Source organism: Epinephelus lanceolatus, chromosome 13 (assembly GCF_041903045.1).
Source record: "Epinephelus lanceolatus isolate andai-2023 chromosome 13, ASM4190304v1, whole genome shotgun sequence".
NCBI lineage: Eukaryota > Metazoa > Chordata > Actinopteri > Perciformes > Serranidae > Epinephelus > Epinephelus lanceolatus.
This window is the reverse complement of record NC_135746.1, coordinates 13400162-13472101: the sequence shown is the minus strand read 5'-3', so window position 1 is coordinate 13472101 and position 71940 is coordinate 13400162. Positions and strand designations below refer to the sequence as shown.

Here is a 71940-nt window from a genome sequence, read left to right as displayed (position 1 = left end):
AAAATAAAATTAAATAAAAAAAATAGTCATCCCTACAATGTTTTGCATCAGAGAGGATATTTTGTCACAAATACTATGTTTGATTTTGTCTCCCAGTCCTAGCATCTGAGAGGATTTGAAAATATTGTGATATAATTTCAGGACATATCACCCAGCCCTAATTTTAACCACCTAAAATAAAGAGTGCCACCTAAAAAAAAATATCAAAATCAGTTTAAGTGTGTGTTATATTTGAGATATTCTCACTGCTTTACCATGCTGTCAGACAGTAATCTCCACTGAAAAACTTAGCAGTCATATCGCTCTCTTCAAAGCCAGACTGCATTGAAAAAAACAGTAATTTCAGCTTGCTGAACAGAGGAGCTGCTGGTCTACCACTGCCACTTCTTTTGTTTGTCTTACTGTGTGACTGGCATTTAAAACAGTAGTTCAGATTCACCAAAGTCACACAATAACACAAAGAAACTAACTTATCGAGGCAGCTGTAGACCAGCAGCTCACATGCTCAGCAAGCTAAAATGTTTTTGTCAATGGAGTCTGGTGGCGTTGAAGAGAGCATAGATGGGTGACTGAAGCCATTAACAGCTTTTTACCTTGTTACTGGCTGTCTGACAGAACGGTAAAGCAGTGAAAATACTCTAAATGTAACATACACTTAAACTGATAATGATTTTTTTTAGGTGGCTAAAATAAATTTTGCTGCTGACCCCTCCTCACCAGCACATGGCTTAGCTTCCATGTTGGACTCCAGCCTGCTTCTCCAAACTGGGGGCGTGCTGACTGACATCTACTGTAGGTAATACGCTGAGTATGGATAATTACCCCATGCAACCCTGCTTCAAAAAATCTGCACTATCCCTTTAAAAGTAAAAAAAAAACCAAACAAACAAAAAAAAAACTGATTTTTTTTAAAAAAAGTTTACAAGCACTCTACCTGGGAACATATGAGCTGCTGGGCCCCATTTGAACCTTTAGCCTGTATGCTAAGCTAACTGGCTATTCATGGAGGTCTCATATTTAGTTTACAGGCAAACGAAAATCTCAAATTTTTCCTTTGACATTTTGACAACAAAAAAAGCAGTTCACCACCATTTAACTGGGCAGTACAACTACAACTACTGCTAAAGCTGAGCAAAATTTCACCTGCTGATGGTCATGTGATCTATATGGCTGAGAGATCTGCCGCACCAACGCAGATAAATTCTAATTCTGTGGGAAACACAGAACGCTCCTAATAATAGGCTCCAAATCCGTTACAGCATTGCAACTATTTTTGAAGTATTCACTTGCTCCCACAATTTCATTGCAAAAATCGGCTAAAAATACACATTCACTGCAAATTTTTTTAGTAAAGTTGTTGTAACATCAGGCATTAAGCCACAGTCCTAAGACACTCTTTTCTTACCTGGTTGGAGAAGCTGGAGCGCACCGTGGTCTGGATGCAGTTGTTCAGGTCTGCATCAGCAAACACAATGGCAGGGTTTTTACCTCCCAGCTCCAGGGACAGCTTCTTACAGTAGGGGGCGCTCCGCTCTGTGATGCACTGGGCAGTTGCCGTGGAGCCAGTGAAGGAGATTAAAGGGACGTCAGGATGGCCCACGAGGGCATCGCCTGCTTTGGGGCCCGTGCCAAATACCATGTTGACTACTCCTGGAGGAACACCTGCAGAGACACCAGGTTCATGGATCCATCAGTCACTTCTTTGCACTTAGAATCCTGTGTGTGTGAGTGTATTGCTGTTGCACTGTGGGTGCTGTAGTCCTACCAGCCTGCTGCATCAGCTTGCACATCATCCAGGCAGTCACAGAGGTCATCTCGCTGGGCTTTGCCACCACTGTGTTGCCCGTAGCAATTGCAGGTGCAATCTTCCAGGTCAGCAGGTACAGGGGGAGATTCCAGGGGCTGATCAGACCCGCTACACACGACAACAGCATCTTTTAACGCCACATAAACCACAAATATATTAACAGGTTTTAATGCAAACAGTGTGAGCTCTCACCCACTCCCACGGGGCAGCGGATGGTGTAGTTCAGGCAGCCCATGTGGTCCATCTGGGAGCAGTCATTGGTGTGGTGGAGCAGCGATGACGCAAAGAAGCGGAAGTTGTACGCCGAGCGGGGAATGTCCACAGTGCGTGCGAATGTCACTGTTTTACCTGTAATGTTTCACCACAGATGCACAAGTCACCAACAGAAGAGACTAACACAGAACTGGCTTAGATATTCTTAAGGATTTAAGGACGCAAGATGAGGAGTAGTTTGGTCCGCGTAAGATACTACACATCCCCAGATGTGAAATGTAGAATACATCAAACGCTGAGATTTTCCTCCAGTTCTAAGTTCATCTGAAACCGAGGGGCTTCATAACACTGCAGTGCAGCGTCAACATAAAAACAAACCTACATCAATATACAGTATATATAGGCTATAGTGTGACCAGAAAGAGAACTGAGTCCTCTTTCAAATGTACCGACAAAGTGAACACAAAAAATCAAGTCACTTTTCTGTTGGTTTACTTTTTGGTGCACTTTAAGGATATTTTCACATATAGTCCTTTTTAAACAAACCAAACTCAGTCCTCTTAAAGTGGACCAAAAAGTGGACCAACAGAAATGGGACTTGGTTCTTTTTGTGTTCACACTATAGCTTATATATAATATATCTTGTATGTTGATGTAGGTTTGTTTTTATGTTGACGTGGCCCTACGGTGCAGTTATGATGCCCCTCACTTTCCGCCGAAATTAAAATTGAAGGAAAACCTTAGTGTTTCTTTGCTGTAGACTGTTGCTGTTTTAGGTATTCTACCTTCCACATCTGGAGACGTGCAGTATCTTCCTTGGACCAAACTACTCCTCGTCCTGCGTCCTTGCAAATGTTACAGGCCGGTGTGGTTTCGTTGTTTTTTCAAGCGTCCCAGTGCAACAGCACGTGATCTAGAGGGCTAAACACAAAGGCAAAAAGCAAAGAGAACCTGGAGCACTTTGTGTTCACAGTGCACAGATTAAGTGAACCACACTGCAGACTTGAAGCGAGGTCTGAGTTCACATATGCGCACTAAATGCTGAGTCACCACTCTGAGTCCATGTAGAGGGCTGAAAAGGACTATATATGAAAACACCCTTAGTGCACAACATATTTCATAATCTAATTCACAGACCATCATAAACTTTAAGCATTTTTATGCTCTTTTGATTTTTTGAGCCCATTTCATGACTATATTTCCTCTAGTGCAGAAACTGCATGTAAGGGTTTTGAAATTTGGATACTAAATGATGCTAAATTCAAGGAGTTGAGCCACTGACCCAGCGCTGCTGACCGATGCAACATGTATTAAAACAGTATCAGATACCTTGGTCTCTGGACTCAGCCTGGGCGAACTCCTCCAGGTTTTCATCGATCAGGTTGGCCAGCTTGCTGAGGATCTGAGCTCGCTGCTCTGGGCTGCGGGCGGACCAGTCGGGGAAAGCTTCTTTAGCTGCTGCCACCGCTGCCTCCACCTGTGGGCAGTGATGCATCGAGAAATGAACAGTGTTCTGTGTAGCTCTCAGATGATGCTTACATTACTTCACTGGTTTCCAGCATGGGCGGAGCCAGACATTGTGAACATTCGAGGCTCAGTCTAAACCTAGGGGGGATCTGGGGATATTTCCCATTAACATCAGCTATATGCACCATTTTTCCAGCTATTAGAGATTTAAAATCTGTTTCTGCAAACTGGAGGCATGTTGGCCTCCATCTACTGCAGGTAATACACTGACTATGGTCAAGTAACTCATAAAACCTCACCTCAAAACATCTGAACTTTTCCTTTAAGGCTTACCAGCATGTTTCATGTGTTTAATAATTAGTTCACTGTTGACTCGGTTAAGTGCAAAGGTGCTTCACTCCGACTGTTACCTCTCTGAAGCAGTTTTTCACATGCAGCATCTGAACCTGGATATTCATGGTATACATTACCAGTAATAAAATGCAATGCAGCTCAACATCCTGCAATAAAGACTACCTTTGTAAAGTTTATGAGATTATAACTGTTATGTAATAGCATGGGAAAAAGAGCACAACACTGAAATCACTAACTCACAAACACTGACACAAAGACAGCAACATGATGAGTCATGCCAGATTGGAAAATCTCAGAAATTGCAACATGTGCCAAACACAGGTCAACAAGGTACAGTACGGCCAGCACCTGACCTCTTGTGACCCTGCAAATATTTCTTTGTGGCAATTCAGAAATTACAACACTGCTTTTATACGATTTCAACATCAAACCTTTGAAATGTTTCACTGCAGGGCTTTTGCAGCAAAGGAAAGCAACCTGGCCTTTTAACTGTCTGCATGTATTCTCTGTGGAGAAAGTACCAAGTGCGTAAAGCAGTGTGACAAATTTCTTGAGTGATAGGCCTACTGGTTGAGGATGACCCACCTCCTCCTTGCCACTGTCAGGCACCTTGCAGTAAACCTCTCCAATGGACGGGTCATAGGAGTCAATGTGACTCCGACATGAGACGAACTTCCCTCCGATGAAGTTCTCCAGGACCAGGTATGAGCTCTGCTGCGAGGTCTTCGACATGGCTGTGACACAGTGATACCAGACTAATACAACAGACTGAAAATGACAGCAGACAAAGCAGTCAGTGTCTCTAACCATATGAATCCAGCTGTTAAGAGCGAGTAACCTGGCCTTGCACTGATCCTCCCACTTTACAGCTTCCTCCTGTGTCACATTTCACAATAAAAGGCAGTGTGGTGTGCAGCAGCAGCAGCAGGCTAATCATTGTCCCTGTCACTGATAACAGCTCACTGAAAAGAAGATTTCCACAGCAGGTCTATAAATTAATTATAATGTTTATTTATAAAGTTCATTTTTACCGTTATTATACCTCTCAGTCAGTGGCTTGTTAGTGGGGGCATACGTACAGACAGTGGAGCTGATGTTGTGGTTGGCAGCATCTTAACATTCGAAGAACAAGAAGAAGAACAAGAAGATGGTGTCTTCCGAATACTTCTTCTTCTTACTTTTAGCAGGTACTGCAGCTGCCCTTGAAAAGTGCACACTGTTGCATGCAGTATACCCACAATCGGACATACTTTTTCCTCATAACATTACAACCTGAACTTTGACCCTCTTACTCATATACCGGTGACACTGGAGGCACGGCGTGACTTTGCCAAGTAGGACATGTTCCTGGATCAACATCCCACATCGCGTTCTCGGACCAACAACCAATCACAGCCCTCTGACATCATCAGTGTGCTGCACCTGTGCTTTTTTTTGCTTCTAGTTTTCCAAATTGAAGTTAGTACAATTAAACAAAATCCTCAGTAGCAGTGACCAAAAACCTTGTAAGCTACTGCAGAGTTAGCGAGTTAGCTTGCTAACTAGGTTGGCTATGCTAACAAGAAGGCTTGCCAATAGACTACAATATTAGTAAGTTAGCTTGCTAACTAGGTTGGCTACGCTAACAAGTAAGCTTGCCAATAGACTAGAATATTAGTGAGTTAGCTTGCTAACTAGGTTGGCTACGCTAACAAGAAGGCTTGCCAATAGACTAAAAAATTAGTGAGTTAGCTTGCTAACTAGGTAGGCTATGCTAACAAGTAAGCTTGCCAATAGACTATTCATGAGTTAGCTTGCTAACTAGGTTGGCTATGCTAACAAGTAAGCTTGCCAATAGACTAGAATATTAGTGAGTTAGCTTGCTAACTAGGTTGACTATGCTAACAAGTAAGCTTGCCAATAGACTAGAAAATTAGTGAGTTAGCTTGCTAACTAGGTTGACTACGCTAACAAGTAAGCTTGCCAATAGACTACAATATTAGTGAGTTAGCTTGCTAACTAGGTTGGCTACGCTAAAAAGAAGGCTTGCCAATAGACTACAATATTAGTAAGTTAGCTTGCTAACTAGGTAGGCTATGCTAACAAGTAAGCTTGCCAATAGACTATTCATGAGTTAGCTTGCTAACTAGGTTGGCTACGTTAACAAGAAGGCTTGCCAATAGACTAGAAAATTAGTGAGTTAGCTTGCTAACTAGGTTGGCTACGCTAACAAGAAGGCTTGCCAATAGACTACAATATTAGTAAGTTAGCTTGCTAACTAGGTTGGCTACGCTAACAAGTAAGCTTGCCAATAGACTAGAAAATTAGCGAGTTAGCTTGCTAACTAGGTAGGCTATGCTAACAAGTAAGCTTGCCAATAGACTATTCGTGAGTTAGCTTGCTAACTAGGAAGGCCACGCTAACCTAAGTAAGCTTGCCAATAGACTAGAATATTAGTGAGTTAGCTTGCTAAGTAGGTAATGTTAGGCTATGTTAACAAGTAACACATCTTGTCCACTACGCAGAGGATTGTGGGTCAGAGCAGCCAGAAAGCATTCTGGCTTACAAACTGAAAAATCGGACAATATGCAGTAGTACATCCTGGTAGTTTTGGTATACCGCATTTGACATAGCCTACTATGTATTTACACATACTAAATCTTTTTCTTGCACACTATAGTATGGTAGTATGGGTATTGGAACGCACAGAAACACAGGTGCGTAAATGTCGACAGTGCAGGCAGTGCAGTTGCACTGGGGCCTGTGGGGGGCCTTGAGAATGCTCGCTATCTTGCAACTACACCTGTGTGTATTTTAGTTTTTAAATTGCATTAAAAATGGTGCCATTTGCTATAAAATGCAAACCCGTAACTGTCATAATTTTATTTTCATTTCTGGGTAAAACAGACAGTAGCAATCTATAACAAAATTAAATGCTTATTCTACAAAACACTATAAAGTCTCTGAATAAACTATATACAAAACATATTAATTAAATTAATAATTTATTATTCTCTTTGATATTTTGGTTATATACAGGTATGCAATGGTGACTGTTAGATAATGTGTGTCAATGTTGTCTGATTTCCAGTCTATATTTGATCATGTGACAATACTGTAGCTTGTTTTGGCACAAAATCTGTCACAACTAGATTTAAATGAGAGCAGCTGCTGTCATTAAAGTATCTGTTTCTACTCAATATTTTTCAAAAATTAAAAAAGCTATTTCAGTCATTTTTGTTGGAGCTTCTCTGTATTGAGCCCAATTAGGGAAGACTGGGGTCAGTTGGCATGCAGCTGTTAAGTGGTCCTTTGAAGGTCACTGAAACAAAAATGTCAGCCTATCCTTATGAGTTGTATTATATCCTATGAAAATGCACACCCAATGGTTCGTATGATATCCTATGAATTTGCGCCCTGTGAGTGACGTTAGGTAGTTAACGTATAGTCACATACTTCACATAAAGTTAAGTTAGGTTAGGTTAGGTTTGGTCAGCTAACGTTACTGTGGTTAAGTTTAAAAAAAAGAAACATGGTGACAACGTACCTTAAAATGACTCAATGTTCCACAGCTCCAAACACCAGTTTCCTGGGGAAAGTCCCAGGGGAAAGACCGGTGTTTTATGACCCAACCACCTCACCAACCTTCAGCCTTTTTTGACCGTGTCCTTTATTCTTTACATGACGGTAGCCATCACAAATACCTGGATTATACACAAGTAACTGGCTCATGGTTATGTGCAATAATTTTGGTGCATTACTTTTCAAAGGAAAACATATGAACAGTTTATGAGAACAGCCTGAACAACAAAATGTTTGCTGTCTTGACCTGCTCTCATCTAGTGTGTTAAAACATGTAAAAGTCATGAACTTCTTTAATAAGGGTAATTTTAGTTTTATAGAATTGAAACTGTGTTAGAGATATTGGAAATGTGTTACTTCTAGTTTATAGATGAAGAAATCGACTACATTTTGATCTCAAATTTGAAATTGTGATGAGCGATGGTAGCTAGCGAAAATAATTTCATCACAAAGCTGGTAGGTACATCTGAATGTAAATTTAAGGTAAATTCTGTTTGGGTATTTTGAAAGGGGAAAAAAGTTTTTAAAGATTTAAAACAATATTTTTATAGTTAGTTCATTATCATTATTTTAAATAGTCAATTGCAAAAGTAATTAGACATTTCTATGATAAATGGCTTGAAAATGGGAACGTTTTATTGTTTGACTTGTTAAAATTGTTTTTATTGGTTTTGTTATTATATAGTTAAAAAATATTTATAATGAGATCATAACCTTTCATTTGATGCTGATTAGAATATTCGAAATAAATGTATTCAAATTAATTAATTTATTCTAAATAAATTATGCCAGAGAAATACGGCAGAGTGGAAAGTGTGTCAACCAACCCCAGTCTCCCCTACAAGCTTGGACTCCTTTATGTTAGATTAAAAGTGAAGCTCATTCAGCTCATTCTTGGCCTTGGAGAAATAAATTAATGTAAGGTGAAACTGACTTCAAATTCAGGCCACAGTACCCAGAAACTCCACCTGCTGACTGAGCCACACTATTGCCAGAAAAAAATGTTGGAATTGTACGTCTCTGAAGACCTCAGATACGTTACATTGCCACATAATTATGTTTCGGATATGTTGAAACTTTACATTTCAACAATGCTGTGGTTAATATGGTTAGAGTTAGGCACAAAAACAACTTACATATGGTCAGGAAATTATCATGTTTTGGCTTAAATTGCCACTGTCCCATTAGGAAAAGCACAAACTGGTTGTTACTTAAGGGTGCTTTCACACCTGCCCTGTTTGGTTCAATCCAAGTTAAGTTCATTTGCCCCCTAAGTGCGGTTCGTTTGGGCAGGTGTGATCACAGCAATCACACTCAGGTGTGCACCAAAACAATCAGACTGAGACCTTCTTGAAGAAGCGGTTACAAATGAACTCTGGTGCGGTTTGTTTGTGGTGAGAAGGTGTTCCGACCTGGCAGTGAACCAACTGCAGTCACATGACACATTGTTTGGGTTAAACATGAGCATGTTACAGTCCTGGAGGATTATTAATGTGCACCTCCTCCTGTACTGCCTTAATATGCACATTCAGCACATCCAATGCATCAAAACATTGTTTTCTAGTTGGAGCCGCGCCTCGTTTTCAAACTGTATGGTTTGACTAAAATGAACAATGACAGCAATATAGTCCACGATGAGCAGCACTAAAATCAACCTGCGTAGTTGTCCCTCCATTGTGACATTAAAGTGTCACATTTATCTTCTTCAACGTTTTGTTTACTTCCTGGATTCTTCCCACATGGAAATTCTGACCAGTCAAGAGCAGCTTTCTCGTGCAGGCATTTGATCTGGTCCACAAAATTAGTCCCTGATTCGGACCAAAGCAAGACAACTCCAGGTCTGGAAGCACCGTAAGAGTAACTCTATCCTCCATCCCCTCCATTGCCAGATGACACAGTCAGCTCATACACTACATCATTCTAGAAAAGCTGATATGAAATGTGCAACCACACATTTTGGTGGTTTGCAGAAATGTGCAGCAGCAGCTTTTTTTTCTGGTAACTGGGTGATGTGAAGCTCCAGAGCGATGACTAAATGAACCGATGAAGTTTTGTTGCGGAGACAGATGAGCAGCAGGTCTGATGGATCAGTATTCAAGTACATGCCGAGCACAAGTCTCTCTGCTTCAAGAATTCTTATATAAATGTCAAAGATTAACCCCTCACATGCTCAGAGGAAGGCTGCGGCCTTTAACTCACCAGTAAATGTCCACGTCATGTATTGTGTCCCTGAGCACAAGAAGAAATACTAACCCACACTTGAAGGGAAAGAACTTTTTGTCATGACAACACCAAAGTAAACTTCAAAGTGTTTCACAGCAGGCTTGTTAGATCATGGCGCCTTTAGTGTTTGTTTTAGGTTTGTGTACACTAGTGTGTCAACTGTGTGAAACTCGGGTTTTAGAAAGTGCTTATTCAGAGAGGCGACTTCTGGTGAGGAAGCTGCAGCATTACTCATCCATTTACAGAGAAGTTGATTCATCATCACGGTACGAGCCGCCACACTAGCACTAACAACTGCTCTTATCATTCTAGATGCCTTCAGGGCCCCTCAGAACGTCGATTTTAAGGTTTTGTATTTCAAACATGCTCCAAGGTGACTTTGCTGGCCTGATGGAAGCTGCACTTTCCACACCAAATACTTACACACTGATCTTTCTGTGTTGTAGGTAAGACTTATAAAGTGTGTTGTTTAAATGCATAAGTTGCTGAACACTGTCATGCACAGCCTGGTGGAAATTCCTCTACATGAGGCTTTTCACTGGGTTGAATTAAAAGACTGCGATGATCACTGACATGGACCATCATCAGTGCAAAGCAAGCAGCCTTCTTGTCAGATGTCTTTCGATCAGTGTCTGCTTGATCTCTCCGCTGCTGTTGTTCTTTTTTCTGGAGTCTGAAATAAGTCATGATCGAGGTCTTTGTGCAACTGCACACGCTGTACTGAGTCATATCATATAATCAGCCATATTAGATTGAATGATTGTCAATTAGCCGTACGTGTCAACTTTTACAGAGACGACAGAATCACCTAAAGCAGGTCCACAGAGGACACAGTAACCATCTAAGTTGCTGGTGCGTCAATCACAAACACTGCCAAGTCATGAATACAGCAAAACTTAAAAAAAGAATCATTAGTATAACTATAAAGGCGAAAAGTAATCTCTGTCTTTCCTTCACACATCTTGAGAACCGTTCATCTGACCTACTTCACACTTGGTGGTTGTACTGCTACAGACCAAAGGAAGTGCAGTATTGAATTTGGTGGAATTTGGACACAACATGTTCAATATTAATAAACTTTGAATAAACACCCAAACAGCGCTCCGTGTCTCTAGTGTAGGCGGGGCTTCAGGGCTCTGCAGACCATCTGCAACTACACTGAGGTCAACTGAGCCGTCGTTGGCAAGTACACAGTCAAACTAGCATTATAATGCTGGAGGATGATGGATAAAAGGATAAAGACAGATCCATACTACAGCAATAATTTCTCACATTTGATATACGGAGTAAAAACGGCATTATATTGCACATTATATGACATTCAAATCCAAAAATACTTAAAGTTATTCTACTGTCCCGCTTTTTTTTTAAAGGGGGTAAGAAAATAAATTATAATTATTATTTCATCTTTTTTTTTGTTGTTGTTCTCTTTAAAGTGTATATGAGTTTCCAGAATAATGCTATATAAATCCTATTATTAGGGTCCGAGCACCACTTAAAATGCAAGGAATTCTTCTTCTTCTTCTGACAAATGAATTGCCTTTTTAGGAGGCTTAACATACTCAAAAACTCATGAAACTTTGCAGATATACCAGAACTGGTGAAAAATTTTATATTTTAAGGGTCTCATGCTCGCGTCCCAAAAAAATCGTTCAGTAGCGCCACCTACAAAATTTCAATGAAACAGCCCCCGGAGCTGGTTTAACCTACGTGTATGACACTGGGTAGGCATGTGTAACACTCCGAGACGTACAAAAAAGCCTCTTGGAGGCATGCTCTAAACCCAACAGGAAGTCGGCCATTTTGAATTTACTGTGCAATTTTGGTGCATTTTTGGCCATTTCCAGGGGTTCTAAATTAACGAACTAGGTATTAGTAGTAGTATCAAATAATCATCATTGACTTGTCACTAAAAAAAAAAAAGTCCTTATTTTATGAATTTTTAATGGATTCTTGTTCAAGATGATCCATGTCAAATTTTACTGTGCAGTTTTTGAGAAATTTAACTGCAAAGTCAGCTTAAACTCCATAAAATATTTTCCTAATTTCCTCATATTACATGTTAAAATAAAAAATACTTATTCAGTTGTATGAATTTATCAGTGGATTCTTGTTCTGGATGAGGCTGACGATGCCCGTCTCAAACTGCATGTGATTTTACAGTTCACAGTTTTTCAGACATTTAAAGGTAATGTCTGATCAAATTCTATTCGTAATTTCCTCATATTAGACGTTTAATTTTAAAGTCCTAAATAGGTTACATGATTTTTTTTAATAAAATATAGTGCTGTGGTTTGCATATTGTGCTGTGACAAGAATCCATCGTACATTCTCTGCATCACCAGCCTGTCGCCAGTGTCTATGTACGCACACTTTCCTGTGTATGCGTGCAAGAAGTATCGAGATTGCTCACCATTAATCAGAGTGCGGTTGTGCTGCTGCCGTGGTCCTGCCAGATGCCTCCTGCTGCTGCTGCTGCCATCATTAGTCATTAGTCATACTTCTACTGTTATTATACACATATGACTATTGTCACACATGTATACTGCTTTCAACATATTGTACCACAGTAGCCAGAACTATAACTATAATATTATTACTTTCAATAATGTTGTTGTAAGCTACTGTCATTACCTGCATCTCTCTCTCTCTCTCTCTCTGTCTCATTGTGTCATGCGGATTACTGTTAATTTATTATGCTGATCTGTTCTGTACGACATCTATTGCATGTCTGTCCGTCCTGGAAGAGGGATCCCTCCTCAGTTGCTCTTCCTGAGGTTTCTACCGGTTTTTTTTTCCCCCGTTAAAGGGTTTTTTTTGGGGAGTTTTTCCTTAACCGCTGTGAGGGTCGTAAGGACAGAGGGATGTCGTATGCTGTAAAGCCCTGTGAGGCAAATTGTGATTTGTGATATTGGGCTTTATAAATAAAATTGATTGATTGATTGATTGATTGATATAATCTGACAACACCTTCGCCACACATTTCTGTAGCTAATCTAATCTAAAATCTAATTAAAGATCTAATATCTAAATATAGATTCATTCCTGGACAACCCTCGTAAACGCAAACACGCCATCTGACATTATGTACATGAGTGTAGGGTTTTTGCGGACAGGAAGTGAACCCCAAGTCACCTCCAAGTCAAATTTCTATTTTGAGTTTACAAACATATTTACATGTATTTTTATTATCTAATGGAAAACATAAAGGCAGTGATGTTTGTTTTGGGATGAATTTCACTCTTTCTGTCGACTATATGTTTGTTAAATTACGATCTCTCATGTTTCCGGTCTCTCAACAGTCATGGAAAAGTTTGTAAAACTGGAACTCTGGTCACCGCAGTTAGACATGCATGTATCACCTCAGAGTCCACAACAGGAAACTGTAATCTGTTTACAGGTTTATGTGTTGCAGGCATTTTTTTAAAACTCTAAACCTTTCTCCACGCATTCACACTGAGATGTGTCTTTTGCGGTGCTTTCCACTCCAGCGGGAACAACCCCAGCTGTGTCACCGTCGAACCTGACTGGAAATGATCACCTCTCCACTCTCACTTCCTACTTGCTTGTTGGTGTGTATTTCGACAGACAGAAAACTCCCGATTTCTCCACATTTTGATTTCGCTGGCGGATGCTCTTTTTTTTTTTAAAGGATTCTTTTCTTCTTGTTGATAAAAAAAAAGGGACACTTCAAACTGCTAAAATCAAAAGTCGAACCACAGATTACTGATGTCATGTTCATTTTGCATCATCGTCCTTCACACCACCTTCACCAACACATGGAGAAAACAGAAACACAGCTCGTCCTCCTCGTCTTAGCCGAGGTTTTGATTGAAAAAGAAACACAGCTCAAAAAGCATGTTGGTGCTTTACTGTAGAAGAATTTCAAGTCTTATTCTTTTTACATAAATGAGAATTACGTCTCTTTGTCCAGAGGTGGAAATTGAAGTTTCCCTTTTTGTTCATAAACTTTGCTAGTGTCCCCTCGGCTTTGTCATGTGAGATGGAAACATTCTTAATGGTAAAAATAATATCAAATGTTTTGCTTTCAACTGCACAACACAACACCTCACTCTTTCATTTCTGTCTGAATTTTAAATCAGTCATTTCAGGTCAGCGGTTTTGATTAGGAGAGCCTATTCATCGATCAGCAGTGGCGCCTTCCTGAACAGTACAGTGACATTAATCACTGTGGAAACCTTGGCGTGATAAAAATGTCTTTCAGAGTCGGATTATATTGATTTGACTTGATGAAACAGTGAATTTAGAGCGACAGGGTTTTTAATAACAAGCAAACAGGCAGACCGCGGGGAAATGTGAAGTTTGACGGAGGAGGCTGCTCAGCGTCTTGCCACGTGGTATCTGTGCAGTTAGTGTCGATTGGAGCAGCCAGGCGAAGCAGCCGCTGCGCTGGATGGAGATGTGGATGGATGAATGTGACGCTGAGTCCATGAGGGACATCGTTTGAGGAATTGCACTTTGTCTCTGGCTGCATGCAGTTTCCTGTGCAGGGTCTGATTGCCTCTGCGTCGATGAGAGTGCTCGTCATTCTTTGATCTGCGGGGAGGGAAAATCAGAAGGACACTTTATCAGAACAGGTAATATCATCTTTTAAAAAGATATTATTGAGCATACTCAAGCTCACTTTTTGTTTTGTATTTCTCTGTAATGTAGCACAGTGTTAACAATGTTACTGATACTATTCTCAACTCAAACCATTGTGTTGCCCCCCCCAAAATATATCATTTAATAATTATATTAATATCCTAAACATGCAGGCGACTAGTCGACTAATGGCCCTAAATGATGACTATTGGTCGACTATAAAAATACGTAGAGTACAAAGGGGCATCACATACAAGTAGTTTAAAATATCTACCCATTTTTATCCAGTAGCACCTAAGCTAGAGGCTTTTCTCATTTCCCAGTTTGTACATCCTTGATTTCTTTCCGCGCCTCCTCTCCTCAACTCTTAAGCAAGGTTTACGCTTCTGCTTACCTATGACACAGAGGGCTGTGCGGAGGCGTTGCGTCCCTCTGCGATCTACGCAGACATGCCACATGCACCTCCAAAAAATTGTAACCACGAGTCAAGGCAACACGGACCACAAGAGCTACGACTGGTCCTTCAAACTACATCATTTCCGGCATTTCGCAAGGTTTTACTTCCTGCTGCAGTACCACAACACCGCCAAGTCTCGATTGTTCAATGTCGATCATTTCGAGCTCCAGCAACAGGCGCACAGCAACTGCATGCACGTTGCAGAAGCATAAAGAAACTTTTAGTCCCTCCCACCTGAGATGCGAGCAGAGGAGGCAAGGAAGAGACACAAGGAGAGAGGAGTCGAGGTAACGGGCCCTTCAAGGAGCAGTGTGTAAGATTTAGGGGGTTTTATTGCCATCTAGTGGTAAGGACTGCAAATTGCAACCAGCTGAAACTCCTAGCTGGAGTCCCTTCACTGTTCATCGCTCACCTCATTTCTGATCCAGACGTTCAAGGAGGTTTTTACTGGAAGCTGAATTATCCACAGAGGTCTCTCCCTCTCCAAAACAGTGACTGAAACACTGAATAAAGCTGTTTAACTTAAAAAAGGGGGGGTTCCGACGCTCTAGTTGTGGAAGGGCAGCTAACTATAGTAGCCGAGTAAAGACTCGAACAGCCAGTGTTTGATTTGTCTTTTCCGGGACGCTGTAGAAACATGGCGGTGCAGCACGGCAATCTCTACTGACGAGGACCCACTTCCTGTGTAGATATAAACGTCTCGTTCTAAGGTAACAAAAACACGGCGATTCTTTTTTTTTAGATGATTGTACACTGAAGAAAATATACTTATTATATTATATGCCATTTCTGCCAATATATCCCTTGAAATCCTACACACTGGACCTTTAACAAAATGAGATGTCCATGCTGTTTCATACGTCACAGTTGCTGAAAAGACTTTGAGGAAGGATACACCTGCATCCTCACTAAAAGCTCCTGCAGCGCGCCTCCTCTCTCCTCGTTCTTCTCTCTTTGACATAGATTTCAGGAAGTGAGACATCCGCCAAGATGGTACGCTGAGATCGATTTCCAGGTCACAGGCAGGAGGACGGAGGAGAGAGCGGACGAGGAGGAACAAAAAAGAGGAATGAGAAAAGCCTCAGATATTGTTCAGACTTTACCTCAGTGACAACCCCTGCAGCGATGGTTGAGCCAACATATCTGAGCATGAAGCGTCCCAGCTCCTTGTAGTCCTTGTATAACTCTAATGACACCGGCCTCTGAGTCTGGATCTCCACGATGGCGTTCATGCCTTTACTCAAACACCTTCAGAGAACAGAAGAATACAATAAATCTTTCGTGTCCATCAGGGTGGAAAATTGTCTTTGGCTCATCAAACACAAGAAACAGCAACATAAGACGCAGATAGGCGGTTAGTGATGTGTCGTATTACACATTAAAAACAGATCATGTTGATGTGTGTGAGATCTTTTCAGTCATTTTGTTGAGTTGAGAATATTGACGACACCTGAGATGAAGGATGTCCTAAATAAATACATTTTAGCAGGTAAGACACAGAATAACACACCCACCTTACACTTTATTACAATTTTGTCAATTTCTTTTCCAGAAAGAGCTCGTTAGTGAAGTTAATGACATTAATAAGGGCGTCATAAAAAATGTGGTGACAGAGACATGTGCTTGCTTTTCTTGAGAGGCCCCTATGTTTGAACAGTTGTTGTTTTATTGTGGATTTTTGTAATTGTTGCATTTTAAATGTGTTTTGATTGGCTGCCACCTCAGCCAGGTCTCTCTTGTAAAGAGATTTTTAATCTCAATGGGACTTCCTGGTTAAATTAAGGTTAAATTAAAAAAAAAAAAAAAAAAAAATTTAAAAATTGAAATTTTTGAATTTGTTTAAAAAGCTGTCCAAAAGATGAAAAGCTTACTAACACTGTTCTGGAAATATTTTAACTCATATTTAACTCAGATCTCTTATCAAAGCAGACAGTATAGTCACTTTCATTCATTCCCCTTATTAAAACCTGCCAAAGTTAATTTTCTGTAAAATATTTAGGACATAAAAAATGGAACACTCTCAATCAGAACCCAGATCAGTCCTTAGCAATATTTTTAAAATAAAAATAAAAAAATAAGATAATCCTAAAATTTGTACAGTCTTTGGTACTTTTTTATTGTGAGTTACTTATTTTATTCTATTTATAACTATTAAAAAAAAAAAAAAAGATATTCAAAATTATACCAAGTTTAAGTTTCTTGTACTTGATGGTTATAATCAAAATTAAGAGACCCCTGATAAGCTTTAAAAGCAGGGGTGTCAAACTCATTTTAGTTCACGGGCCACATACAGGTCAATTTGATGTCGACCGGACCAGTGAAACCACCGCATAATAAATAATAATGAAAATCCTGAAAACATTTATCCGTTTACAAAAGAAATGATTCGACAACAACTCGAGATATCCTCAGAAAAATTATGTACAAATTCAGCATTATGTCTCCGTTTTTCCACATTCAAATTGAGTCTACTACTCACTTTCATGACGTGCATTTTTTTCATAATTTTCCAATAAAGTGGAAGCTATTGAAGGAGCAGGTAAAGTCATCCCTTCCATTACAAACCATTTGCAGTCAAGGTTTGTCAGTGCCTCAGCAGCAGGGTCCCACTAATTTTGTTTTAAGATAGAAGTCTGATACAGATTCTTTTGGACTGAAGCTGCTGGTTGACAATATTTTACACAATGTTCAATATCTTTAAATATGACCACAGTAAGTAATCATTGCTATTTTCAGAGAGCTGTGTTTTGCTCAGGGTGGAGAAGCCTCTGAAGCAGTATTTTACATTAAGTATCTATTCACTCTTTAAACCTAAAACTGAAACCTCTCTGATGCACCTTCACAAGTGCATCAACATCAGGTGTGCAAAGGCATCTATAGGGCCGGATTTGGACCCTTTATGTGCTACTAAAGAAATCAATCAATAAAAAAACAGATGTCAATGATCTCACAAGAATTTGATTTCCAGCATTATTTCATTTCTTTGATCTTCTATGTATCATATTTAATAACGCAGAAAGTACTAGGAAACGCTTTTTGGGGAAAATTTTAACGTGTTGAAGATGACTTGATCAATCCCTTCGGTGCTGGTCTCAGTTTTTGATTTGGAAAGAATACCTACAGACAACTCTTCATGATCTGAGTACACAGTAAAGACAACCCTGATGTGTTCTGTATATGTGTAATATAAAACATAATACAGTGCTCACTCACTTTGGTTTCTTCTTGAGGACCTCACCGCTGCTCTTGTGTAGAACACTAATTAGTTTTCTAATGGTGGCCGGCTCGCTGACGGTTTGGTAATGCAGCAATACCTACACACACACAAACACACACACACAAGATGAACAAACATATTCACAGAGTGAAAAAGAAACAGAGCTATAAGCCTGTACATCCAGCACACATATGAAAGTAACACTAAAAAAGCTGTTGGTAATATGACTGTGTTTGCAGGCACTTACTGGGAAACCTTGTGTGACTGGGACTTCGATATTAAAGAGAAGGATTCTGGCTCTGAATCGAGTACACACTCGAATAGGCTCCTTGGGATCGCAGAACACACAGCCCACGCTGGAAGAAAGCAGTTACCTCTAAATATATAGTCTGCATGACCCAAATATAAACATGACAGATATCACCACTAAATATCTTGAAAGCAAAACATGACATTGTGTTTACTTGATCTTGATGATGTCCATGCCTGTGACTGTGAGGCTGACGTGGTCTCCTGCAGCAGCCCAGTCCAGAGCCTCGTCATGTAGAGTTATACCTGCAGCACAAACAGACAGAGTGTAAGTCACCGAACCACCACAGGATGGCAGTGTTTATCACCACTCAGTCAACAAGCACACTCATTCAGAGACGCACAAAAAGGCGCACTCAGATGCAGGTGTGCTTGAAGCTGGCGTGCAGTTCACTCAGAGTTATGAATGCCAGTACAGCTTAGTGAAGAATCCTGCCTGAGGAAGTGTCTTATAATCTGTGGTCCTGTATCCAGAGATGTTGCAGTGCCATTGATTGCTTCCTGACACCGATACTGTTGTGTAATGTAGACACTGCTGACAGCAAACATCACACCATTTACCGGAAATCAATTCTTCTTCATGGCTCTAAAACAATAGTTGCCAGTGGCCGCACAGGCTACTGTTTAATGCCCTGTCTACATGTATGTAAACAAATATATATTCCTCTACATTTGGCCTCTTGTCCACATGTTAACACAGCTTTATGTCCCTGACAGACATTTTTCGAACGCCTTTTATGGTATAAAAATGTTTTAAACTCTGGTTATTTCATATCCATGTGGACATGTAAAACGGAGCATTTGGGAGACGAGGACAACAACAGAAACAATAAAAACGGTGGACTAACTTCCTGGTTTATTCACATTTTGTTAGCACCACTTGGACGAATGACTACTTTACATTTAAACTCAGTATTGCTGCGATTTCTTGGACGAACAGAGGCGTGTGCTGCTCCCAGTGTCATCTGGTCACCTCAGTGTCTACAATTTTAAGTCTGCCAGAAAGTTTTGGATCATCAGGAGATGGTGGAAAAATTTCAAATGTGAGATTGTGTATGAGACAAAAGGATAGGCCCTGATTAGGTCTTTATCTCCTGCAACTGCCTGTTCCTTTAAAGGTGCAGTGTGTATGTCTGTATCTGTGTATGTATTCTTTGTTTTCTTTTGTTGTGCTGTAGAGCAGTTTGTGTTGTTAAAAAACATGTGAGATGTTGTCAGAGGAGTGGAAAGGAAAACTTCTGCATGTCCAGAGCATCACTTCCTATCTTTGAGTGAACTCCACCGTCCTAAAATGAAAAGGGGAATAAATAAATGGTGATGACATCTCCAGTTGGTGTTTTTAAAGGTGACGTTAGCATGTACACTTTACTACCTGTGTGTGAGGAGGGGAGAGTGCTGCAGACGTGTGTTTGCGTTTTAGTGTGAGATATTCTGTCAAACAAAGATGTTGACAGATTATTTTTTTGTTTTTAAACGGAGGGGGGAAAAGATCTGTTTTAACTGAGAAGTATATGAATATGTATAGATGCAAAGGAGAACTGATTTCCAGGGAAACTGCTGTTTTATCCGCATGTGAAACTACTTTAAAGTGTATTCATAAATTCCGCTGTAAAGAATCAGTGCGTAGACTGGCTTATTCACCAATACCTGATCCAACATTTTAGGCAGCATGAGAGGCATTTCTGATACTGGTATCGGGATCAGAACAACTGTACCTGTATCCTTAGTTAATTTAAACATTTTTGATGAATTTGTATTGTACATGTGTGTGTTTTCAAGCATATTTAAAGCATACTATTATTTTAATCTTGTCCTGGATGCTGAAACAAGTAGCAACAATCTGTGGTAGAGACAGATTTGGTTTTTAAACTGCCTTTATAATTACCAAGGGGGGAATTTGTGTGCCTTTTTTATTGCTATATATGAGGAAAATGCTCTGTAGGAATCCAACGTGAAAGGTAAAATACCAAAGTCAGCGCGTGTGTACCTTTGACAGTGCAGGTTTCATTGGGAGGCATCGCCAGTATTCTGTCTCCAGTCTGAATGTAACCAGCCTCGATCTTCCCTGTAACACAGAAGCCTGAACCCTGGTCTGGGAAGAGAAAATGCAACATCAGCTTAAATTCGGAAAAAAAGAGAAATGAAAAAGGACGTGGACAAAATCACCTTCACTGTGAGTATGCGTCAGTGACGTTACCTTTGAACACATCGGAAACGCAGAGTCTGAACGGTTTGTCTACAGATCTCTGTGGGGCTTTGAGGGCATCTTTAGAGAGAGAGAAAACAAAAGCAGACAAAAAGGGGAAGTAAACACTGAGGTACAGGACGTCCAAAAAATATTACGAAAAAGCTTGGTGACTGGAGGTGGTGAATAATTTTCACTGGTACTGGATGACTGATGCTATAGTCGCTGTCCTGAAGTCCAGACAAAACACACATGATTTACAGTTACAATGTGTGAAATCCTTGTGAAGTCTGTATGCAATACTCCAAAGAACCTATTAATCATTTCCATCTTACTGACCCACAAGACAATCTGAGCAGCAGTGAGTAGGTTTTGAAATAATATCCACTGAAAAATCTATGCTTTCGGTATCAAACATCCCGCCCCCCTGCAGTAAAAACTTCATGGCTGTGCTCATCTTGAATCCAACACTGGTTTCCAATAGCAAAAAGTGTTTACTGCTAACAGAAAGTGCCATAACATTTGCAGGATTATGCACAACACTAGAGAGTTGTAAACATTAATGGCATCCTCCTCATCTGAGCTGTAACGTTAGCTAGCTCAGAGGTGCTAGGAGAGTAAGCAGTAGATGCTTCATTCTGCATGGTAATACAGTTGGTGGGTGTAGTTCAATGGAAAGAAAATAGTTCCTACATGAAACTGCTCACAACAAGGTCTGTGGATTATCTTGAAAAACCAGGTCATGATTTCTGGAAAGAGACATTGCTGTTGAGTTTTTCAAATGTATTTATTTGCTGTTTTGAGCACCACAAGCTGAGTGCCATCTAGTTCCATTATACTGGAGAGAAGGCAGACATCTCTATGGCTGATATCTCCAACACTCTGCAACTCACACCAAAACAGTCTAGTCTTACAAATGGCACTACAGCTAAGAGGATAAATATGTAGTTTTGATTTTGGGGTGAACTGTCCTTTTAAGGTGATCTCTGTGACTGATAAAACTACAAAGGTTTCAGGGCCACTTCTACAGCCTATGGGAGGAATATATGATACTCAACAGATTTGGTTAGTTAGGCGACTTTATCGCTTTAAAACCACTGAAAGAAAAGTTATTGGCAGTGTTTCCTTTTGATGCAAATTAACGTGTTCTAAGAACTCTCTTGAATCGAGAGATCACTTGCAAGCAGCAGCCGCCTCTCATGAAAACCCTGAAGACACTTAAGTTTTTCACTAGAATGAATTCATTCTATTGTTAGACTGATTTTTGAAGTTACAGAAGCCTTTTAATATTCAATACTAGTCTATATTACTACAGATGTGCATTTAATGCAATGCAATCAACTTGCACAAAGACCTAAAAATGCTGGTTTATGCATTTGCAAGCAACCCATGATGAAAAGGGGCAGAGATGCAGCTTGTGCTTGCATATTTTTTTCCACTTTTCCCCAGAAAGACCTCAGTCTAAGTGTCAAAACGCTCCAGGCAGCTTGCAGCACTGCCAGTGTGCATTACCAATCTGCTCCAGCAGGCTGGGACCGGAGTACCAAGAGGTGAGTTCTGACACAGAGCTCCTGGTTGTGAGGTTCTCTCCTGACAAGCCGCTGCTGGGGATGTAGAAAACATCAGACTCCTGGAGAAAAAAACAAACAAACAAACAAAAAAAAAAACACTGGATCAAACAAAAGGAAAGCTGGGAAACACTTCTTTTTAATCAAATATATAAAAGGACAAGATAGTGATAAAGAGATGTCGAGCAAACTCACCTTGAATCCTGCCTGCTTGAGAAACTGGCCAAGTTTGGAAACAATCTCTTTGAAACGCACTTGTTGCCAGTTTACCTGATTGGTAAAAGGAAAAAGAAAAATACACACACAGGAAGTTTCCCCTTCAGCACGGTTTTGATATGGAAATGTGTCAGCCAACATGCCAGTGACTATAGGAAACTATAACACAAAAATTCAATCACACAGTTTCCTGAAGCCTTTTCCTCTCCTGACAGAAATGTTTGCAGGTTTTTACATCTTGAACTTTCAGAAACAGGGTCAAATGTATGCAGAGCAAAATCAGTGAATCATCAAGCTTTCACCTTATCACAGAATATATCTGAAGTGTGTTTGTGAGGCTCATTTGTTTAATTTTCTTACAGATTTTCTCTGAAAAAAGTCACAACAAATCACCAATATATCATATATCATATCACCCCTTAAAACATCCCCACTATGTCTCAGTAAAGTGTAGCAGGTCTGACCTGGTCCATCTTGTTGACAGCCACAGCCAGCTGAGTGACGCCAAGCGAGCGCACCAACAAGGCATGCTCTCTGGTCTGACCTCCCGCCTCGAAGCCTGCCTCGAACTCTCCTCGGCTGGCATCCACCACGAGCACCGCCACGTCGGCCTGGAGAGAGCACCGAGGGGAATGATAAGAACCGCATGCATCTGTTCCCGCTGAGGCAGACGTGAGCGTTAAAATCACACAAACTCAGCTCAGTAGGTGAAATGTTTTAACACATATTGTACATGACAAATCAGACAGCTTCCAATGTCTTATGCATAGACGCTAATACGGGAATATGAAATAAAACTGTAGTTTAAGCTTCACTATGACACAAGACACACACTGCTCATGTCCCAATAAAATTCTTACGTATATTGGAACAATCATGCATTTAACCTTAAAGGGTAACTTATGTATTTTTCGACCTGGACCCTAATTTCCTGTGTGTTTGTGTCTATGTGACAAATAGGAACAACAGCTTTTTAAACTGGTCCAATATTAATCAAGAGGTTTGTATCCAACAGCAACATAACAGGCTGCAATGTAACGTTAAGGGGCAATTGTGCACCATCAATTTACGTCGACTAAAAGTGGGTGTTTTTGCCACTGGCAGGCTCAGATTGTTTTTGTAAGTGTCTGACAAGATTATGGAAAGGATCCCTACAGAGATAGACCTTTAGTTAAAGAGTAAGATCCTTTTTGTTTAACCGGAAACAGCCCTGACATTGCTATCGCCAATTCCACCAGACTCCATTTTAAAAACAGTAATTTTAGCGTGTAAAGAGTCTGCATATTTTCACACCTAACTGAGTTAATTGGGGGTTTATTTCAACCAAACCACAGTTGCCGATTGTTGGAGCAGTGGAAAAACAAACCAGACGGCTGTTGTGAGTTTTATTTTGTTACTGTTGACTGTAAATGAAGTGTGTTCTACTATGACAAAATCACTGTTTTTTTAAATGGAGTCTGGTGCCGTTGGTGACAGTGATTTCGGGGCTGTTTATGGATACACAAAAATGATCTTACTCTTTAACAAAAAGGTCTATCTCTGTAGGGATCCTTTCCATAATGTTGCCAGGAACTTATAATAACAATATGAGCCTGTCAGTGGCAAAACCAGGAACATTTAATGGATGTAAATGCTCTGAGTGGTTACACTGCAGCCTGTTTTGGGCTCAATAATGAACCAATTTCAAACATGCTGTTCACTGTAATCACTTTAACACAAACACATAAGAAAAATAGTGTCAATGTTGAAAAAATTCCCCTTTAGGTAAAATTTTCAAAAACATAATAATTTTCATTCAACAACAGTACTCAGTCTAGACGGAGATGACAGTTGACCCCATTTGTTGCTCTTCCTCAATGACAGATATTTTCACATGTAAAAAGCAAAATACAGTCAAAATCATCACACAAACAGTAATTTAGAAATACTGCTTTACTCTTTAAATGACTGATTTATTTAACGGGGTTAATAACAGGCTGAGAGATAAAATCTTGAGCCTCAGAATACGTGACAGACAGGCAGCTTCATTTGCCTGCAGCAGAAACACCTTAGTCACTACACGATGAGGCTGAACGTGAGGACAGTCATATGGTAAAAAGAGAAATTACATTAGTGTCTCAAAACAGAGACAGACGAGCACACCCATGCCTGCAAAAACACCTTGTCACACCAACACCCAAAACCACGAAAGTTATTTCAAATCATGCTGACGGGTGGGGCGAGCCGAGAGTGTATCACAGCAGGGAAAAGGAACTAGTATGATCGAGAGGAGGTCCGTTAAATTACAAAGATGTTAAGTTTCACGTTGACACAAAATGTGATCATCTGCAATGGTTTAATGAGGTTAACTGATATATTCAGACATACTGCAGGAATCTTAATATTCTGTGTACTGATTGTAGACATGTGAGAGGCACAAAAATCTAATTATTAATTATAGATAAATCAAAATGTGAAGGATAATTTTATCTTTACCCTCTCCTACACTACAGTTAATATTCTGTAATTTTTTTTTACCATTATTTTGATCAGGAAGTCCTAGTCAAATCGAAAATCTCTTCTACTAGAGGGCCTGGTGAAGTCAGCAGTTGTGCAAATACAACAAATTCGACATGATATACCAAGTTTACAAAAAAACAGAAGAACACCTATTCAACATAGTGGCCTCTCAATAAAACAAATTCATCAATAGATATAAAAGCTTCTCATTTTAAATCTTAGGTCATGCCCAATGTGCACAGTAGGAAAACACAGAGTTGCTGGTCGCTACCAGAGCTGAGACAGAAGAACAGAAAGGGTGCGCATACGTTTTCTTTTTACGTTTAGTAGGCACTGCAGCTGCCCTTAAAAAGTTGGGATATAACCGGGATATACTACTTCCTCATAATGTTAGGCCCTGAGCTTTGACCCTCTTACTCATACATCCGTTACCATAGAGATAAAACAAAATGCCGTTTACCGAGCTCTGCTGTTGTTACTTTGGAATAACTGCATACATTGTAGATTCTAACATATTAAATTCATGATAGTATGCAGTTCTCTGTAATTGTTATTTAATACTTACGCCCTTTTTTTGTTGGTTACATCTATGTCATATTGTTCAATTAAACAAATAATACTCCTATTATTACTAATCGACTGGTCATCAGTCACTTGTATGCGTTGTCATGCGTTCTGACAGCTGTCAAACAGCTGCCAAGCTGTCATCTGTCTGCAGCTGAGTCGATGTGACGAATCATCCGCTGTGCAGAGGATTGTGGGTTAGAATAGCCAGAAAACATGCTGGCTTGCAAAGTGCAAAATGTGACCGGATGCAGGAGAACATCCTGGTATTTTTGGCATACTGCATTAGACACAGTATGTATTGGTACATACTGAATCTTTTTCTGGCGTACGATATAGTATGGTAGTATGGGGATTGGAACACACAGAAAGAGGTCATCTGTAAGTCTACCAGTGCTGTTGTCTCAAAATGGCCAACTCACCAAATCATAAAGAATGTACTGGTAATGAAACATAGAGATGAATGGCTAACTGAACTGAGACTGAGGTAAATGGAGGAGGATGCATGTTATACTTATTATTCACCTGTTTTATACATTTTCTCTGCCACTTTGATCAGGAATATTGGCATAACTGGCACATCAGTTTTACATCAGCATTACATACATGCACCTTGGTATGGAGAGTATGGAACTGTATATACATGTAGCTTTCTAATTTTGATTTATTTGTATTTTCTTTTTCTGTATCCTGTTTTTGTGTTATAGTAACAGTTGAATTAAAGGTCCAGTGTGAAGGATTTAGGGGGATGTATTGGCAGAAATGGGATACAATATAACAGGTATGTTTTCTTTTGTGTATAATCACCTGAAAATAAGAATTGTTGTGTTTTTGTTACCTAAGAATGAGCCATTTACATCTACATAGGTAGCAGGTCCTCATCCAAACCACAGTTGTGCTGGTTTAAATCACCAGGTTTGCTTGTTTTGGAAACATATAGAACTCTGTGGATGATTCTGCTCCTGCTTAAAACCTCCTCAATGTCTATATTGTCAGTGATCAGAAAAAAAGCTGAGTACAGGTTAGAATGTGCTGGGTTAACAGCACATCTCCGGCGTGCCAAACAGCATCAGAGAAACTCTGACTTGTAAAGTGAAACTGCTTATTCAGTGTTTTACTGGTTTTAATCATCAGGTCCATTTGTTTTAGAGACAAAGAGACCTCTGTGGATAATTTGGCTCCCGGTAAAACCTCTTGAACAATGAATACTGAGGGAATCCTAACCGGGAGTTCATGCTTGGCACATAAGAGAAGTGTCAGCTGGTTACTATCTGCAGTCCTCACCACTAGATGCCACTTAATCTCACACACTGCTCCTTTAAGGTAAAATAAAATGCGAAATTCAAAGACTGGTTATGTTTTTAAAAAATATCTTTTGTCTTAATCTTGATTGAGCTGGTCCTGTGCATACACCTGTAACACCAACATCAGGAGGTCTACACTAAGAGATCTCTGAGTCACTGTGTTGGTGTCTTTGCACTGTGCAGGCTGCTTGGATACTTTAACACGGTATACCTGTGCAGCTCCTGTGATCATGTTGGGGATGAAGTCTTTGTGTCCCGGCGCGTCCATCAGAGTCACCACCTTCGAGTTGGTCTCAAACTTGGTCATGCCCACATCCATGGTCACGCCTCTGCAGCAAACACAAACATACAAGGAGAATTTTTACAACCATGTGACCCAGTAAAAATGCATCTGTAATGTGTACAATCATTTGTGTAGAAGCAAAACAATTCATGGGCGTGGATGTTGTGCTGAGTGGCCGGACTTCCTCGTAAGGTAATCTAGATATGAAGCCTCGGTCAATTTCAGTTCAGCTGCAACGTCTCCTAGAGGGCGAGGCTCTCTCTGTCTTACAGTCAGATGCTGTAGGTATTACGCAATCGCTTCTGAAGTTACTGATAAGTGAATACGGATTCCCACCCAAGTCACTTTCTGTTTCTGACCTATTTCGCTTCTGTTTCACTCTGGTAACAACAACAGCAATGACAAACGGAAACATATTTTACGTGTTAAAAAGCGCACAATCGATGATAATGTTTTTCAGCAGCAAAACTCGACCCAACTAATTTAAGCAAGATTTGGTCCTGCTCATGAGGAGGCTATAATTTCCAAATCACACCCAGGACAATATTATGTTGAGTTACGATCACTAGCACCAGGAATTTGGGAAAAAAAAAAAAGTCTGACTGTGAAAATTAGCTCATTATCAGACGAAGCACACAACAGGAAGACACTGCAGGCTGCATTAAGCGTCCATGTGGAACCAATCCTGACCTCTGCTCTTAATGTGTACCAGATAACAGAGGATTTTCCTGTCTGTGCATCTGCATGTGGTTGGTTTCAAAATGTACCTGTCCCTCTCCTCCCCAGTTTCATCCAGGACCCATGCATAGGCGAAGGAGGCCTTTCCCGCCTTCTTTGATTCCTGCTCATACTTGTGCATGGTGCGCTTGTTGACGTTGCCCAGCAGATACAGCAGGTGGCCCATCAGCGTGCTTTTACCTGCATCCACGTGACCTGCAGAGAAGAATAACGCACCGAGGAGTTAAGGATGTAGAGAGACAGAAAGGAGCTAAGAGGGTGGGGAGTGATAGAAAACACCAGGGAGGGATGTAGCAAAGGGTGGGGACAGAGGAAGAACGTAACAGCAGTGATAAGACAGGTAGAGGAACGGAGGAGATAAGATACTGCAAAGGGAAGCTGCAGATGGGAGAAGGAAAGAGGCAGCATTGCGCAAGTGGAGAGCCATAGACAGAAATGGGAACAAGGATGGAGGGTGAGGGGGGGTGGGGGTGGGGGGGGACCGTGGTAAAACGAAAGGTTTCGCAGGCTGTGAGAAACTAGAATCATCTGCACTTCTGAAACTACCAAGTCACTCTTTCTGGTGTAACTGAGAATGAGAAAACATGATTGAGCAACTGCACTGGTCTGCACTTCGATTCATTTGCTGGTTTTAAACTTAGACCTGTGCACAAAAGAGACAGACTGAAGATTAATAGTAACTGACCAGAAACAATCGAATCGGAAACGGCAGAATCTGTTTGAGGAACAAACTGGGTGCATTTACAAATTCAAGAATGTGGTGGAAAAACTCAGACTGTTTTTTTTTTTTTATATAAACAGCTATGTTGCAATGTGTGGACATTTTAATGTGGATCTATCGCATACCACGCTGAAAAAAAAAAGTTTTTAGAAGAAGAAAAACTGTTGAAGTATTCTGAAGAAAAAAAAATCTGCTATATCTTAAAACGTAATAAAAAAAATTAACCTCCAAAACTGAAACTGTATTTCTGAAAGTGTAAATTTCCTCCGTTTTAGTTTCAAGCTGTAGTTTGCAAAGCTTCAAAAACAGTTACAGTAGCACTCTACATTTCTTAATAAGCATTACTTTGTGTATTTTACTATACTGTAAATCAATGTGTGCACTGTAGGATGGTAAGCAAGTCACAAACTGTTGAATGAGGATGGAAGACAGAAGTGAGCATCATTTATTTCAGTCTTGTTTGTGCAAAATTAACTTCTTCTCCCATGTTATTGTGCTACTAAAGCAATACTTCACTCCCTAAATGATCACTTGTTTATCAATTATTCACCTCGTGTTACACTGATTTGTAAAGAAAATTTTGTTTTCAAACGCCTCTGGTGAACGAAGAATCCAAAAACAGAGAAAATGCTTGATGAATTAAAGCCAAAGGGGTCCACGCTCGACAACAGTAAAAGTTTATCGAAACATGCAACATTATTTATCCAATTTATCCAGTCACCTGCTCAGTACTTCCCAAACAGACAGCCCCTTCTGACAGGGAACTGAGCGAAAAGTGAACTGTATCTACACTCCCTTCAAAGCCAGACTCCATTGACAAAAACAGTAATTTTACATCGCTGAACACAGGAGCTGCTGGTCTACCACTGCCTCGATCAGGTAGCTTGTTGGTGTCATTGGTGAATCCTATCTCACCCTTCAAACACCAAAGTCACACAGTAACACAAACTAACTGATCGAGGCAGTGGTAGACCAGCAGCTTCTGTGTTCAGCGAGGTAAAATTGCTGTTTTTGTCAATGGACTCTGGCTTTGAAGAGAGCATAGATAAGTTTCACTTAATGTTCAGTTCCCCGTCTGATAGGGCTGTCTGTTTGGGAAGTACTGAGTGTATGACTGTTTGTAAACTGATGACTGTTGTTTTACTGGAAGCATACAAGAAAAACACATTTTTCTTCTGGAATTCAAATGGTCATGTAGGAAATGAAGCATTCCTTTTACTGAAGTAAAACTTAAAGTCATGAGTTGTTTTATGTATTTCCTTCCTACCTATAACCACCAGATTTAGCAGAGTTTTGCCACCCTGCCTCTTCTCCAGTTCAGCCTTGATATTGATCGACTGCCGAGCCTTTCCGGAGGAGCGGCCTGGGGTGGGAGCTGTGGGGGGCTCGTCTCCATTTGACCCTTTCGATGGAGTCTCGGGACGCTTGGGCGTGGACTCTGAAGCAGGGGGAGCAGTGGCGTTTTCAGGGCTGGCGCCTCGGCGTGCAGAAGGGGTGACGACGCCATTCTCCCCTGCGCTGAGGAGAGAATGTGGACGAGTTTAATTGTGGGGAAACAGATAATTATGCCGACATGATTAGTTGCTCTGAGGTATTCCTACACAAGATAGTAGCTTAGTTTCAGGTTCACAGCTTATCCAAATGTATAATCCTAACTGATTTTCATTACAAATAAATCTACTATTTTGCTAAAGGCTAAATGATTTCCAATGTAAATACAGAAAGGAAACTTATCACAGCCTGAAGGGTAACTTTGATATTTTTTAACCTGGACCTATTTTCCCATGTTTTTGTGTCTATGTGACTAACAGAGACTATTCCAGAATAGGTTCAGTATTGAGGAGTAGAGCTCTCATTGGGCCCAAAAATTAGTTCAATAGTCTGTCGTCTCGTGCATGACAGGTTCAGCAGAGCAGGCTGCACCCCTCGGTGCTTCTGTTGCACAGCGATCAACAGTGATGCAGCACGCAGATGATTACCGCTCTTTGTGACATGTTAATGCACACCTCTCCCACTGCCAACTATGTCACCTCTCAGCCCCTCTTTCTCCCCGTCTTGTTTTCTGTCCTTCTCTGGCATGCACGCTCTCTCGACATCCCTGGTTCTTTACTATATTGCTCCGCTGTCACGTCACTTTCCTGCTCTGTCGCAGTCCCCCTTCACTCTCTTTCCCTCTTGATTCAGTCCAATAAAACAAAACTGCTGGATTGGCAAGAACTCAATCCAATTCAAGTCACAGGCAATAATGACAAATTACACCCCAACCTAGCCAGAACTCAGCGGGTCGGGTCGGGTTGGGCCGGGCCTGGGTCGAGCTGTCAGTGGTAACCACTCTGAGCATGCTCACACCATCAAGATATGTCCACTAAAAGTGCTTGTTTTTGACACTGAAAGACTCAGATTGTTGTTTTAAAAGTCTGACAACTTTATGGAAAGGATCCCTACAGAGATAGACCTTTTTGTGAAAGAGTAAGATCTTTTTTGTTTAACCAGAAATAGCCTGCTATCACCAAACCCACCAGACCACATTTAAAGAAACAGTAATTTAAGTGTGTATATCGTCAGCATATTTTCCCAACTAACTGGGTGAATTGAGGGTTTATTTCAACCAAACCAGTCTGTGAGTGTTGGAACAGTGGAGAGACGAACCAAGACAGCTTTTGTGAGTTTTATTTTGTTTCTGACGACTTTGAATGACATGTGTTATACAATGATAAAAATGACTGTTTAATTAAATGGAGTCTGGTGAGTCTGACGACAGCAATTTCGGGTCTGTTTATGGAAAAACAATCTTACTCTTTATCAATATGTTCTGTCTCTGAGGGAATCCTTCCCATAATGTTGTCAGACACTTAGAAAATAATCTGAGCCTGTCAGTGGCAAAAACAAGCACTTTTATAGGAAGTAAATTAACGATGCACAAGTGCGTCTATTTGTTCCGTTTGAGCCTGTTTGGCTGCTGCCGGCTGTTGTTTCCGTTTGTCACTTAGACACAAAAACATGGGGAAAAGAATCCACGGTAAAAATACCAAAATTCCGCTTTTCATGTTTTGTACCGTTTCATAAAAACAGTGTGTACTTGTATGTTAGGTACCTGGGAACGTCAAAGCCCATGGTCTGCTTCTTGCCAGAGACGGTCATGCGGGCCACTTTGGGTACCACTTCAGAGTCCAGTTTATTCTGAGGCACATCTCTGATTTTAGCTGCAGGGAACAGAGGAACAAAACTGTACACTTGCTCACAAACAAAGGCAATTATGACTCACTGTGGCCAATACCTGTGACGTGGAACAAATTACAATTTTTCCCTATTTAAAAAGGGCAAAGAAGTGACCTTCAGTGCATGATAATGGCTTGTGTGTTTTGGCAAACAGTTGCTACAGTACTATCTTCCATAACAACCAGGATGAGACTGACAGTTTCTCCTGCTAGATTTTTCAGATGTCACTGACCCTCAGTTAAAACCATCACCGCATTAAGTTCATCTAGATGTACGACTTTCAGAAGTCATTTCATAGTTGACAGTGTAACAGCCCCAGACTACAGATTTGACATACATGAGATCTGATCTTTCAGTTTCTGCCTTTCAAGCTCTGCGACAGATTTATTATACTTAAGTATTTTTCACTAGTTGTTTTTTTATTCGTTTCAGTAAGTTTCCAGAGTGGGCCTGTGTTTCAGTTCAGTTTTTATTGTTTAAAAATATTAAGTTTAGTGTTTACTGGTTTCAGAATTAGTTTATGTTTTTCTATAACAGAGGGGTCGTTGTCAGGGTCAAGATTTAAAACGTTCACAGTGGGTATTGCAATACAAACAACACACGCGCCAATGCCTCCTTGTGCTTGTTGTATTGTCAGATTTGACTTTGATTTTTAGAAATCTACTTGTCCACGTACAAATTATTTTATTTCTTTGCAGTTATCATGTAACAAAAACAGGTTAAATCCACCTTGCTCTCAAACTTGAGGCAACTGCACAACACATACTTTCGCCTGCATCTTTTAACGCCACCCCACTAAACTCATGTTCCAGGGGCATTAAAACACTCACTTGCACTTCAGCTTATAAATTTTGTCTTCACCTGCCACCATTTTCTCACAAGTGCCCTACCAGTGCTGTGCATGTGCAACTCAAAACAGTGATGACAAGAAAGTGTAATGGCTCACTCCTTATCTACTTTCACCATCAGCTCCAGAAAAAAATGTGTTAAATTGTTTTGTGCCAACTGGGCGGGTTACTAGATTTACAAGCCCAATGTGGCATTTTATTCGCCCTGGGAAATCAGGTGACCCTTACTGTTGAGCCTTGCTAAAAGTAAAGATATTCCCTGTATATTAGAATTTAGTTTCCGATTTTTTAGTTTTTTTTCCTTCTAAAATCAGTTAACTCAAATGTTTTACACCTAGTTTCGTTTTTTTAGTTTTAGTTAACTACGATAACCTTGCTCTGAGAATATAGTCACTGATTAACAGTGATTATGCATCATCAGATTATTTTAGATTGTATTTTTCCAACACATTTTTTAAAACCTGCAGTAAAATACATGGTAACACTGTACCACCAAAAGAGCTCATTCAGCACTGTACACCACTGTGGTGTTAAGACATCCAGAGGATTGTGCAATAATGTACATTTAATGACTGTTTTCCTTGTAATTGCCGTGTGCCTTACTGGCACAGATCATTTCTATTCTATAGTTTGATCATGTGAGGCAACCACTTGCACTCTGAGCCTCCATCTATCTGACTGCTAGTTCATATTTTCTGCAGCAGTGAGACATGCTGAGGTCATTGCTTTGTCATCCCAGTCCCAAATGGCCACCGGTCCCAGTCATATCAACCTCCTACTGATTCATTTAGACTGGGCTGCACAGCCAAACCTGCTGCACCCTGTGTGCGTCTGTGTGTGCATGTGTGTGGCAGTGACATCCTGGTTCAGAGAGGGTTAATTTCAGAAGTGGCCGTTGCCTCCCGTCTCCACGTAAATAGAGCAGTGTGACAGAGCATTTCGCAGAATGAATCTTGTGAAAAGGTGTCGCTTCAGCGAAGTGCAGGGCTGGAGGTGAGTGTTTGTGTTATCACACATAACGGATTCAAACAAAAGTGCACGTAAGAGACACCCACAACGCACAGATACCCAAAAATGGTTAATTTGGTACAACCTGAAAAAGTGATGTTGGTCATAAGATGTTGCTTTCCCTTTATATTTTTGGTTATCATCAAAAAGCTTCAGTCCTAAACCCTTTATCAAGACTGAAAAACACACTGCTCTGCTCTATCCTCTTTTTATCTTTGTCTTAAAGACTCTATAATAATTCTGAAGATAAATGTCTTTATCTTACAGCTTTGGTTTCGCATGTATATTATAAATCACTTTAATCCTCTGTGTGCTCCTTTAGGCTTCATGCAGTTTATTCATCATAAAAAAATACCCTGGGGGAAAATGAGAGTAAAAAGGAGGTGTGATTCAACAGAATTATTAATGGACTTTCTCTCACCAAGCATTCTCTGAATGACTGGCTCTGCATTGGAGAAAAAGTCCCTGTCGTTCTGAAACACTGATACACAAGTGAGGCAGCTCACTGCAACCTGCACAGTCTTTTTTTTCTGTATAAAGAAAAGGCAATTATGTGCTGCTTGTTACCACATACTGATCCTTATCTATTTAAAAGTTTGGGAAAAAAAGGACAAGCTGCAAAGATATTCTCACGCATAAAGGTTGCAACTTATTAAACCCGCAAGCTTAGCGTAAAAAAACGATGGTGGGTGAATGTACTCCTACACCTGCACTTGTAATTGATGCACTAATTCAGAAAAGCACCAAAGTTTTTTAAATGTATGGATACATGTGTGTGGACTGATATGTATAGTTTTTATAGTTTTCATTATGTAAAATCATGCCCAGATATATTTCATACTTTTCTCTATGTAAATTCTGCATCTACTCAGTTGTTATCTGTGAGCCCCAATGCTGATAATCTCAGCACCATTACTGTGTTATCTGTCCTGCAGCGAGCAGCAACATGAGATGGAAAAAGTCCTCTCTGGGGAATTTCGGTTCTTCCTGCAGCTGGGGGCTTTTAATGTCCCTGCTGCGGTGACGTGGAGGTTTCTACCACCTGTGTCAAACAGGACACCAGACGGCTTGAAATTCACTTATACGGAACATCAGCTGTGAACAAATGATCTCATTAGATCACATTACATGAAATAAGATCACTGGGATCAGGTAATTAAACCTTCACCTCACCTTATGTACATTTTGGAGATAAACCACAAATTAAAAACCAGAGGCAGAAGAAGTGTTCTGATCTTTTACTGAAGTACTAAAGGCACATTGTGAAAATGAAACTACAAGTTACAGAGCTGCTTTCAAAATCTTAAGTAAAAGTAATTAAGTATTATCAGCAAAATGTAATTACAGTATGGAGAGTCAAGGTACTAACTGTGTAGTAAAATGTTCCCCGTCAGTGTCTTACTATTATATATATGATATTTTTGCATCAATATTACAGCTGCATTAATGTGTTTGTTGCATTTTACTGCTGTAGATGTTCAGTTCAGATCTTTTAAAGTGGGGTTATATGAGGTATTAATTTATATTTAGTGTATTACATAGAGCAGATGTCTGTCAGTATGCCCCCACTTTGGAGAAGCAGGCAGGAGTACCACCACGAAAGCGGAGCAATGTACTGCTGTAGTCAGGGGGCAGTGACAAAACATATTTTAGCCACCTTAAAAAAAAAAAAAATCAATAAGAGTACCCTATATTGAGAATATTAACAATATTTTCACTGCTTTACCTTGACTTTAACGGCTTCAGTTCTCCCAGCCACCAGACTCCATTTACAAAAACATCATCGTCATTTTAGTTCCCTGAATGCAGGAGCTGCTGGTCTATGCTGCCTTGATCAGTTTGTTTGTGTCATTGTGTGACTTTGGCGAATCCAAATTAATCCCTTAAAATGCCAAAGTCACACAATAACACAAACAGACTGACTGATCACAGCAGCAGCAGACCAGCAGCTCCTGTGTGTTGAGTAATGTTAAATCACTGTTTTTCTTAATGGAATCTGGCTTTGCTATAAGGGCTTCAGTTCCTGGTCAGAAATCATTGTTTGATGGCAAGGTAAAGCCACAAACCAGTGGATCAAGGTCCAAAAGTGACTCTAAAATGTGTCAAGATTGTAATAAGCACTGTTTATTTTTAACTGCAGTGAATTTCCGCCATTTCCTGCTGTAGAGTGAGTGACAAACGGATAGATACCTCGATGGCATGGCCAAATGAAAGAATGATGCTGAATGTATTAAACTGTGTGGACGTTGAACTAATGACTAAGGAGAAATCTGGAGCCCATGGCTGGACCAGTTGGGAACCACTGATCTAAATATACCATACAGTTAAACCAATGTTGTTTTTCAGTGGCTAAAATACATTTTATCGCTGACCCCTCTACAGCAGTACATTGTTTAGCATCTGTGATGGTGCTCCTTGCTTCCTCCAATCTGGAGGTGTGCCTATATTAAAAGATACGAACTACCCTCATCACATTGTGCTAATCCCTACTCCTTTATATAATGTAAATTTTCTCCCAGGGGAGCATGCCCACGGACCCCGGTAGAGGGTTCCGACACCCCCCTGTAGTCTCTAAAAATTCTGTGGGAAACACTGTATGGATATTTGTGGTTTCCACTGGACAGGAGGGGATGAAGAAGAACTGTAATCTGAAAGTAACTAAAGCTTTTTACTTTACTTAGCGCAATAAAAAGTACTCTGGGATGCAGTGAAGTGGAAGTACAAAGTTGCATAAACTAGAAATACTTCTAAAGCACAAGCACCTCAAATTTTCTCGAGCAGAAGTACTTGATCACGTTCTACCACTAATAAACAAAGCGCCTACACACAAACCCATGATAATTAAGTACCTCAAGGTTGTTTATTTTAGACCTTCACCGCTATATTTCAACTTAGCGTGAAAACGACAGGCGCACCCTAAACAACTACCCCAAGGTCTTAAGTGATATATAACCCCCTTTCTAGGTACCCGACATCTTCCTCTGTGAAAACAGTTTAATACCTTTGCAAACAACTGACTTGGCAGATACTTTTTTTGGGGCTGGCCTGGGGGCAGCATTAAGGAGGGCGGCCTGAGAACGACTATACAGCGCAATCAGCTTCTGAGGCTCCGAGCAGGATCTCTTTACACTGTTTGGACTGGCAGGTAAACAGTTGGTGTCCTCCCATCCAGGATTTATCTGGTATAGGGGACCCTTGCAGTGACTAAAGAGTGAGTGAGTCATCTGTACACCTTGGCCTGAGGGCCCAACTGAGCACAGGAACAAGAGGAGTCCGCCCAGGATATGCAAATATCAACCCCCCCCCCCGAGTCCAAAAACACACACATGTATGAAAGGCAAAAGTGAAATGACAAGGGCTCTGGTTGAAAGAGAAGGTAGTGGGGTGATTGATTGCCTTGCAGGGGCAAGGTAGTTATACAACAGAGAGGTAAGGACAGATAGAGAGAAAGCTACTTAGATACGAAACCTTTTAAAGCCATAACACTTTCCCCTAAAATATTTAATAAACAAATGACTTTGATTTTCATCACAATAAAAATTTTAATTCTGTAAAGAAATTTGATGATGAGAGCCCCGACCACTTGAGGCCGCTAAAGGCTACAAAAGACAAGAATAATGTTGAGCTTGACTCAAATCTTCACAGGCCTACTGTGGGGGGGAAGTTAAGGGGAAAATAAGGGGAAAAACATTTTAACTGACTCAAGCACTGACCTGGCCCAATATGATTGCATAAAAAAGAGCTAACACAGATTAGCTTTGTCTGACTCTGGCTGAGGAATCTTCAGCAAAGTTTCATGCTTAAAGTCTTACATAAGGTGATTTCCACCAGTGAGGATAAGGGGAAGTCACCCTGCATGGTATATGTTTGGATATAAAACCTACATTATGGCACTCCCTTGTACATAGCATCAATTTAGATTAATGGATATACCAGTGAACCAAATTAAGGGTTAAATTTCATTCAAGTTCAAGTTCAAGTGAAAAAATTGCTGAAGATATGAATGAAAATGACTCTGAAGGAAATGAGACTGCTGGCTGAGGAAAACGCTTTGAGTAGGATCCATCTGACCCCTTTCAGGATGAGTCACACACACATGCACACACGCACACACACACGCACACACATACATACACAATGAGGATACCACCTAACACTTCATAGAATGACATCTATAAAGATATCTCCTTGTCCTCTACACCCACCCACTCGTCAGACTGTCAACCTTGAGTCATAGCAGCCACCTGAGAACTCTCACCTACTGTTTACAGATTTCAAAATACATCTACAGCAGGCTTTAAAGTGCGTCTCTGACCTAAGGCACGAAAACGTCAAGGTCGGGGTTCTTTTGTTTACCAAAATAATTCAATTAAAAAAAAGGTCATCTATTTTAAGTCTGCTGTACATCCACTTTATTCAAAGGTCGTCTGCTTAAAGGGACAGTTCACCAAAAGATCCAACAGACACATTTTACCTATTGCACTATTTATCAGTCTAGATTGTTGTGGTGCAAGTTGCCAAGTGTTGGAGATATCAGCCGTAGAGATGTCTACCTTCTCTCTAATATAATGGAATTAAATGGCACTCAGCTTGTGGTGCTCAAAGTGCCAAAAAATCCATTTAAAAAACTCAACAGCAATGTCTCTTTCCAGAAATCATGACCTTGTTGCTCAAGATAATCCACAGACCCTGTTGTGAGCAGTTTCATGTAGGAACTATTTTCTATCTACTGAATTGCCCCTGCCAGTCAAATCACCATGCCAAGGGAAGTGTGCATCTACTGCTAGCTCACCTAGCACCACTGAGCTGGCCAACATTACAGCTAAGCCAAAGAGGACCCCATTAGTTTTTACATCTCGCACTGTCACGAGCACGAGCCTGTCGTCCATGGAAAGATGCATGTGTAACCCTACTTTCTTGTTCGGTAGCACTCTCCAGTCCTACAGGCTACAATTTCTCTTGTTTTATCTTCTTTAATTTACACCAACATGCGGCAAGACAGCGCAACATCCAGCTTCCCTCTGAGTCTCTTACACTGACACCTGTCCCCTGCAAAGCAATGTCAGGTACGAACTACAGCCACTCTTACTTAAGGATAAGGGCACACAAAATGGCAACTTATAGGTACACATGAAAATATATGAATAAAAGTTGAAGTTCTATTAATGATAAAGGAGTAATTACCGTATGTAATAATAAAAATTACTTCTGTAAATCCAAAACAACAATGTGGAAAAGGTTTTGTAACTAAAATATGATGTGTACAGTAGCTACAGTTACACATGCTTCCTTCTCGCCTCCTGATGATCAGGCCTTCAGGAAGTGCACCCGACTTTAAAGTCAATTTAAAAAGGTGGCCAAATCATGTATTTAATACCTCCAAGTCTGTCACATGTTGCCATGGGGCCCAGTAAGACTTTTCCCATTGAGTTAAATCAGGAAAGAGACACCTGTAAATAAGAGGTAACATTTTTGGGGGCTTCACAACCCCCACGAAATAACTCACTTGATCCATTTGGTCCGATAGAAGTCTAAACGAGCCACACAATTAAATCATTTGTTTTACTATTCAAGCTAGTAAAGGGCTAAACAAGACGTAGCCAGCTTGGCCGCAGTACGTCTCGAGTGCACTTGCTCTATAGGCCCAATGATGCAGATGGTCTGGCTAATTTTACACCCACAAAGTCAAACTTTTTTGGCTTCATGCACCACCGAGCAACTCTTACAAGAACAAATGAAGCGCTGCCTCCAACGCTGTACCGAGTTCTCTTATGCATCCATGGCGTGGATACAGTTGGCGGGTGTAGTAAGAAAGTAGTCCCTACATGAAGCTGCTCACAACAAGGTCTGTGGAGTTATCTGCTACACTATTTTGCCAATTGTCTTTGATGCAGATTTAAATGCTGCCGAGCTCAAAACATTTGATGTGGATGAAGTCTTATGGCCAGAACCACAACGAAGGGGCGATTAAGCGTATTTTTTTTCCTTCTTCTAAAACATATGTTGTTGTTTTCCTCTATGGTGCTTTTGTGTGAGCTGCGTGAGAACATTATGAGAAAAAAAAAATCCCCTTATATGTATTTATGGTGTCCTATGTTCTAAATATACATCAGTACTTTACACATTTGGAGATCTGTGTTGGTGTGTTTACAACAAGTATGACAACTTTACTGCAGCCTGCTAGGTTTATACCCTGCACACAAAAAAAGCAAAAGCCACAAGTACCTTCCACTCACACTATCAGTGCCTTGTTAGTGGTTCGTGTGCTTATTCAAATGATGGTTTGTGTTCTGTAATGATGCAAAAACACAATTTTTTTTCAAGACTTTGAAGACTTTTGCAAGAATTATTTGCCTTCGCAAGAGGTGTGTAAAGTATTGCTGGTTTGGTGTAAGGTTTTGTGGTTAGATCTGCAAAAATAGGCTTTGGTTTCAAAGATAGTGCCTCACTGCCTCAGCAATCAGCGAAGAACTGAGGGAGAGATTTCAGACGAAGCACTGAAGAGTCCAATTCGACTACCATATTTTAATCGGAATAAAAACCAGGGGGATTTCTTGATAACTTGTTGCAGGCGCTTATCTGCGCTAACTGCAAAAATGTGAAAAAGTAAATTTGAGATTGCTACCAAGCTGACCCAAGAATATCCACAGTTGTGACTCATGACTGGATCCACCTCTAAATACAATATTTCTGCACTTCCACTGATACACTTGCACCAACATCGCTGTCATAGCAAGGTTTGTTTTTCTTCGGCCTGCAAAACCACAACATGTCGGTGATAAATGACCGAGAATAATATCTGAAGCCACCCCACAGACCTTGCAAACATTCGCACAACTACTTTATGAGGTCAACTCTCCAATTTCTTGAAATAAGAATGCAGCTTTTTCCACTTAAACACAAAATCCTACTTTCTGTAAACACACCACACCACAACAAAGCCGTATTACTGACAGCATGTCAATCCAAACGCACCCGCTTTCTTTTGACCACTTGTTGTTGGTAATATGGTATTTTCCAGCACTGGCACCACATCACAACAACACTGTGTTTGTGCAACATGTACGCTTTGCAGAACTGCAGAGCCTGTAAAAACACAAAATGATTTGATCTGTCAAAGCCTTTGTCAAAGCTGTGAAAGCTGAGAGACATGATCAGATTTTTCCTACGTAGGTGGTGTGTGAGAGACACACACAGAGTAAAAGATGATCGGCTGCTGCGCCGAGTCGCTGTGCGCCCGGGCTGACATTTTCTCCCAGAGTGCAGCTTCCTGCTCAAACCCACACACACCGGCTCGCCTTAAGAAAAAAAAAATAAAAAGGACATAACAGTTGCTGGACAAACCCACTTGCTAATAAGCCTGATTCATTTCTAGACTTTCACATCTGAACGAAACACTTTAGATACATATCTTCACTCACAAAACCAAACACACCACAACATCTCTAATACACCTAATTATTTCCAAACATTGCATTACTCCTAGGACCTCGCCTAAACTGAGAAACCTGTTTGACTTCTAATGTTTGACTTGTCATTATTACCACTATCTACCCTTTTATTATCTATCATTACCCTCAGGCTCACCAGTCTATGTTTGACACCCTGAGGGTCCACTTCACTCAGCTCTCTGCACCTGTATAAAGTTTACACACATCTAGCCCAAACCCTCCCTTCAAACAGCAGTCTCACATTTAAGACAACAATGAGGCACTGCAAGAAAATGACTACACAGTAAGGAAAGTTTGACATCAGCCCTTATCATCTCCTCCTGTCTCATAACTGCAACATAGTCCAGTGTCCTGACAACAGTAACAAGATTAGGTATTTTAAAGGTTACCGCATATACAACACGTCTCCTTACACTTGTTGCTGCTAATGAATGTTGTTATCTACCAACCCTTGAACCAGTCATTGTTCAATCTGAAGTCTTAAACATGCATTTCTTTTTTTAAGGCCAAGGTTCCCCATTCAAACCAATACCAGTGACTCACACTGAAAAAAAACGAGATGCCTTAAAGGGACAGTTCACCTAAAAATCTAAACTATATATTTTACCTCTTTCCTGTAGTGGTATTTATCAGTCTAGATTGTTTTGATGTGAGTTGCCAAATGTTGGAGATATTGGCCATAGAGATGTCTACCATCTCACCAATATAATGGAATCCATCTACTCACGGATCTGAAGTCCATGCTTGTGACAGCGCAAGATGTTAACATTAGTGGCGTCATCTTTGGGTATGCTGTAACGTTAGCTAGAGTCTATTTGGGGGTAGGTAGTATGGAATTATGATATATGATACTGTTGTGCTTTCATCTTCCAAAATAAGCTAGGCTAACCCGTCTGGATGTGCATGGGTAGAAATCACTGAATAAAACAAGGGATCTTCCATTTATGTCAGTGAAGGCAACTCCGCTGGGTTGTGGTCTCCAGCTCAGGCGCAGAACAGCAAGCGTGGTCCATGCAGTGAGCTGCTAGCACCGTTCAACCTTTACTAAGTAACTCCTTCGAAGACTTGCAGTCCACATACGGAATCTTATCACGTCAGCTAACCAATCAAATCGTTCAATCTAGCAACAAGGAAGCATTTGTAAGGGAAGAGAGGGGGCACAAACGTAACTATTATGAACTGCCTTACAATACCAAAAAAATATTTATTTTTTTTCTTGTAAATGCATGCGTCCCTTTGGATCATTTTGTGTCACTCTCTAAATGCAGATGTTTCTGCGGGTCTGTGAATGCAGCGCAGGCAGAGCTCAACATGAGTTCAACAGCACTTCAAGAGTCGTGAGGTGGATAACTGGTAGCTGATCAGATCCGATTGACGAGGAGGAGCAGCTGCTGCAGAGGCGTGATAGACTCAGTTAAGTTTCACTTTCAATGTGCCTGACCTTCTGCTGCTCCATCTGTGCCAGGAGTGACAGTATGGTGCTTTCAATAACCAACCGGTATACACGTTTCAACAGCATTCCTACTAAAAAGTTCAGCTTCAAAAATAGAAAATCTAATTGTGACAGGAGATGTTTTAATCATGGCTGGCCACCACAAATAAATGAATGTGTAGGAAACCCTACGCTCAGTGGTGCTAGGTGAGCCAACAGTAGATCCATGCTTCCTTTTGCGTGGTGATACGGTTGGCAGGTGTAGTTTAGTAGAAAGAAAATAGTTCCTACATGAAACTGCTCACAACAAGGTCTGTGGATTATCTTGAAAAACCAGGTCATGATTTCTGTAAAGAGACATTGCTGTTGAATTGTTCAAATGTATTGTTTTGGCACTTTGAGCACCACAAGCTGAGTGCCATCTAGTTCCATTACACTGGAGAGAAGGCAGACATCTCTACGGCGATGTCTCTAACACTTATCAACTCACACCAAAACAATCTAGACTGACATTTAGCACTACAGGTAAGAGATAAAAAATGTCATTTTGAGTTTGAGGTAAACTCAAGTCTTAGATAGGCTAAAGAAATATATACACTGCACATTTTCTTTCTAAAACATTTTATTTTACGCAACTCCCTAATAGTATTTAATTGATGCCAATATTTCATCCTTGAATATAGAGTTACTACTGTGAAAACATACACACTCTACTTATATTTTAGATACAAATAGGGAATACAACAGGGTTTTAAATGGCTGTGTATACTCAGCTCAAAACAACCACCCTAGAAAGACACATTTTCGCTCTCAGACACACAATAACACACAAACCAGAGAGACACGCCCAGACACAGGTGCATTCTGAGTGCGTACATTCAGTCATCTTTATTTCAAAATTGACAAATTAACCTCTGGCAGAGTGTTATGACACACCCTACGTGAATCAAACTCATTTGTACATCCTAATATTAAAAGCTTGTAAGAACAAGAAAAACCTCTTTTACCTCGGGTCTGGAGGCATTCATTTTGACTCATCCAGTGCTCTCTTTATTCACAGCGCTTGTATTCATAGTAAACTCATTCCTACAATATCAAACATTAAAAGTGTTCATTTGTCTGCGTGCACGTGCATGTGTTTGTTCTCGCTCCCTCATGGGAAAATCTCCAGGTGTCCTCTAAACCAAAATGTCTACCCCGTGATCTCAAACACAGGCAGCAGTAAACCAGAACAATGGTTAACTGATCCATATTCCAATAGCTGCAGCACACCTGCAAACAAAATCAACCTTTTTTTTTCTCTTTTGAAGGTTCATGCAGATCAAAAACTCACAAAAAAAAGAGGCCGTGCAGAAAGAGATATGCTTTGAGTTTTCCCTGGCTAAGATTATACTACTTCAGTCTCATACAAAAAGAACGTCAATTAAAAAGCCAAATGGCCATCAAAGCGTAGAAAATAGGACTCAAATTTAAAATGTAGAAAAAATACTGACCAAAGTAAATGAGAAAAGTTCTACAAGTTCTTAAAATACATACAGTCCTTTGAAACTTAGCTGCGATTATTTCCAAGCTGCCAGAGAGACTGAGCAGTTTATACTGTTTGACTTAAACATTGTTCTATGTGTAGTAGCAAAATGAGACTTGTTTGTTTGCCTTTATAAAAACAGAAGTGCATAATGTGGTAATACTGTTTCTAGCAGTTTGTTTAAGCAGTTATTAGTGTGTCATTCTCTTGTACTGTTGGTCCCAAAAGTTTATTTGCTCTCCATGATTGATTGTGGGGCATAATTAAAAAGACTGTTGACCCTGAGGGCTGCATCTCTTTGAGTTCAGTTCAGTTGGTGGAGCAAAGGCCACCCAAAAGCTCTGAGGTTCCCATCCAAAGTGAGCCAGTTTAGCACCAACCTGAGCGCTGCTGAGATAAGGGAACACTTCAACCCCCCAAATGACCATTTGAATATCAGTTACTCAGCCTGTGTTTTGTTTAATTTCCCGCATGCCTCTAAGGAACAAAGTCTCCAAAAGTGTAGAAAATTTCTCAATGAATTGAAGTCATAGTGGTCCGTGTTTAGCAGCAACAAAACTATATCACGATCTGTTTGCAAACTCACACACAACTTGTGCCGTACAATCCAATTTTCATTTATCCAGTCGTATGCTCAGTACTTCCCAAACAGACAGCCCTTTCTTACAGGGAACTGAAGTAAAAGTGAAACTTAATGTATGCTATCTTCACACCAGACTCCATTGACAAAAACAGTAATTTTACTTTGCTGCAGACTTTGGTAAACCCAAACTAACCCTTTGAAACACCAAAGCTACACAATAACGCTAAATAACTAGCTGACAGAGGCAGGGGTAGACCAGCAGCTCTCATGTTTAGCAAAGTAAAATTACCATTTTTGTCAATGGAGTCTGGCTTTGAAGAGAGTTTAGCTTAAGTTTCACTTCCGTTCAGTTCCGTGTCAGAAAGGGCCGTCTGTTTGGAAAGTACTGAGCATACGACTGGAAAGTAAGTTGTAGATTATACTTTACAAGCTGTGTGAGAGTTTTTAAACAGATGTTTTGATATAGTTTTGCTGCTGTAAAATGTGGACCCAGATGCCAAAGTTTTCTTCACAAATTCAGCCTAACACAGGGTAAATAACTGGCACAAAGCTTATCATTTGGGCAGTGAAGTGTTCCTTTAAGTAAGACTTGTTTCCTCTTGTCTACCTGGTGAAAGCTTTTCGCTGATTAGCACGGACGATGTCATCAGGTGAGGGCGTGTCGAAGCAGAACGGTGCAATTGGTGAGAGCGGGATATGCTGCGCTTCAGATTTGTCCTGCGATTTCCACAGGAAGTCCTGGCAACCATTTCCTGTCCTCTTATCCCTTACTGTTCTCTTCAAAATGTTTCTCACCCGTTTCTGATGTTTGCGGCTCGGAACTGACAGAGTAATTGCAAAAACTGACGGCTGTGCAAACACCGAAGAGTCCAGCCCCATGGAAACAGAAGTTGGAGAGGACGGTGAGGGAAGGTCGTTGTCAAAGTGACGAGGGGCTGCTCCATCCGACTGGGCCATGAGTGCGCTCAAATCAATAGTCTGCTTCTGCTTGGATGGCCTGATGTTTTGGTGGTATGGTTTGTGGTTGAGCATACGCTTGGTCCCACCCTCTGTAGCACCCTGTGCTAACACACCAGCCCTCTCTGGTTTTGCTGGTGAAAGGAGCGAGGTGAGGGAGTACTGTGACCCATTTGAGGTGGTTGAGGTTTTGTCTTTGTGTTCAGATGCCAAATGTGACAAAGAGAGCAGCTCAGAGATGCCAGGTGGTTGCTTCAGTGCACTTGCTGGAGATTTTGCACTCACGGGTTGAGGGGAAGTGAAGGAGCTGTTGGTTTGATGCTGCAGGGCTAGCTGAGACAGTGGCACAGTCCCACCTAGGCATGCAGGAGCACTGTTGGTTGGTTGAGGAAACTTGAGTGTGTTTGCTGGTTGTCCAGTGCTCTGTGATTGAGACTGAATGTGCATATTCCTGTTTTGGTGCTGTGAAGCGAGAGCAGACAGCAAGAATGTTTGTGCTGGTGCCGCCATCCCCTGACACGTCACAGAAGTTATGCTGCTTTGGGGAGTAGGAAAGGAGTTACTGATAGTTGGGCTGCGGTTTGAATGTTCCTGGATTAAATCAGCCAGTGATGGGCTTCCCTTAGGATCGGCCATTGTGGCTTTGCCTCCAGTCGCAACTCCCACTGGGCGCTGATTGCTCAAGACGACAGAACTGAGACTCCCAAACCCAGGAGGAGCAGCCAGAGAGGAGGTTACAGTTGTCATCTTGGGGTTGTTGAGCGACAGACTACTGAGTGAAACTGAGAGGAGGGTGGGGGCTGAGCCAGGAGATGTTGAAGTCATGTTTAAAGACGCCAGCGTTCCAAGTGAAAGACTACTCTGATTGGACAGAATGGACGGAGGTGAATGAGATCCTACGGTGAGAGCACTTAATGAGGGCACACACAAACCTCGTCCTACGTCAACTCCTCCCGTCGCCTTACTCTTCTGCCCGTGCTCAGACATGAGCTGTGCCAGACTGGCACCGCTGCTAACACAAGCACCGTTCTTTACATTTTCAGAGCTGCTAACTACGGGGTCAGCCTGATGTTGCGATAAGAGGTCGCGCAAGTTTGGTGCACTTGCTTGCACATGCGGGCGTGTGTGTTTGCACCAATCAGCCTGGGGTTTATGTGCACTGGATGTAGTGTCTGTGTGAGAAGCAGACAAGCTGGCTCCTTACCTTACAAAAGCCAATTGCAGTTGTTGAAGAGGAGGGACAGGAGCACCACAGAGCAGAGGCCAGATGAATCATACGATAAACACGAGGGAGAAGAACAGAAAGAAGGCACTTTGTTAAACATTTGCATTACTAATATGTGTAATTGCACACATTTGTGTGAAATAAACAGGGAAAAGCCACTGGCTGTTAAGCTCTCGTGTACACACAATACTGATAAACATCATGCAAAATGGTCTTTTGTTCAAGTATCTTTAGTGAGAACCCACAGGCAGTTAGTCAAAAAAATTATGCTACAGTATCAGATGTTGAATTATCACCAAGCAAATCATTCATGGGTCCATTCTGCAACAGTCCAGGGCTGAAACTAACCATTATCTTCACTGTCCATTAATCTGTACATTAGTTTCTCAATTAATGAGTCAGTTGTACAGTTTATTAAATGTCAGAAAATGCAGATCAGTGTTTCCCAGAGTCCAAAATGACGTCCTCAAATGTCATTTTGTCCACTACAGAAAGACATTCAGTTTCCAGTCATAAAGGAAAAAAAGGAACCAGAAGATTTTCCAATTAAAGAAGCTGATTTTTTTTCTTAAAAAATTACTCAAAATGATTACTCAATTGGCAAATTAGTTTAATTTATTTAATAGCTGACAACTTATCGAGTACTTACTTATCGTTGCAGCACTACAATATTCTTGTTCTCATTTCTTAACCCCGCCTGGACTTTAAACCCTGTTTTACATTAATGTGGCCTACATCAAAAACCCATTACAGCTGCTTTGGGTCCGTTTCTCCATTATCTTTAATTCTTTACAGTAATAATATCAGCCTTTTGTTCATAATTACTTTTAAGTCAAGGATAATTGGTCATTTATATTATATACTAAGATAGGTTTTTGGAAGATAGATGTTTGGTTATTATGATTATATACATATAGATGGGTTATTTTTGTGTGACAGAGTTAAAAGATAATAAATTGGTATATTTAGAAAAGTCTTAGGTATAGGTTTATCTATACAGAGGAAGCTGTCTGTTTCATTTCACTCAATGCATTATGGAGAAGGGGTGGGATTTAGCAAGTTTGTACTTCAGAGGAGAGGGAGTCACTTTTTTGAATGCGTAAATTTAAGTAACAACACACTAACATTTGCTTTCCATTATATGTAAATAGTACTTTCAATCTGTCTGCTTGTTTGTATGTTCATGTCTTTTTGCATGTTTGAAATAAATATCAAATATTTACAGTCATTTTAACTGATGACGTCTGCTCTTGACTAGACTCTAAAAGCCAAATATATTAATTACTACGTCACTATAATATGATAACCATTCAGTTATATTTGAGTGGAAATATTATTCAAGATGTAATCAAAAACGCTAAAATGTAGGAGACGCAAAATATTTTGACGAGCAATGTCTGTTTATACTGAACTATTTCTAACTGTTAATCAAGTGATACAAATAGACGAGTACGGGACGGGTACTGAAACCTGGTATTAAACGGGCCCGAGGGCTAAATTATTAAAATTAAATTATTATTTTATCTGTGCTGGGTGTAATTTATCATAATGCTGCAGCCTTTCATTCTGTCAGGGCTGAACTCCTTACCATAATCATAACAACAAACACGCACACAATGTGAAAGGAAAGAGAGACTGTGGTAAAGAGGAATTGAAAATAACTAAATAAAATTAATCAGATTGACAACAGATGCAATCAGTACTGTAAATAAGTTCAATAAAACCTTGGCAAGTAAAAACCAATACTTTCTTACAGCAATACACCTGTTCAACAAGCATAAACACCTTAACATGTAGAAAGTGAGTCTGTCATCCGCTGCAGCTATGTTTTACACAAGCACAGCACGCTAGCTCTGCTAAAAGCAAACTATAGCAAACAAGCTAAAAGTAAAGCTGTCTGTATGCAGTCTAACTCTTTAGCATAGTTTGCCATTTATCTTAGAATTGGGCAAATTCTTTGAAACTTAGCTGCCGGCTGAGACAAACAGCCTCTCCTCTGTCTCCCAGAGGTACCTGCAGGCAGTGAGGAATGACTGATGCTGACTAATGAAAACTAAACTTCACTCAGCTCTGTGACGTCAGGAGTATTGTTTATACAGTGACTGCGCTGTTTTAAACATTATCGTTGCTTCGTCAGGTGACTGAGTATCATTCATTCAGAAAGGAAGCAGCAACATGAGAAAGAATAACACATACTATGAACTGGCTAACTGTGTACTATCTGAATCATTTTGCATACAAGCTAAGAGCCTCTTCAGATCCTGTGCTGTGTTTGGCAAATAACTGGAGAAAATGTTCAAATGACACCAATAACTAGGGATGCACCGAATATTCGGTAATCAAATATATTCGGCCGAATATTGCAAAAAAAAAAACCACACACATTCGATATTCAGTGGAATAAGTTAAAAGCAAGGCCGAATAATAGCGGCGCGGTTTTGATAACGCTATCAAACAGCGTGCCGTGACAGGCGGATTAAAATGTCGGCAGTGTGGCGATCCATCCGTCACCGCACTCGCGACTAAAAATAGTTTTGAGCGAGCAAAATAGGCTTAAATCATTCAGCATGCTGTGCAAGCAGCCTACAGATTTCAACCAGCAGCAGAAATGAAAGGCGAATCCCACCGATTGTGGGTTGAACGGGGGTCACAGACACAGACAGTAATGTATTCCTGTCAAATACGGCGGCCATCGGCTTACCGGTGCGGAGAAGTCGGCTCCAATAATATCCTCTTCTTGGCGTGTGGACTGCCCAGAAGTACCTGAACAGCCGAGCCAGCCAAACACAGGTATGTGACGTGTCAGAGGAGAAACAAGCCGTTAACGGGCCACAAACCTCACCGCACTTTAGGGACTGTTCTTTACTTATGAAGGGACTGTCAGGGGAGGAGGGTGGCTGGTTGATTCTTATTTTATTTATTTATTTTATTTTGATCCTCCCTATGTTAATCACTTATTGATGCTGTTTTTGAAGTATGAATAAGTCAGTAAGTAATTTATTCCATTGAAATATCATTGATGTATTATAGAAAAGTGATTTATCTTTTTATAAATGACAAAAGGCACATCTGCCTCATTTTCGCTGTGGTATCGTGATACTACTCAGAACCATGATATTTTCATTGGTATCATACAATGGGATCCAATTTTGGTACCGTGACAACACTAATCTGGAGGAGGTTCATCTGCAAAAACTAATGAAAAACTAAACAACGATATTCAGTATTCGGTACTCAGTATTCGGCCAAGCATTTAATATTATTCGGCTTCGGCTTCGGCCACAAATTTTCATTTCGGTGCATCCCTACCAATAACATTCTCTAATATGTAACTACAGTCAAGAAAAATTCCTGACTAATAAAATGACCATAATTTGATCCGCTCCCGGCGTACCTTTCCCTGCCTCTGGTCTTATTCTTTGTGGAAGCGGCTCTTTCTCCTGACCCACTCTTGCTACCGGAGCCATCTCTTCATTGGTGCTTCTGGTAACTGGGGCCGTCTTAGCGTCTTCAGACAGGACTGCATCCAGGGCCTTCTGTGGGTCGAATCCGCATCTTATGGCTGCCTGGGTCAGGACTGAATCTGGCACTGCATCTCCGAGCACAGTGCGCATATGGTCCAGACAGGAATACAGCTTGGCTATAAAGCACAACACACACATCAGACACAGACATTATGTTTGTGAGGCAGAAAAAAATTAAAGATTAAACAAAGAACAACAGATCAAGAAAATAAACCACTTTTAGCATTCTCAAACACAAAGATCAAAGGTACAGGTCAGAAGATCTTAATAACATTACCTTGATCAAGAGGGTCGAGGTCGTGGCTGACGGTCGGGGACATGGGAACATCATCTTCATATTCTTCCTCTTCTAAAGGCTCTTCCCTTGGTGCTTGCCTCTCTTGACGTGAGTAGATGAACTGATTCGCTGTAAAAACCACAAACATCTTTACTTATTGGCCAGTTACAAACTAAGAGATATGATGTCTGGTTAATGCGGTATAATTTAAAGGAGAGGTGGGTAGGATTTAGTGGCATGGAGCAGTGAGGACTGCAGACTGCAACCAGCTGAAACTTCTCTCATGTGCCAAACGTGAACTCCCAATTAGGAATTCCTTCAGTGTTCATTGTTCATGATGTTTTTATCAGGAGCCAAATTACCTGCAGAGGTCTCTTCCTCTCCAAAAGAAGCAAACCAGGTGATTAAAACACTAAATAAAGAGGTTTCAGGTTACAAATCAGGGTTTCCCTAAAGCTATTCAGCATGTCACAGACTTTTTTACTGGGACATTTTACTGGGATCTGAATAACATATAGTGTAAAAATAATGGCCGTAGCTACTGAGACGGCACCCATTGGTTTGAAGCCTCAAGTTCAGTGCCCAAGCCATCACCATTTTGGTTTTTGGAAGCCATAACTGACCATATTTGGATGAGAAGCTGGCGTTGAGAAGGAGCAAGGAGTGGTCCTGACTGAGAAGGTGGGGACACTACTGGCAGACAGCCTGTCACTTAAAGTGAGTTGTATAAAAATCCAACCTCCATCAGTTGTCATAAGCAATAAAAAAAAATTAGCTATAGAGACCAAATGCGTTTTTGTTCCAGGCTGCAAACATATTTATTTCTGCTGTAGCGTTGGGCATTTTAACACGGGGGTCTACAGGGGTTGAATGGCTTCTGGAGCCAGCCTCAAGCAGCGATTCGGCTCCTCGCAGACGGGCCCCTAACTGAGCACCTGCTATTGTATATACGCCTTTTTTTCCCCCTATAAAGTTCAGGCGGTTTCTAGCGGGAGCCACATTATCCCCGGGTCTCCTCCTCGCCAAAACAACAACAAAAAAACACTGAACAAAGGAGTTTCACATTAAAAAATCTGCATCTTTCCATCGCAGCTCGTCATCAAAGGCTCATTCTGAGGAGACGAAAAGGCGACGATGCTTATTTTCAGTTGATCATACACTGAAAAAACATACTGATATATCCCATCATTATTATATTCCCCTAACTCCTACACACTGGACCTTTAAGTGGTTATTTAGTCACATAAAACCCTTACTGAAAATAAAAATAAACAAAGAAAAACTGCAGTTTTCCACTCATAAATGTCCTGTATGTTACTAGTGTTATCTTTAACTGAGTAAATCAAATGAAACTAAGTTCTCACAGACTATCTATAAGCAAATATATATTCTTTATGCCTTTTAATGCTGCATTCACTGACACCAACCTGTTGCTGGTGATATGCAGCAGTAGTCATCATCCACAGAGTGTCCATACACGTCATCGTCGTCAAAGTCTGGAAAAAAAAAAAAAAAAAAAAATTATATATATATATATATATATATATATATATATATATATATATATATACACACATTAATGTTAAACTGTTTCTCTCTTTCCTTACTTTACACAAACATACACATGTAATGCAGCTGTAGTTAAGATAAAGAGCCCTTTGTTGCAGCTGTCACTTAGCCTTGTCAGCAACTTTGCAGAATGCATAACAAACAGTGAATTGGGGGCCACATCATTTGCTGTGCTTACTTCACTGTAAGATTTAGAAATAGGGCGGTCTGGTAAATTAATAAAGTCAGGGGGTGTCTATATGCAACAATGTATTAGAAGCTTGTAACATGACTTTCAAAACACTGGAGTTAGCTAGCTAAGTGGCTGCCTTTAACTTCAGTAGACATAAACATTAGTTAGCTTGTAGCTACATAACCAATGTAGACACACCCCATTTAGCTCTAACGTTACACCGTTACTCTGAAAGCTTGAGTATATAAAAAGACAACAGTATTACGTTGCAATTTATCTTGTGCCAGGTGCCAAGTGACACGACAGCAACGTTATCATGCCAGCTAAATTAGCTAGCGTTAGCTGTTAATGCTGCAGTCAACAACAGGGAAACGTTAGCTTAGCGGCTAACGAGTTTAGCGGTTTGAGGCCTTGCCGTGACGCTTAAATCGCTACCAACAGCTGGCTAAGGTTATCTACCTTCATCGTAGTTGTAACCTCGAACATTTCTGTGCCGAGACATTTTGGTTATGTGTCTTCTCTCGGCCTCAGGGTAAATGCTTTCGGCTCACAGACTGCTGAGGCATGTGTCTCACTGCCCGACTGCCATTGCTGCCGCTGCCGCTGCTGCGTGAAATTACAGCAGTTGTCAGGACACAATCGATTCTTCAACCTCTGTGATACATAATTTAAATTAAAACTTTTTAAAAGTCTTTTATTTTTTCGTATTAGTGTGTTTTGCTTGATGGTCAACAACGAAGTTGTTAAAATAAAATTTTAAAAACATTTTTTTCTTGCTGACGTAACTTCCGGTTGCAGCTGCACCGATGCGACCTGGGATCAGATCTACCAAACCAGCTTCACAATTTGCACCCTGTCTGACAGAGAAAAACTGACCTCCAATCAGTTAATGTTTGCAGAGCGTATTTTCTACACACATATATACTGGAATAACTAGGAGTTAAGTAAAATTAGACCAAATATACGATATATATTTTAAGAAATCATCAGGGGCAAAGCAGGAAGAAATGTAGGTTTCATTAGTAGCTATAGCACAGAATGGAAATCCAGTGATAAGAGTCATTAAGGTCTGAGTGGTAAAACAGTAGGGGTGGGCAAGACCATGAAATTTGGTTTCAATATGATACCAACCCAACCAACATTTGTACGCAGGGCCACGTGAGTTGTAAACGGGATGAAAAATTGATCATATGTGGGATTGTTCATGGGTTACATATTGGCCCCATACCTATCGTCCACATGGGTGGGTTTACCCAAGTAAGCCCCAGATAAGATGCCCATTTTGGGCTCATACCCACTTAACATAACCATGTGGAGCCCACTTGGGCAAAGCCAAGAGGGCAAATCCCATGTAGGGCCAATTTTTCAACCCATAATCAACCCATATGGGCCCTACATACAAATGCTGGACGGGAAGTAATCCAGGGCCAGAATCCCTGATATCGATACAATACGTTTTATTATTAAAATGGCTTGTGTACTTTAATGTAGAGGTAAAGGAGTGTGTCATTATTTATGACGTAAATAATCAGGGTGCTAAAGTAACAGCTAATGGTGACCAATAACAGTTTGAAAATGTGACATTAACCAATGCTGAAGATCTGATTTGACTAAAATATTAGTTTCACTACTATATATGTCAATATTTCTTGCCTGAGCCTAACTAAAAACTTCTGCCAGTGAACTCTGTGTCAGGGGTCTGGATGCCGAGGCATCTCCCACTGCGCTTCTTTTCAGCTGCAGCTCCAAGTTCTCTTTCTCATGTTTCTTTTTATCTCTTTTATTAAGCCATCACTCCTCTTACATGTCAGATTAAACTCGTCAGGATACACACAAGATGTGTTCACAAGAACAGAACATTATTTGCACCGACAGTTTTACTCTTAAAACAAATAGGTACGATGAAGAAAAGAGAAACGAATCCCTTTTTTGTACCGATCCCATCGAAGTTAGAATCACTCTTCAAAGTGAAAATGTAGTATCAATAGTAATATTTTGGTACCGATCCACTCTTATTAAAGGTTTAATGCATGAATCTGTCATTAGTCCTGTTCTTGGAAAAACCAGAAACTCTCAGGAGGATGACGAAGATGATCCACCTACCCTTTGATGAATGAGGAAACACTTAAAATTCATATTAATGATAATGATGCCTTATTAACGTGAAAGAGGAAGCACAATATGAACAATGATAAAGTGATAGAGTTTCTTTCCTTCCTGCACAACCGTGTAAAAATGATCTGAAGAGGTCAAGAGAGGTGCACTTGAAAAAAAAATGTTCGAGAGTTTGCCTGCACAAAGTGCACGCACAGCTCTCAGTCCCACTTGTGATCTTGGGGTGTGAATGTCTAAGGTTGTCAAAGGTTATGCCCTATGGTTAGAGACCAACCCATCTGAGCCCACACTCTACACCGCGCACAAACACCCAGTGAGTGACATCACTTTTTCCTACTATCTTTGTATCACAAGAAACTTATAGCCTGTCGACCACAAAAGGGAAAGAAATAAGATGTATGCGCCCCCCATGCTCTTGTGTCGGTGCACGGGTTTATCTGCCACTTGGTCTCTGCATATCTACATATGGTCACACGCATATGTGTGCAGGTGTATGCATGTGTCCTGATCTCATCCTCTGTGGCTTGTGTGCTGATGAAAGAGAGGAATGTGAAAATGTCAGACAATAATCTGATACCAGTGATGCAGGTGAGGTATACACTTGCACATCTGCACGCGCGAAATGAAATATGAGGTTTGGGGTGTCTCCTCAATCTAAAAATAGCTCAGAATAAAGAAAGACGATTGCTTAGGTAATTGTAAAGACCTTTTCACAATGATGGCTCATATTGCAACTGGCAGTTTGACAAAGAGCAGCTGTAATTGACAGGAACTAGTAAAAACGAGAAGAGGGAGTCATTCATATCAGGAAGGGACAGTGGTGGAGTTTATTATTTCTTGTGCACAAAGTTATACCTTTGGGTGTGTGTCTGTCTGCGCGTGCATGTGTGTGCCTCTAAGTGGGTGGAGGTTTCCCCTCTAAAATTCCACTTCCTGCGTTTTGAAGTCTTGGTTGCACATCTACATGTCAAAATAAACAACTGCACACACTCGCGCACACATGACACAAACACGCTGGCTTTGCAGGGTCACACAGGTGACAGAGAGGGAACTCTTCCTTTGCATCACTGAAATGTTTCTAGGACACTCTTAAACCAAAGGCAGCAAACAGCACCTGATATGTAATGGAAATGGAACATATTGCCTAAGTGAAAAGTTAAAGTTGTTATAGTGTTTGCAGCTTTTCTCCTGCATTGTCCCTGTTTGACATGACCTTTTGCAGTTGCTAAAACACAAACCTGGTAAACAAAACACCACAAAAATGTTTGCTTTTGTGCTGGTTTCTTTTTTAATGTTTTATTGCGTCTCTGTGCCTTTGTCAACGCAGTCAGACTTAGAGATGATTAAACATGCACTGCAACAGGGCTGAGGTGTGATTTTCACACATCTACACAGGATCTGAACAATTGTTTCCTTTGAATTTCTTTCAAGCGCTCTGGTCAAATCTGTGCCGACAAGGTTGCTGCAGTTCGCGGAAAGCCTGATCAATGAATCAGTGGCGGGCGAGGAGGATTTCTGAGAGAATTATTGTTGTACTGATTAGACGGATTAACCAGATGGATGGACAGATTGGTAGGAGAATGAGCGGATCAGTGGTTAGGTGTTTTGTTTAAATGATGCAACAAATTACATTACTGAGCAACTAATAAACTTCACCGTTTGCATCCATCTCCAATATATTTTCTCTGCTAGTGAATCCTACTCATTTCTAGGAGACGCACAAAATGGTTGTCAGCCAGTGGGTGACGGCGGTATCTACAGAATCAAGTGAAAGCAAAGGATTGCAAATCTGTCAACAACAGCATGCAAATCTGACAACAGATTAATCCTGGTGTCATTGTAGAAGACAAAGCTTGTGTGCAAAGTGGGTGAGGGGTGAAGGCTTCCCAAAAGTTGGCAGTGGGTATGAGGAAATGTTTTACATAATGTGCCAAGGGCACCAAGCATCATGGGAAGAGTCTTTCACAGGAACTTAGCCTCAGGGGAAAATGCAAAACATACACCTTTGGCAGCCTTTGACAGGTGGTCCAAACAACTAGAGTCAATAAAGAAACACACGGGAGGTCCTGAAAGTAGCAAACTGTGCATTCAGAAGGTAACAATTCTTAAACTAAATTAAAAGCAATAGTGATTTGTTAAATTAAAAACTCTAAGATTTGATTGACTATTTCCATACAGGGTGCATTCATTAAGCAAGTAGGTGTAATAAAATATTATTTAAAAATGTTCCCGAATAATGATAGCCAGGAGTGTGAACTCGAGTCACATGACTTGGACTCCAGTCAGGTTTGAGTTACAAATTTGATGACTTCAGATTTGACAAAATCAAAAGAGATTTGCAACTCAACTTGAACTTTAGCCCCAGTGACTTGTGACTTCACTTGCACTTGAGCCTATTTACTTAATAACTGAGACTTCTCTGTTTCAGGCTGGTGGATATGTGACACTCGCCACTGAGTGTCGGTCAGAACACAAAGCTGAACACTCTGGTGACTGCTTTGTCTTCTTCAATGTAGGCTTGAGATACACAGCTGGTGATGAGGACAGGTAGGGAGAGATATTTCTGTTTCTGAGTGTGTTGCTGTGTCTCAAATCACATACTTCCGTTAGTACACTTCCATGTAGTATACTATGTGCACTATGTACTTATTGGTGTAGTGCGCAAATTTCTACAGGGTAGTGTTGTCTCAAGCCGTTGTGCACTCAGCGGAAATGACGACTGCAAATTAGCTAGTTAGCAAACTAGCATCTGCGTTATCGTTTGCGGTACCAAATCATTACAGACTACTAAATTAATCTAATAAACATACTGTTGGCTTATACCCGACAACAGTATAGTGGTGCTTAGTGCAAAAACACATGTATTCAGTCGCACAGCTGCCATTTCCAGTTTGAAAAGTGGTCGCTCCCCTTCCGCTACGTAGCCAAGATGGCGACCATTGAGGGCAAGAAGTGTCCACAGTTCCACACTCAACTTCTTAACCGTTTTGAGTGCACCATCCGGGTACTCGTAGTGCACTGCATTTTTCCATACTTCTCAGTGTGAACGCGCTTATGCACTCAACATATTAAGTGTAAGTACAGAAGTACATGATTTCTGTGGAAACAAGACAAGAGCAAATACTGTAAACATCAGCATACTGAGTCCAATATACCTCATCTTTCAATCTATGGCTTATTAAACTAAGGAGTAAGCTACAAATTACTATTTAAGTAGGCATGGCAGCTTATAGCAAATGATGGACCCTTAATTAGCATCACTCAATTAACAGAAAATGACTGTCTGAACATGATCTTAACATAATATTTCAACAACTGTAGCCAACTACAGATTTGGTACCTCTAATTCTCACAGTCGCCGTATAGTTCAAGCCTTTCTAACAACTTCATAGCTTCCCTAAAGCCAATTTGGGAAGAGAAAGTTATATGAGACTGGACAGAAACATACAACATTCACTCTGTTGTAGTGCTAATAAATAGTGCTAAATAGTGCTCGTGTTTTTACAAATAAATCAGATATTAAGAATCAGTCATGATTTTTGTATATATTTTATGTGTTAAAATGGCACTGCATTTGGTGATGAGTGCATTATGACTTGTTTAGGGCTTGAAACTTTAAGTTTAGGACTTGGGATTTGACTTGGAACATGACTTGAAGACTGGCAAGACAATGACTAGCTCCTACCTCTGCTGGATTTCAATGCACATGTAGAAAAACCTATTATCAATAAGTCAACATGTGTGGTTTATTTAAACATGCAGGATCACATTCACTGCCTGTTTGACTTGGGATCAACCTTCTCCCAACGCAGGCCTTTACATACACATCAATACATACACACACTCACACAGACAATTAACAATACACACGTTTGGCCTTTCCCAAACTGGGTCTGAAAGCCTTGGTGGGGTGATAACTCGAGCCCAGGGGCCATCATTAAAAATCATTCAAATGAGCCAACCTGTGCACACAATGCTTTGCAAAGGGGGCGGCCATCACAATACCTGCCCTTAACCTGTCCAATCGTGCCCATGCAAATGACCTCAGCTGGGAGTCAATGGGTCTCAGGCTTCCTGCTCAGCCCACTGTGGGGAATTTGCATACCCAGGCTCCCTTCCTTTAATTTGGTTTCAGATAACAAGATGGAGTTTTTAATATTACCCTCGAGGGAAAAGACACATGTGGGGCTTGTGCAGAAAGAAAGAGTTAGAGACACACACTTGCAGGTAAACGCAAGGGTGTGGGTTTTGTTTGAACACTGTGGGGGGGGGGGGGGGGGGGGATATGCAACAGGAGTGCATTCTGGGGAATTTTTCTGCACCAATTTAACGTTGAAATGTCTTAAAATCCATTAAAATAAAAGTGCTACTGCTACTTTCATGTTGTTTTTGTTGGGGGGGACAGATGCACATGTTCTAAATATTAAGGTGGAAATGTTCCCTGAAATCTACACCTACATATATACGCACAAACCAGACATTTGGAAGCAGAATTGCATTTACACATTTGTTTATTTAAGTTATTTCTGTTGTTTCTTTTTTACCGTGGCATTAACAATTGTTATCATTACTGACCGTTTTACTGCCGTGTCTCTCGTATTGACCCACTTTATTTCCTATGTGGGTCATCATGTATCGCAATCTTGCACGATAGCTGCTATAAAATTAAAATTTGATTTGAATAGATTAGAGGTGACACCTCCTCAAGGCAAAAGTGACTGCTGGAACAATGCTTGCGTACACAGGTGTGTACAGGATTGGGGCCCTACAGGCGTTTGCAACCAGGCAGCCATGTAATACATTATAACACAGGCCTGCAGTTTGGTGTAGCGGCACTGTAAGTGAGCAGTTTCAGTAAATATACAGGGGAGAGCGGGGCACAACCTGACACATGTTAGAACATCTCTGCTACAAATGAACAGTTGTTGCTTTTTTCTAGAACTTACCTTTCGTCTACAGTTGCAGCAAGAAGTGGTGGAGGCAGAGGGTTAGTTGTAACACTTGCTGGTCAAGTCTGTTTAACACAATGAATTCAATCCAGTTCTATCTATAGACTATAGGTGTAACCGATGGACTCTAGTGTTGTCTGCGTTGTGTAGATATAAAAAATGGCCGGACCGTGGATATCTTTGAAGGCGATCTCCGTTTATTCCTGAAAACAAAATCCTCCGCCATACACAACCGTACAAACTCCAGCCCCTACACAAATCAAGCGACGCAAGATTAAAACACAGAAATTACCACAAGAGAAATGTCGCTTACCTCTCCCTTGGAGCCCAACAGCAAAAGGGGCGAGGTAAGGCAGGAAACACCCCTTTATATGTGGGGTACCCCGAAAGGTGAACGTAGGGGTACAGAGACAGAGTATCAGATGTTCTACATATTGTGTACAGTGGCCTAAGCCTGTCAGGTGATAAAAACTGAACCAAATCTTGTGGAATACTCAACATTACGAATGCACATTTGACTTGTCATGCATATTACTGCTGTATAATTGACCCTGGTCTCCATTTACATCAGGGGAAGGATAGGTATCCATACAGGCATCCATCCATCTCTTGGTCTCTCATTGATATTCAACGGTTGGATCGATGGATGTACATAGATTGGGTAACCTAGATCCGGATGTCGAAAGTGCTGAATGTAGGAATATTGACAAGTCTGTGAAACTGTGTCGATAAGATACCTGACAACTCAAAAATACAAAGTATATCTCTTTTAATTAAGGACATGACTTGCAAAAATTGAGAACATGGAACTGTAGTACCACGTTACAACTATGTTTTAGGCAACAAGACAGTTCTTAAGGTGATATGTGGTTGGATTCGTCAACAGCTCAGTCATCGAAAGACAAGTATGACAAAGAACTTTACTCATGCCAGCCGAAAATAGTCTTTGTCACTTAACTCAGCTGAAATACATCCAATCTCGGTGGAATTTTGTGGGTCACTGTTTGGAGGTGTTGTGGTCAACTGGCCGGAAGCACGAAAGGATCGACCCTGTGTGACCACATAAGAAGTCCATGTTACAATTTACCCCACGTTAGGTTGTGCCCCGCACTTCAGAGCCAACATATTTCATTAATAGACAATCTAAAAACTATTTTCCATGTCCAGTTTTGTAAATCTGTATATTTCCCTCTAAGTGTTTTACTTTTCTGTCCACCCTGTTGCATCACATAGTAAAATTTGCACTCCATAGCCATGTGTGTGTGTGAGTGTGTGCAGCCCTTTATCAGGCCACTATTATGATGACTGCCCTGGGACAATAGGCCGGTCTGGGGTGATGATAATTACAAGTGACCAGGACAATACGGTCGCGTATGGAGGAACTAATACAATGAGAAGACACATACAAATAAAGCATTAACCCCCTTCTCCTCCCTGCAATGAATGGCTGAGCGAGGACAGTCAGAGGGAGGATGGAGAACCAAAACAAGATCATCATAATACATGTTGCCTTAATACAGAATAATGCCGGCGTTATGCAACAAAGAAAGGAGCATTATGATGTTGCTCATCTTTGGAAGAAGGGTGCTGAAAAACAGGCTCAACTTGTTGCTGATTTAAATATGCATAATTTTTGAATAGATGCAAAGACATAATGAGCAGGCTGCTGTTTAAGAAACTCAAAAGGCAACTTGAGGAACAACTAGGACAACATATTGTTTAAAGGAAGTTGTCCTGTGAGTTATTATGTGCAATAAATTCCCGCAAAAAAAGTGCCACCACATTACTTTCTTTGTCTGGGCGAACACAAAAGCTCATTTTGTCGCCACATGATAAGACCAGGGTCTTTAAGGGTTTATCACTGAGAAACATCTGTGTGTGCAACACTGCACAAACAGGTAGAGAACGAGCAGGGAAAGCTTTGCAACTTCACTTTCCATACACGCCAAACACACACTCCGAGAGTGTTTACTGCGTCCAGATATTTTAGTTTCCTTCTCCTTTTTTCACCAGGGGAGAAGTAACTCACGAATGTTGTTGGCACAGAGTGTTCAGCGCGGACGGTCGGGCCAAACGCGCCTTTGACAAGTCCAAAGAGTAGTGACTCGGTGCGTTCAGGGACACATCGTAAATTTCGAAACTCCCCTGTACAACGTAATCATTGAGGCACCAGTATTATCCCATCATTCTTCATTTGTAGTTTATTAAACAGCCACTCTTAAATCAAGGCATTTGTATTGTGTAATTTAATGGTGTAAATCTGGTAACGTGTAAACCAATCTTGTTCTCTGAGCAAAAAAAGGGACAAGTTAATATGCTGTATGGAAATGTGTGAATGCATCTTGCAATTTTTAATCTGTATCTTGAATATGAGCAAAAATTCACACCTCTCCTGTGTTTATTTAAACAGTAGGGTAGAATTAGTGGTCGATAACCTGTCAATTTACTGTCAAATTAACATTAATATTTGGATATGATTTGGATGATGATGCATAAACCAACACACTGTTGGGAGAAATATATCCAATTTTGTCGTTATAGCACAAAAATAAAAATCTTATAAAGGTCAAAACACTCTCAAGCTACAAAATGAGCTATTTTACAAAATAAAACAAGCTTAAATCTCAACTTTAACCCATCAGTTGATTATGTAGAAGCCTTTTAGCCTTGCCTTCATGGCTTATAAGTTTTATTTCAAGATGTTTTCCTCCAGAAAGCTTGTTAAAAATGTTGCTAATTCTAAATAGCTGTGAAAACTACAATAGCTATACGAATGCTGCTATGTAGATATGAACTATATAAAGTCACATGTGGTATATAGTGGATAATCTAACTAAATATTTTTGTAAGGCAGGATGCAATGGGAAGTTTTCACCTTTTCTTAAGGGGGCGTCTTGCTGCATGGGTCTAACTTTGTATTTTTACTTTAAAGAAGACATTTTCTTTCAAAATAGATTGAATGGCTTTCCCTACAAATCCCCCATCAAAGTTTTTATATATATAACATAATATAAACACATATATCACTATTTTCCAGTGACAAAAATAAGATTAGTTTACCTTTAAACGGTTTTGGTGGATTAAATGTCGCCTTTTAATGTAGCACAGCCATTTAATACATGTGTTTAGAGCAGATTTGGTGTCATATATTGGTTTTAAGAGGAATTAAAGGAGGTGGGAGCGTCTAACTTAGTGTTCAGCTAGTTGCAAAACGTCCGACGGAACTTGAAGTATACCACACTGGACATGCGCAGTAGGCCGCACGCGCCCAGGAGCGCCAAATTTACCGGGATGCTCAGGAGGGGAGGAGCTGTAGTAGAGGCTGCTGTAGTTTAAATTAATGTCAACCTGCCTCTTCGCCGGGAGAACAAACCCAGCTCAGATAGCGAAAGTACGGTGCTCAGCGCAACCTGCGAGCCCTTCACAGACAGTAACATGGCTCGGCGGCCGAGAAACAGGTAAGTTAAAACACACTTAGCACCATTTTTAACTGTCTTTTCCTCTCTGTGCGCGTGATATTACTCTGTAGTTACTGCTTTTTCCTCTCGTGTTGAGCTAGACAGCGTTTCTGTTGGACACTTAGTGAGTTAAGCGCTTAAAGCTTCACAGTATTAACAGTTTATTTCGTTAACTCCTTTTATTTGAAGCTAATTGTGTGTGTTAGTGCGTGTGTGCGCGCGCGCGTGTGTGAACCGCTTTTGTTTTCCTGGCCGTTAAAAAGCAGAGTAGTGGTGTGTGTCTCGCTCGCGCGCCCATGACAGGTGGTGGTCATCTGGCATGTGCGCTCCTCGCGCTGCTGTCAGTGGCGAGAGGGAGAAGGGAAGGGGTCTCACATACACACACACATAGATAGACACACACACTCACACACACTCACGCGAATTAATAACATTAGGCGGGTGGACAGGCGCGTGCAATTCTGCGCAACACGGCGCGTGGACACTGGTTTTAATAGGCGCTTATGATAAATACAGAATCAAACACAGTGCAGCATGGCGCCTGTGTAACGCTGTCAGAGGCTTTGATGTGTTGCAACACATTTTAAGTGTCCTAAATTAAGTTTCTTAACGTTCTGGATTTTATATTTTATTTTATTTATTCTATTTTGCTTGTTTTCCCCGGCGAGCATCACTCCAGCCAGCCTCACAGACACATATGTTTTCATTTCCATGCTGTTTTAACTCTCACACACCAAATGCAAAAGTCATTTTAAACCGTAATGAAATGTTGCAGCATCTCTGAAAGCGACGCACACTGTTATTTTGGAAACAGCGCTCCCTCTATGTGCACTACTTGCAGCATTTCCCATTTTCCTCCTTTTTTTAATCTAATAATCGCCCCAAATTCAACTTTCACTTGCACCAGCTTTTCTTCGCGCTCCTCGTGAAGCACCGATCGGCTCCAGCTCTCTGTAGAAAGCATCTGGTTGCTTGCATTGCCCCAATGCGGGTTGTTGGTTTATCTCGCGGGTTTTGCGCTGATAATCCGAATAAAGTGTGAGTTTACGACTACACACTGTGAGATAAGAGCAATGATTATCATTTCACTGTTTCCCGGTGCGCTGCTCAGTTGATTCATCAGTCTGGAGATGACTGGGTGCTAATTGTCTTTTGTTTGCTTGTTTGTGCATGCTGCAGTTTTTATTTCTTACTTGGTCTCATTGTTTGATAAAATGGAAAAGTTAAACATGGCTGCTGTGCATGCGTTTTTCTAAATTCTCTGTACATGTCACATTTGGGTAGATAAAATAAGGAAGATAATCCACTGTATATATCCTCTTACACACACACACACACACACACACATCTCTCAGCGGGGTTCCTGTTCACCTGTTGCTCTGTGTGACACCACAGCACCCTACCTAGCCTCCACGTTGTCCGTGCTCCACATTCTGATTGGTTAACCATCCACTCAGGTGTCTGTGTGGTGTGCCTGTGCGTGTGTGTGCATGCATGACTGTGCTGTACAATGCGCTGCAGGTCTGAACACGCCAGGGTCACAAAATTATGATCGCATGTGCCAATCCCAGTATCTGTGGTAACTAAAAACATTGGAACCTGTTCATCCGTCCCCCCTCGCCTCCCTCCCTCTCGCTGTTCCTCTCTGTCTCTCCCCTTGTGGGTGTCTTGGCTATACGCCTGCACCCAGACCTTCAAGAATGACTGGTTCTGTCTGTGTTGACACCTGATGAGTTAAAGAGTGGGCTGAGTTCTTTATGTGCTCTGTAAAGAGATGATTAGGGAGTAGTTTGGAAATAGACAGGCACTTATTGTGCTATTATTTACCTTCCTATTATCTTACACTATTCTATACCCAGCCTCCACCTCTTTTTAAAATGTCCTTCTCTGTGTCTCTGCGCCTGCAGTGTTTACAGTAGTGAGGAGGATGAGGAGGAGACCGAGATGTACGAACATGATTACGACGGAACGCTGGCCAAGGCGGGGAAACGCCACCTTGGCAAAACACGCTGGACACGTGAAGAGGTACAACGACCCAGAGCCTCGATGCAAAATGTCAAACACACCTTTCATGTTGGATAATCACCTCGGGAGGGATCACTTCCCTGGAACCTGGGAGCCTTTTTATTGTTGTCTGGTCTAACCACATTCCCTGACTATTATGTTTAATTACTAGGGATGATGTTTATGGCAGCGACATAAAACTTTTGTTTTCTTTTATTCAGGATGAGAAGTTGAAGAAACTTGTCGAGCATCATGGATCAGAAGACTGGAAAGTCATTGCAAGCTTACTAACTGTGAGTAGGAGGCCTGTGCGCACACACATGCATGCACAAACGCACACGGGTGGTGACTAACCCCGTGCTCTCTGACCTTCCAGAATCGTACAGATGTGCAGTGCCAGCACAGGTGGCAGAAGGTTCTCAACCCAGAGCTCATCAAAGGGCCGTGGACCAAAGAGGAGGACCAGAGGGTAAGAAAATGCACACAGCACTTTCTGGGTCACATGCAAAGTAAATATTAAAAATTACTCAGTAGTCATTTGTCCACGTAACAATGCAGAACTACTCCTGACGTTGGAGTAATGTGGTTTGATACCACCTACAGGAAACAGGCAATCAAGTTTCATCCAGGTTAAAAAAACCTCTTCTGTAGCAACTCCCTGGCTGCTGTTGCACATTTTGGTTTCCCAAAAAGTTGCCGTTACTCAACAAGTTACATGCTCAGCCTCTGAAAGCCTGAGAAATCTTTATTGAGCCAGTCCAAAGGAGTTATATTTCCACCCAGATGCCACTGTAATGATTAGCAGAGTGGCTAACGTTCCACTGGAAATTCCCTCGGTGCTCTCCAGCAGGTGTTCTCAATCACCTCTACAAGCTGAAAGATAAAAAAAAAGAGGGAAGGAGAGAGGAGAGGAGAAGAGATGATGTAGAAGTTTCTGAGATTTTTTTTTTCGGTGACTAACAAGTTTTTTATTGTCATTTCCTCCCCTGTTCTACCCCTCACACACCTGTGATCTTTTCACCTTGTTATTCTTCTGACCCTGCACCCCTTTACTTCTCCCTCTCCTCCCTGTTATTGCTCCTTCCTTCCTCTTTCCTCACGCTCCTCCACTACCATTTACTTCTCTTCCTTTTCAACGCTCTTCCTCCTCCCTCTCTTGTCTTTCCTCTTTCTCTCCACCCCGCTCCCTCCACCACACACACACACACCTCAGGTGATCGAGCTGGTCCAGAAGTATGGAGCCAAGCGCTGGTCGGTGATCGCCAAGCACCTGAAGGGGCGCATCGGCAAGCAGTGCCGCGAGCGCTGGCACAACCACCTCAACCCGGAGGTGAAGAAGACCTCGTGGACCGAGGAGGAGGACCGGATCATCTACCAGGCGCACGAGAAGCTGGGAAACCGCTGGGCTGAGATCGCCAAGCTGCTCCCTGGCAGGTGAGGCCGAAAATGGAGAAGAGAATAAGGTGGATAGAAAAAGAGAAGTTAGATGAATCACTGAAGCCTTGTTGGTTTACTGTGCAATGCTGCGGTTGAGAGGGTGAAGTGGAGGCGAGGACACTGATGGAGGAATAAAACGAGAAGAAGCAAATCAGAAAAGAACATGAAAGACAGGAATGACTTGGAGGCGAAAAAGTTCAGGACAGGGCCGTTCTTTACAGAGAAAGGCCTAGAATCAAATGACTAAGATGGAGGGACTGAGTGAAAAAAGAGACTGTAGTTCTGACATGATTGTAATTGCTGTGTGCTGATAAGCCTTATCAGCCCTGTGCGTGTGTAAGTGCATGTCTGTCTGTGTGTGCCTGTATTGATAATGCTATCAAGCACCACTAGAGGTCCAGGATGTGTCTGCAGTCAGTCTGCTCCCAGAGTTCTGCAATGAATAACCTGTAAGTTAACACATGCTATTCATCACACGCAGGACTGACAACGCTATAAAGAACCACTGGAACTCCACCATGAGGCGAAAGGTGGAACAGGAGGGCTACCTCCAGAGCACGGCGAAGAACACCAACTCCTCGCTCTCCATCGGCCACGGCTACGTCAAAACCAGCAACCACATCATGGGTTTCCACCACCACTCGCCCAGTCACGCGCAGCTGCCTCCCTTGTCGCCCTACGCCTACATGTCCGACGCACAAAGAGTGAGTGGGGCTTTAAATCTCGGGATGCTGGCGGGAAAATGAGGCTGATTGTGTCCCAGGAGGTGATTTGTGTATTTTAACGTGGCTGTCTTTCTGATCGGCGTTACAGGTACCGCTCCCAGTGGCCTGGCATTTGAACATGCGGAACATTCCCCAGCATGGAACCGCTGCTATACAGGTAAAAAAGACAGCATGTAAACGCAGCATAATTTATCGATACAGGAGATGAATTGTCGCTAAAATCTGCCCCCTGCTCTCCTTCTCTCAGAGACACTGTACAGAGGAGGACCCCGAGAAGGAGAAGAGGGTGAAGGAGATCGAACTGCTGCTCATGTCAACAGAAGATGAGCTGAGAGGACAGCCATCACTACCAGTAAGTCGCGTATGTGTGTGTGCAAGCGTAAGTGTGGGTGTGGGCGAGCGTCGAAATATTTAAGTGTGACAGCACAATTTATGTGCATGTGTATTTGACCCTGGCTCTAAGGACAGTGGTTGGATGTGTGCTCTGGTGTGAGGAGGAAACATCTGGGGGGTCTGTTTCTGCAGAAGTGATGAAATAGGACCTTATCGCCATTTTAGTGCGTGTGCATGACCCCTTGTGCAACCCTCTACCCAACACTTCTTTACATTAAAGTTCCCTTTCTTCTTCTCTTTTTCTCATTTGTTCAATTTTTCACACCTCTTCCCTTTATTGTCAGGCTTGCATTTTCCCACTTGTGCTTGTTTTAAAGGCACTGGATTAGCCAATCTAAAAATAAGGCTTTTATTTGGATTAAAATGTCTTAAATAAATCTTTTAAAAAGTCTAAAAAAGTCATTTTTTCCAACACAGCACTGCACAATATCTAAATAATTGGAAACACCGAATTCGTCTCATGCAGATCAGGATAGTGGAACAAAATAACACTCATATTTTGTTTCTGGCCGGCATGTTTAGAGCAAAGATCTGTTTGATTGCTAGCTGCTAATTCAAGGAAAATTGGCTATTTAACCAAGATTTCACTGCATGGCTGAAAGCAGTACATGCAAATGCACGAAGCTTGGTGTGTTTTATGCAAAAAAAAATTAAATAAATTTACTCGGTACGATGGGAATTAAGGTAGTGAAATCCCACATGCAGAGTGAAAACACAAAATCGCGAAGAAAATTCACCAACAAACGCAAAGTAATTCCCTATTCTGTTCAGCCCTGGTCTCCGCCATACAAAGGAAGATTAAAAAAAAAAAATTAGAGAATTAAATCATAATTTATTTCATTTACAGGAATAAAGTCATTAATTTAAAAAGGAAGTTGCAATTTAATTAGAGTAAAGCCATATTATTTCAAGAAAAAAAGTCCTGATAATACAGGAATAAAGTTGCAATTTTACGAGGAAAACAAATCGTAAAATTAGGTGATTAAATTAAAGAAAATACAAGGGAGAAAAAAAGCACAGATTAAGGCTGGAAAGTCACAAGGAATTAGTCTTAAAAAAATTCCACATTTGAGTGAGATCATCTAATTTTTCACGGGAACAAACCAAAAAATCTTGTTACAATAAACATTTGGGCAAAATTGTCTTTAACCCCTCACTGCTGATGTCGCTTCATGTTTTTCTCCTTTGTTTATTTTTTCTTTCTTAAAACATCTTAAATCTAACTTGCCTTGAGCTGTACGAACCCTCAGATGATTATTCTGTGAGGATTATTACTCCCGCCCTCACTCTCTATGTCCTTTTCTCTCCCGCAGATGAATTTGTCGTTTCCCAGCTGGGTCAGCCAGAGCTCTTTGACCAGCAGCTCAGACGGCGTAATGTTGTTACCTCATCACCAGGCAGCCGCCCCTGCCCTACCCGAGGAGAGCGCCTCCGCAACACGTGCCCACAGCAATAACAATAACAACAACAACAACAACAACAACAACAGCCATCACAGCAGTCCCACGTTCTCAAACGCTCTCCCAGAGTTCATGGAATGCGTCATTGATTCAGTAAGTGTCCATTTATGTGTTCCTTTATCCATTGTGACAAGATGGAAAAAGGTTAGCTTAGCATGTAGCGTAGATGATACCAAGTAGTGGGCTTTGACCCATGTTTTCCCACCCTTTTCCCAGAGCCTCTCCTCAGTGCATGAGGTCGCTACTACAAGTGAACTCAGAACAGACAGGGTCTTGCCCAATCAGGGAGCATGGGCTGGTTTCATCTGCTCAACTCCCAAGCCTTCGCCAGTCAGAAACCTTCCCTTTTCACCCTCGCAGGTAGTTAAAGTAGCTGCGTGTGACCAGAATCCATCCAATCACCAACTTGCCACCTGATCATATCAACAACCAATCACTCAGAATTAGTCTCTTCTCATTTCATCTATTTTGTCCTCTGAAGCAGCCGCACTCTTCTCTCCTTTCCTCTCCATTTCCCGTAGTTCCGATCACAATTGAGATTGTCGCTGCTTTTAAATAAACCTGTCAAGCCGCTTTGATTGATTGGTTTCCTTCCTCTTGTTTCACAGTTTCTCAACCAGTCGATGAGCCCAGAACACTCCGACAACGACAGCTTACCAATGAGCTCGCCCGTGGACACCAAGCCTCTCATCGACCACACTATCAGGCCCCAGAAAGAGAATGAAATGTAAGCGGCTCTGCCTCTGCTGTATTCTATCATGCAGTGTAGTGGTGAATGAGGCGTTTCTAACAACTGCCTCTCTTTGTCTCGCACAGGTTCAGAACTCCAAACATCCGTCGATCCATCCTGGAGTCTTCCCCTTGTACGCCCACACCCTTCAGGTCTGCCCTGGCCATGCAGGAGGCCAAGTACAGACCCCTCAAACTACTGGTAAGAAGCAGACTATGAAAGAATTTGTCACGTTATATTCTGTTGTGCTTGCTGTAGCGTCCTTGTGACTCACTGTGGGATTTTGCCTCTTCCAGAACTCCTCTCTGGAGCAGCAGATGGTAGAGTCCATCAAGCAGGAGCCGATGGAGTGCGCCATCGAGCAGCCACCTCTGAAGAAGATAAAACAAGAGGTACTTTCCACTCAACACTAACACGTGCACGTGACATGAGAAGTTTTTAGGTTATGAAAGCAAAGGTGAATGCTTCCTACAGTCTGCAGATGTGTTTAGCTTTTTACAACACACTCTTGATCGACTTGAGATATAATTTGACGATCAGCAGCATTGTTTCAGGCTGTTGCATGTGCCCAAGTTTGCACGACTCTTGATGCTTACCATGATGTGTTTTGGTTCCTAGGTGGAGTCCCCATGCGAGAGGAGCCCGTGTATGCAGTGGGAAGGTCAAGACCTTCACACACAGCTCTTCTCCCCAAACGGCCCCGCACAGGAAGTACCTGTAAGCACTCTTTTAAGCACTTAAGCACCCTAACCCTAATGTTAACCCTAACCTGAAACTTCAAGTGTTAACATATGTTTTTATATGTTCATCCAGGACCTTCTCACTAGCTCCTTACTGAGCGAAGATGGACACAAAATCTACCACCTCCCTCACAGAGGCATGGGCAGCCCACTACAGGTGTGCACAAGCTTCCATGTTTGACCTTATTGATCTGGGTTTTCAAAAACACGGCACAAAAACTCACCATCCTTTCGTTTCTCTCTTCAACAGCAGCTCAGCTCCTGGGAGCAGGTGACCTGCGGGAAAACAGAGGAGCACGTTTTGGCGTCGGAGCAGAGCCACAAGTACATCAACACTTACCCTACAAGGACACTGGTCATGTAGACACATGAGACACACGTTGAGCTGGAGAGATCGACAAACCCTGCGCTGGACGCAGCGCCGCGGATTACATATTTGTTGTGGTACAACAGTTGGGAGAGGCTCTATGCCAATGGTGTTTTTACACTCACACTTGTTGGATTTCAACCAACCAAAGACTAAACTTTTTTTTTATATAAAATTTGCTCTGGGTTCTGTTGTACATCTCATTACCTTTGGTTTTGTGTTATTATTAATGATGTTGTATTATAAATGGTAAACGGTGGCTATATAATTTGCATTGGGCTGTATTATTAATTCCGAATTTTGATATTAATATAAAGAACAAGTTGATTAATTTATTTCTTTTTGTTTTGATAATGTTGTTGTTGTTTTCTTTCTTTTTTTTTTACAATTGGCCAATGGAGCAGTGTTGTTGTAAGTTAAGTATTTAAGCCCTGTTAGCATTATCATAAACCCAGAAATCATGTTAATGAATTCAAAACTGACCTCTTTATTTCAGAAACTTTTCTGTTTTTGTCATTTTTCTTTTTTACTGGCTACAGTGTGTCTACTGAGAATTTCACGTGTTTGGTCTGTGCCACCTCATGTAAACACTTCACGGAGCGAGAACAGCTGTCCTTACACCACTATTCGTCTACGAGTGATCACGTTTTACACGACAGAAGGGGGCCAGCCTTATTAGTATTATCATGGCACCTTTTATTTCAGAAAAAAATGTTAAAAAAAAAATTAATCATTTCAACTTTCGATTCATTACTGGCCGTCACAGTATCCTGAATGTGGAATCACTGAACAAACATTATATGTGTTTAAAAATTTCAAGTATATATATATTTAAAGAAAGCTTATATGTTTGAAACCATGAGCTCCACCCAGTACGAGTAAGACCAAGCTGCACTTGAATCTTCCATTCTCCATTAAAAAAAAAAGAGTACTAAACACTGATGTTTTATATAACGTGCAAACAAATCCCAAATGAAACTTTTGTATGGTTTTTGTTTTTGAACGTGTCTTTTGTATTGTTGTATGATGCATTTTTCAATCAGTTTTCTTACTAAGACTGCAGTAGCCCATGTCAAACACTTAGCAGACAATCTTTTTTTATACGCCTTGTTTTTGTACTAGCTTTTCAGCGAAACAATGATTTTATAAAAGCATTTATACACGCCAAGTTTTCATGTTTTTATACTTTTCTATACTGCCTAGTAAATAAAGTGTGTTGTTTTTATTACAGCCTTGTGTCCGGCATCTTTTCTAAAGAATTTGAAGGTGTTCTAGTGGTAGCAAATTCAAAAGGCCTTTTCTCCAAGACACTAAACATCATTTTCATATATTTAAGCTGCAAATATGCTTTTATTAGTCTTCACTTGAGGCCAAATAGCCTGTAGTGCTTTAAGTTACAAGTGTAAATAACACTGAAGGCGCAGCATTGTCTGCAGAAATTCCTCTGTTTAAAGTGAATTAACTATTTGTTATCTGGTGTC

General features: G+C 41.0%; 3 protein-coding genes across 7 annotated transcripts in view; 1 reads left to right on the top strand and 2 right to left on the bottom strand.

Moving 5' to 3' along the window:
• Positions 1 to 4720, bottom strand: part of aldh8a1 (aldehyde dehydrogenase 8 family, member A1) — an 8931-nt gene extending 4211 nt beyond the window's left edge. Inside the window, exons 1-5 of the mRNA XM_033648226.2 lie at positions 4427 to 4720; positions 3350 to 3497; positions 2000 to 2155; positions 1766 to 1915; positions 1406 to 1662 (exon numbers count right to left, since the gene is read on the bottom strand). Of these exons, the coding sequence (XP_033504117.1) occupies positions 1406 to 1662; positions 1766 to 1915; positions 2000 to 2155; positions 3350 to 3497; positions 4427 to 4651 (936 nt within the window). The 5' untranslated portion in view covers positions 4652 to 4720. The remainder of the gene's footprint in view (positions 1 to 1405; positions 1663 to 1765; positions 1916 to 1999; positions 2156 to 3349; positions 3498 to 4426) is intronic.
• Positions 4721 to 13348: 8628 nt separating this feature from the next.
• hbs1l (HBS1-like translational GTPase) lies at positions 13349 to 52708 on the bottom strand. Of its 2 annotated transcripts, XM_033648541.2 has the most exons (18): positions 52541 to 52708; positions 51768 to 51836; positions 50341 to 50469; positions 49934 to 50179; positions 31386 to 31494; positions 29559 to 29809; positions 27600 to 27765; positions 26761 to 26878; positions 22647 to 22793; positions 22162 to 22236; positions 21911 to 22028; positions 20411 to 20479; positions 20201 to 20305; positions 18369 to 18459; positions 18152 to 18260; positions 17901 to 18001; positions 15791 to 15935; positions 13349 to 14182 (listed from the first exon to the last, which is right to left on the bottom strand). In XM_033648541.2, the coding sequence occupies exons 1-18, from the start codon at positions 52581 to 52583 to the stop codon at positions 14171 to 14173; spliced, it is 2103 nt and encodes a 700-aa protein (XP_033504432.1). In that variant the 5' UTR covers positions 52584 to 52708; the 3' UTR covers positions 13349 to 14170. The 2 variants fall into 2 exon arrangements, with proteins under 2 accessions (XP_033504432.1, XP_033504433.2); XM_033648542.2 differs by lacking the exons at positions 13349 to 14182; positions 15791 to 15935; positions 17901 to 18001; ... (9 more) ...; positions 29559 to 29809; positions 31386 to 31494 and adding an exon at positions 44810 to 46513.
• A 9740-nt stretch (positions 52709 to 62448) lies between these two features.
• On the top strand, positions 62449 to 71689 carry myb (v-myb avian myeloblastosis viral oncogene homolog). Of its 4 annotated transcripts, none has more exons than XM_033647880.2 (16): positions 62449 to 62603; positions 64511 to 64628; positions 64829 to 64900; positions 64984 to 65076; positions 65821 to 66041; positions 66526 to 66748; positions 66858 to 66926; positions 67017 to 67121; positions 68476 to 68715; positions 68839 to 68982; positions 69231 to 69349; positions 69439 to 69553; positions 69649 to 69744; positions 69971 to 70069; positions 70166 to 70249; positions 70346 to 71689. In XM_033647880.2, the coding sequence occupies exons 1-16, from the start codon at positions 62581 to 62583 to the stop codon at positions 70454 to 70456; spliced, it is 1932 nt and encodes a 643-aa protein (XP_033503771.2). In that variant the 5' UTR covers positions 62449 to 62580; the 3' UTR covers positions 70457 to 71689. The 4 variants fall into 4 exon arrangements, with proteins under 4 accessions (XP_033503771.2, XP_033503769.2, XP_033503772.2 ...); XM_033647878.2 differs by having other exon boundaries at positions 70343 to 71689; XM_033647881.2 differs by lacking the exon at positions 68839 to 68982 and having other exon boundaries at positions 70343 to 71689.
• Positions 71690 to 71940: the final 251 nt, after the last annotated feature.

Coding starts and splice junctions, on each gene's coding strand:
- hbs1l (XM_033648541.2), bottom strand. CDS start 52,583: ATGTCTCGGCACAGAAATGTTCGAGGTTACAACTACGATGAAG. Junction 22,794..26,760: donor TGATCACAGGAGCTGCACAG/GTATACCGTGTT, acceptor TGCTCTCTCCAG/GCCGACGTGGCGGTGCTCGT. Junction 18,460..20,200: donor TGAAACCTGCACTGTCAAAG/GTACACACGCGC, acceptor TTTGTGCTGCAG/GTATAACTCTACATGACGAG.
- myb (XM_033647878.2), top strand. CDS start 62,581: ATGGCTCGGCGGCCGAGAAACAG. Junction 66,042..66,525: donor GCCAAGCTGCTCCCTGGCAG/GTGAGGCCGAAA, acceptor CATCACACGCAG/GACTGACAACGCTATAAAGA. Junction 68,716..68,838: donor TGGAATGCGTCATTGATTCA/GTAAGTGTCCAT, acceptor CCCTTTTCCCAG/AGCCTCTCCTCAGTGCATGA.